The sequence below is a fragment of the Amblyomma maculatum genome, chromosome 3 (genome assembly GCF_055883805.1).
Source record: "Amblyomma maculatum isolate TAMU_Amacu chromosome 3, ASM5588380v1, whole genome shotgun sequence".
Taxonomy (NCBI): Eukaryota; Metazoa; Arthropoda; class Arachnida; order Ixodida; family Ixodidae; genus Amblyomma; species Amblyomma maculatum.
Genome location: NC_139346.1, coordinates 126,386,716 through 126,445,369, shown reverse-complemented (window position 1 = coordinate 126,445,369; position 58,654 = coordinate 126,386,716). Strand labels below are relative to the sequence as shown.

The window sequence follows — 58,654 nt, the reverse complement described above, 5'->3', positions numbered from 1 at the left end:
TCTAGATTGTTCTGTGCAGCCTTTAAATTGAGCGTTGCCGAGTTGTGACGGGCATTCTTTGTCCGACGACCGACGAGCGCGTTTGTTGCTATCGCCGCCGTGTTGCTTAGTTCTTTGGCGGGCGCAAGTCAGCCCAAATAAAGAGTTTCTTTAGTGCAGTCATCGACCCTTCATTTGTGTCGATGACCTCGTCACCACTACGTGACATCTGGTGGAGGTGCTGCCTTTGATCCTTCAAACTAAGACCCAAGCCGTGTTCCTGTCACCCTGGAAGACCAGCCTACAGGTCACCGAGCCAGCCGCCGACTTCAAGGCCTACAACCTGAACACGGTCTGCTGCCTTACCCCATTCGATCTCGGAAGGCATCGACGCTGACAATGGCCCAGCCTACAGCACCGGTTGTTTTCGTCCAGCCCCGTGAGCCCCCCTGCTTCCATGGGCGACCGGAAGAAGATGCTGGACTGGATGAACCTTTTCGACTGTGTGGCAGAATTCAACGGCTGGAATGACGCCGCGAAACTTAGGCAAGTCTACTTTGTTCTTCAAGGACATGCCCGAGTTTGGTTCGAAAATCATGAGGCAACTATGAAGGATTGGGAGACTTTCAAGGAAGCGTTTCTGACTGCCTTTTCAAGCGCCGTCCGAAAGGAAAGAGCCCAGGCCCTCCTTCAGTCAAGGCCTCAACTCCCTAACAAGCCTGTCCTGGCGTATGTTGAGGAGATGAAGCGCCTCTTTCGCCGCGCCGACCCTAATATGACCGAAAGTGAGCAAGTCAAACTTTTATTTCGGGGCGTAAAGAGTCGCTCTTTGCGGGTCTTGTGCGAAATCCGCCAAGAACTGTGGCCGAGTTTGAAACGGAGGCGTCTACTATTGAGAAGACGTTGGCCACCCGGATGCGCCACTACGAGCGACCACTTCAGCCGGACTACTCAATCCACTACCCCAGAGCATCTACAAGCGGAGAGAACCTTCGGGACCTCATTCGTGAGATCGTGCGAGAGGAGCTCCGCCGACTGATGCCATCATCGCAACAACCGCAGGTGGCGACGCTCGCAGACGTCGTCCATGAAGAAGCCCAGCAGGCGCTGGGCGTTACTCAAGCGACGGCTGCGACTGTTCCAGCACAAGAGGCAACAGCGATGAACTAGGCTGGTGCATTACGTCGCCCTGCGCCCTGACGTGATGACTTTCCGAACCCTCGCCGCTACCGTCCTGTTTCTGAAAACCGTCCCTTGGCCCCCGCCCGCCAAGCATACCAACGACCCCCAAACCCCAGGAAGTGCGACGCCTGGAGGACTGCAAACAACCGGCCATTATGCTTCCACTGCGGTGAGGCCGGCCACATTCTGCGCCACTGCCCGTACCGACGAATCGGTCTCCGCGGATTTGCAGTCGACGCTCCACGACCACGCCCAGGTGAAAGACCACAAGAAATTGACAACTATCCGCGTAGCAGTGAGATTGCGCCACCAAGCCGTCGGTTCAGATCTCCATAACCGTACAGGGCCTGCTTTGCGTCGCCAGGCCGTACCTATGATGAGAGTATGCGCGGAAGGTCCCCAAGCCCGCGCAGGGGAAACTAAACAGAGCAACCTTTGGAGGTGAGGCTGCTCAACAGCGAAAAGACGAACATCCTCCACCGCCGACGACCACTAACGACGACGCAGCCATTTTACCGCCGCTCCACACGACGTCATCGACGACAACCCGACCAGACTGCAAGCAGACACCGCCGCCCAGGGAAGTAACAACGGTATGCCCCGGCCATGACCTGAAGAAACGACGGAGCCGAGATCGGACACTAAGGCCCACGTGCAATTCGAGGACGCGAACAAGTGATCTTGAAGTTGATATTGACGGTCGCAGAGTCACTGCCCTAGTAGACACCGGAGCTGACTATTCAGTCATTAGAGGACCGTCAGCCTCTCAGCTCAGAAAAGTTACCACCGCTTGGGATGGCCCGCTGATTCGCACCGCAGGTGGCAACCTGATTACTCCATCGGGACGATGCACTGCAAGAATAAAATTAAATGGGCGTACTTACCCCACCAACTTTGTGGTCTTGCAGCAGTGCTCCCGCGACGTGATTTAAGGCATGGACTTCCTAAATGAAAACAGGGCTATCATCGACCTCCGATCCAAGCTCATCAAGCTCTCTGCAGACAAAGTGATACCTGCTACGACGACTTCGACGCAACACGTCGCTCTAAAGGTCCTCGACGGAGAATTGACAGTGCCGCCCCGATCAAGCGTCGCCGTCAGCGTAGGTAGCACAGACATCTTAAACCGCTGAAGGCATCGTCGAAGGAAATATCCAATTGCTCTTGGAACGAGGTATCGGCATCGCAAGAGGCATCGCGAAACTCCGGAGAGGACAAGCTCAGGCCCTGGTAACAAACTTCTCTGAAGAATACTGGAATCTCAACAAGGGCACGACCATCGCTTTTCTCGAAGAATTAGCGGACCTCAAAGAAATATTCGCCCTCCACGACCAACCACTGGAAGACGCACCGGACCAATTCCGTCAGCCCACATTTGACATCAACCCAGTATTGACCCACAGCAGGAAAAACCAGATTCGCAGTCTTCTTCGAAGCTACAGGGAGTGCTTCTCGTCATCCTCGAAGCTACGACAAACACCACTGGCCAAGCACCGCATTATAAAGGACGAACACGACCGACCTCTGCGCCAAAGCCTTTATCGTGTATCGCCGCGAGAACGGCAGGCCATTCGCGATCAAGTTGAGGAAATGCTGCGTGATGACGTAATCCAGCCATCGAACAGCCCCTGGGCGGCACCAGTCGTTTTGGTCAAGAAGAAAGACAGCACACTTCGCTTCTGCATTGATTACCGCCGCTTGAATAGCATAACGAAGAAGGATGTCTACCCGCTTCCCCGCATCGACGACACTCTCGACCGGCTCTGCAATGCAAGGTACTTCTCATCGATGGGCCTGAAGAGCGGACATTGGCAAATTGAGGTCGACGAAAGAGATCGCGACAAAACCGCATTCATCACACCGGACGGCCTTTATGAGTTCAAGGTGATGCCATTTGGCCTCTGCTCCGCACCAGCCACGTTTCAACGAGTAATAGGCACAGTCCTGGCAGGCTTGAAGTGGCAAATTTGTTTGATATATTTGGACGACGTTGTTGTCTTCTCGTCAAACTCTGAAGACCCCCTAAAACGACTACAGACATTGCTGGAAGCCATCAAGTCATCGGGACTAACGCTAAAAGCAGAGAAGTGTCACTTCGCCTACGAAAAACTCCGGTTCCTAGGTCACATCGTTAGCAAGGACGGTATTCGCCCAGACCCGGAGAAAACAGCTGCAATCGCTCAATTCCCACCGCCTGCCGACACGAAAGCTGTGCGCCGATTCCATGGGCTGTGCGTTTATTATCGACGATTTGTCAAAAACTTTTCCTGGATCGCCGAACCGTTGACGCAGCTTACAAAGACTGACGTACCTTTTAAATGGGAAGCGCCGCAAGGAGAAGCCTTCGACGAACTTAAGCGCCGCCTGCAATGCCCTCCTGTACTTGGCCACTTTGATGAAAACGCCGAGACCGAAATTCACACCAACGCGAGCAGTTTAGGCCTAGGAGCTATTCTCGTCCAGAAGAGTGCCGGACAGGAGAAAGTAATCGCCTACGCTAGCAGATCCCTCACAAAAGCCGAAGCCAATTACTCGACGACCGAGAAGGAGTGCCTTGCGATCATCTGGGCCACTTCTAAGTTTCGTCCATACCTATACGGCCTACCATTCAAGGTGGTAAGCGACCATCACGCGCTCTGCTGGCTGGCTAATTTGAAAGATTCTTCCGGCCGCCTTGCCAGATGGAACCTACGACTTCAATAATTTGACATGACTGTAGTCTATAAGACGGGCCGGAAGCATTCCGACGCAGCCTGCTTATCCCGCGTTCCCGTCGATGCTCCCCCGAAGGACGATGACGACGACGCCTTTTTGGGACCGGTAAGCGCCAGCACTTTCGCAGAACAACAGCGACCAGACCCTGAGCTGAAAACGCTAGCCGATTACTTGGAAGGAAAGACCGCTTCCCCTCCTGGTGTGTTCAGGCGACATTTATCATGCTTCACGTTAAGCAATGGCCTCCTCGTGAAGGACTTCGCACCCAACAAGACCGCGCAGCTTCTCGTAGTGCCTAAAACCCTTCGGCAAGAAATTCTGCAGGCGTTGCACGATGAGCCCACAGCAGGCCACCTCGGATTTGCGCGCACGTTGCGTCGAATCCAGGAGAAGTATTACTGGCCGCGACTGCCTGCCGAAGTTGCCCACTAAGTGAAGACGTGTCGTGAGTGCCAACGACGCAAGACGCCGCCGATCGCCGATCAGACCAGCAGGACTACTAAATCCGATTCCGCCCCCAGTCCTGACCTTTCAACATATTGGGATGGATCTCCTCGTCCCCTTTCCATCTTCGTTTATGGATAACAAGTGGATCATCGTGGCCACTGACTACCTTACCCGTTACGCCGAAGCAAGAGCACTACCAAATGGTACCGCGGCACAAGTCGCCAAATTTTTGTCGAACAAATTCTCTTGCGACACGGTGCCCCATAAGCGCTCATCACGGATAGGGGAACGGCGTTTACGGCAGACTTGACGCAAGCCATCCTGGAATACAGTCACACAAGCCATTGACGAGCAACTGCGTACCATCCCCAGACCAATGGCCTTACGGAGCGCCTGAACAAAACGATCGCGGACATGATCGCTATGTACGTCGATGCTGAACACAAGACCTGGGACGCCATCTTGCCGTACGTGATCTTCGCGTATAACACGACAGTCCAGGAGACGATCAGAGCGACCCCGTTTAAGCTTGTGTACGGCAGGGAGCCCACGACGACGATCGACGCAATGCTGCCGCACGTAACCAGCGAAGACAACCTTGACGTCGCCGCCTACCTGCAGCGTGCAGAGGAAGCCCGACGACTCGCACGGCTGCGTATTAAAGACCAACAGCGCACCGACAGCCGACGATACAATTTACGACGACGCCACGCAGAGTACAATCCAGGAGACCAAGTGTGGGTTTGGACACCAATTCGCGTCGCGGATTAAGTGAAAAGTTGTTGCGTCGATACTTTGGGCTGTACAAAATCCTTCGCCGCGTCGGACCACTGGACTATGAAGTCATTCCCGACGGAACGTCAGCATTACAACGGCGACGCGCACGCCCAAAAATTGTACATGTTGTACGACTGAAGCCATATCACGCGCGTTAAAGAATCTGTGGTGTTTAAACTTTGCAGTGTTTATGTTTAAGTTTCTTTGTTTTGCAACATCGAGGCGATGTTTTTTAAAGGGGGGAGTAATGCCGCGAAACCTTCAAAACAGTATTTGTTGTTTTTTAACAGCCGCCGCCATACAGGCTTATCACTGTGATTCTGGACCGCGTATCTGTTTCGTAATCTTTGTTTGTTAATTAATGCTCGATGTCGCGAGTCACACCTTTCTCAGTTTTGTTGTAGCGCGAGATGAACGGAGATCTGTCTCGAAGGTTTCCGGCCACTCGGGTGTCTTTTCACAATGTTCCAGCCCGTGCTGGTAGCTGTTTGTGACGTTATCTAGATTGTTCTTTGCAGCCTTTAAATTGAGCGTTGCCGAGTGTGACGGGCATTCTTTGTCCGACGACCGACGAGCGCGTTTGTTGCTATCGCCGCCGCCGAGTTGCTTAGTTCTTTTGCGGGCGCAAGTCAGCCCAAATAAAGAGTTTCTTTAGTGCAATCATCGACCCTTCATTTGTGTCGTCGACCTCGTCACCACTACGTGACAATATACACTATTCATGAATTTTATTTTCATCTCCCTGCCTTGAATACCTTAACTGATGTAGGAAAGGCAAATTTTATGGCGCACGTACAGTTCCTTCAACTATTATTGAAAAGAAAACATAACCCGGTAATATGGTTTCTAATTGTTACTTTTAAAAGGAGGTGTCTTTAGCGAAGGTGAAATTGGTGATATGCCAGCTCAAGCACACATCGCCAAGGGCTGTTGGAGCTACTGGCCATAAAACCGACAGTAAAAGGCACATGCTAGATCTGCTAGCTTTGCAGACACCTGAAGATGCCAGTAACTCGGCGTCTTCCTCCAACCTAAGATCTGCCGACCCCTTATCAATGATCCAAACGCAGGTGAAGTCCGAGGCTCCTGAGGAGCCTTGCCTAGATTTTTTTCGATCACTATATACCACCTCGGTAGCTAATAAATATGTATGCCATGAATCATTATAGATTTTTTGTCAGTATGTATATTTTGAGCGTGTTATATATATATATATATATATATATATATATATATATATATATATATATATATATATATATATATATATATAACCATCGGCATGTAAAATACCTGCAGACTCCCGCTAGATATCCAATAGTTGGAACCAAGCTTACTCACTGGCTTTCGACAACTGGTATCTAGCTAGCCTCATCGGCTGTGCAACATAGCCCACCCGAGCTTGTCCACACGAAGCTTTGTATAAATGGCATCATGCCAGACACATTATTACTGAAAGTTTGTTTTCATTTCTTGATCGCCATTGTAAGGTACTACGGGTGTTATGGCCCTCAGGCAACGAAGCCTATCATGCGCAACAGGCAGAGTAGAGTTCGCTTTTCTGCAGGTATTTTACATGCCGATGGTTATATATATATATATATATATATATAACCATCGGCATGTAAAATACCTGCAGAAAAGCGAACTCTACTCTGCCTGTTGCGCATGATAGGCTTCGTTGCCTGAGGGCCATAACACCCGTAGTACCTTACAATGGCGATCAAGAAATGAAAACAAACTTTCAGTAATAATGTGTCTGGCATGATGCCATTTATACAAAGCTTCGTGTGGACAAGCTCGGGTGGGCTATGTTGCACAGCCGATGAGGCTAGCTAGATACCAGTTGTCGAAAGCCAGTGAGTAAGCTTGGTTCCAACTATTGGATATCTAGCGGGAGTGGCTGGGAGGCCGTGGTATAACAGACGGTTGGCGAGATTGGGTGGAAGATATTTAGAAGCAATTGATTATGGCTGTATGCCAAGAAGTAAGCTAGTATGCAAATAGTGGCCATGATAGGACTACCAGTCTAGATTAGCTTAAAACTTGAATCAGGTAGCTCCCACTAAACTCTTATTATTAATGCCAGTTTTACCCAATATTGCAGTGCACTGACGGCGTGCTACTTGAGCTTGCACTGGCCTAATTACTATTTCATTTAGTTAAGAGTGAGTTGTCTCACTAACTTTCTTTAGCATACAGTTGTAGACTATGATAATAAATAAAAACTAACCAACACCCACACACACACACACATATATATATATATATATATATATATATATATATATATATATATATATATATATAATTTAAAGGAGCGAACAGCCTATGAGTGGAAGGCAAACGTTTGATCTTCTTTTATGTTTATACTGTTGGCATTGACAGAAATTAGAATTAAGGTGGTTACCGGGATAAAGAACATTAACCGCATGCATAAAGGAAAAACAACGCTCTGATGGTGGGAGTCGAACCCACGACCTCCGAATATCGCGTCTAGTGCTCTTTTAACTGAGCTACATCGCTGGCTGTCCAACCTTCCGCTTGCTTGGGTATATATGATGACCGTATGAAACCTGTGAGCATGCACCAGCGCCATCATCATCCATAGCGGCGGATGTGAAACATCCTGTTATACCGCAAGCGTCACGTAGCACGTGATCATTGGGGAGGACGGCAGCTGGGCTACAGCCCTCTTACACTGCCTTTGCGACCTTCAGACTTCCAGAACCGAGCCCCTCATAAGCTATTAAGCCGATAATTGAAAGCAAATGAGGGGCTCGTTATTAAATAATTTAAAGGAGCGAGCACTCGATGAGAGCAAGGATAACTTTTGATCTTTTTTATGCTTATACTGTTGGCATTGACAGAATTTAGTCTTATGGTGAGCTTGCAGCGAGCTCGTGCAGTGTAGCGGCATACGCTGTAAAGAGCTCATCCGGCAGCTGTCGACGCAGTCGAAGCTCTGTCGTCCATCAGCTCGTTTACGCTTGTAGAGACATACTTGTCGAGTATTGCAAGTGCCTCGTCGAAAACATCGTATTATGTTCGGTCTTTATGTTTCTTTGACGTGCGAGTACTTAGCGAACAGGAAGCATGTTTCATTCGACCCAGTCACTACTTTCTGTAGTCGCCAAAACACAGCAGGAATCAAATGTTTCACCGAAGAGGCACTTACTCAGATCTTAAGCAGTCACAAAAACGATTTATTGCAGAACAGCAGAATAAACGAAGCTCGAAAACCTGCTCCGCGAAAACTGGCCGGGAGTTCTGTTCCGGAAAAGGGAAGGTCTATTACTTTTGCGCGGGGAGTGACCTCTTGTACCGTCATTTTACATTCTTCCCTGGGAGACACTTCAAGCAACTGGTGGTGCCGTCAAAGTTTCAGGTAATCCTTCTCGACTTCGGTCACGAGAGTATCATAGCTGGACTCCAGCGGATTAGCAGAACTATACTGCCCGAATACTAGGAGCTTTTTACTGGCCGGGCGTGCATGGCGATATCACCCGTTTCGTTAGATCATGTGATATATGCCAAAGGACGACACTCAGATGCAAAGTCGGCGTAGCCCCTTTCAGGAACATTCCTCTGATTACGGCATCGTTCCAACGGGTGGCAGTTGATTTAGTATGTCTTTACTCTCATTGAATTCGCTACACGTCACCCAGATGCCGTGGCACTTCCAGCTATTGATGCTGCCAGCATCGCGGACGCATTGTTGGAAATGTTTTCTCGAGTCGGCCTTCCACAAGAGATGGTTACGGATCAAGGCCGGAGGTTCACTTCCAAACTGATGCAAGATTTGAGCTGCTATATGCCCTTCAAGCTATTGCAACCAACGCCTTACCATGCTATAGCGAACGGCCTCGTAGAAAAGTTCAATGGAACTTGAAAAATGATGCTTAAACGAACATATTAAAAGCAACCTCGATCATGGGGCCGCTATGTAGCGCCGTTGCTTTTCTCTTAATGGGAGGTACCGCAAGCCAGCTTGGGGTTTTCTCCTTTCGGCTTAATTTACAGTCATTACGCGCGTGGACCTTTTAGTGTTCTCAAAGAATTGTGGCCAAATGAGAATCTAGATAGGGATGTTCGAACTATGTACACCGATCTTGTTCACCTGCGGAAAAGCTCAGGAAACATCTAACCTCACCAACCACCACCTACAAAAGAATGCCACAAAACAAAACACCTAATACGACTGCAAGAGTCGGCAGCACAAGCTACACATGGAAGACAAAGTGCTAATCGTCCTGCCAACCGTTTCAAACAAACTATTCACGCCATGGCGAGTTCCCTTTGAAGTTGTGGGCGTGAGGAACGATGTGAGCTGCCTCATTGACTTGGGCGGTACAAAGAAACTATTCTACGTCAGCATTGTGAAAAAAATATGAAGAACGGTATACCAGTTTCCCCACCGTGTCTGTCGCCGCTGTAGAAGGAAGCATGTCCAACACTCATTCCACCTGTCGCAAGAAAAGTGACTATAGTGAATGTATCCCGCTTTAAAGTTGTGCCACACAGACTGCCACTGATGCAAAGGTGTCGAAAAATTTCGGAACTTGCTTCGAAGTGCGCAAGAATACGTGAAGGGAATTGAGGGCGCTGACTACGTAAGCCGGATGTGAACTTGGGCGTGCATTCTTTAGCCTTTGTATTTCTTGTGTCAGTGTTTAGTGTTGTTTCTATGTTGTGTGTTACTGCTGCTTTAGCTACGTCTGTACTGACATTCTGGACAAGACACACCTCCATTCGCAAGAGACTAGAACAGTTCTGCTGCAACTGTCTTGAAGTAAGGGGCAGTTGCAAGTTGTACCATAGCGCGTGGTGGTAGCGCGAGTAAAGTAACTGGAGAAGGAGGCAGTGCATGGTGGTAGCGCGAGCAGGGAAAGCGGAAAGGGAAGAAGGAGAAGAAGAAGAGAGAAAGACGTGCGTCGCTGTGCAGTGTGGCCAATCCCCCACTGTGGGTATGTGCCATTACAACGAGAGAGAAGAAGTCACTGGGCTGTGTTGACATGGATTACGACGTTGGTGCGAATCAGCCAAGTAATGGGCGGCTGATCCTCTTTTTCTGTTTTCCCCTGCGCATTTGCGCCTTGTACCGTACTGATAACGCTCACAGAGAGATCGTAGCGGTAAAGTGATATCTACGCAGTCTACGGGCCAGGGGAGCTTCCACTGGTCGGCTTCCATTGTTCGTCATGAGCTACCTCTGAAAGCGTTCCAACGATCTGACGTTTCAAACATTCATGTAGCGCTGGTGCCTAAGGATGGTGGATTTATCAAAATGACTAACCCTGGGACTGTTCGAGGTGCTTTCCAGGCAGCTTCTTCCCTGTATGACTCGATTACAGAAGTCAGGCACTTTGCACGTGGCGGGACACTGTGCCGACCTCCAGACCTCAATTGCTTTAAGGATCTGCCTAAATGCAATTCATGTGTATCGCTTCAGGTTAGCAGCTTTATACCTTCTCATATTGCATGCTCAAAAGCAATGGTCCGAGAAGTAGACTCTTCTTTAACTCCAGCTGAGACTCTCGATCGTCTTTCGGTGGCTAGTGTGGTAGCGGTGTATCGGTGCAGCAGGGAGGTTAATAATACGCGGGTACCAACAGTCAGTGATTGCCACATTTGTGGGAACTTCAGCCCCGTCAGCGATAAAAACATGGCCATTGATATTTCGTGTGGATCCTCTTGAATCTAAGCTACTGCAGTAAAATAATATCTGGTGATATGGCCTGTGCTCTTGGTTGTAAGTCCTCCGTGCAGTGTTGCAAATGTGGCGACGGTCATCATTCGTCATCATGTCCACACCAAAACGGCAAATGCTGTCTTTGCGGAGGAGGCCATGCTGCAAACTCCTTGGATTGTTCATCTCGAAACCAGGGGATTCAAATTCTAGAAGTAATAGACAAAAAACGCTGTTCGCATATGACGCTGTAACAGAATTTAAAGAGCGATTACATGGGTATGCAGGTGCTTTAGTTTGACCAGATGTGCCTCTCAAAGGCGGTAAAGACTGCTGCGGAAGCCTCAATGACTAAAATGGTCGAGCGAATAGTTGCTACTGTCACAGAGCGTTTTACTAACGTTCTGGCAGTTCAGGTAACACAAGCCCTGCACTACTGTTGCTTCGGCTCACAAGACTACTCCTCCAGATGAGGATGGAGTCATTATTTACGCAGAGATGGTGGAATCAGATGCAAGAATTCTAAAACGGTGTGAGTCTCTCATGCCCAACCCTTCTTCTCCGCGGTCCCAACCAAAATCAAAGAAGCATGAGCATGAATAAAAGCCAAAGGAGAATATTTTTGGGGCAGGCAGTTGCGGCTGCCCAGATTTCCGAATCATAGGGGTACTAAACGTGGTCCAGTGGAACTGTCGTTGAATTCTAACAGCTTCACCAGATTTAGTTTACATTTCTTCTCAGTATAATCTACATATAATTATTTTGCAAGAAACTTAGCTAATAGCCAGTAAGCATTTCTATTTACAAAATTATATTCATTCCGACAAGATCGCACAAAGGAGGAGGTTTAATTATATTTGTCTCTACAAAATTCTGTCACAGGGCTAAGATTTCTTTCCAGCAATTTTCTCTAGATTGTTATTGGCCCTGGACTTTCTAGTGAATGTTTATTTCCCTACCCAGGTAGCACAAAGTGGGCTATGAAGGGTGGGCCCCGGTGGGCCCGATGTAGGCAATGCAGGACAGCCCCGTGGGCTCAATGTGGGTTCTGCAAGAGGGGCCGACCTAGGCCCGAAGGGGGCTGTCGACAAAGCCCCAATGGGCCCCACTAGGGGCCGATGCAGGCAGCACTTTCGGGGCTGCCCACATTTTTCCGGTATTGTTAAACGGGCAGATCCCGCCCACTCCCCGCGATGGTTCTACTTTGGACCGATTTGGGCAGCCGCTTTGGAGGAACATTTTTTTTTATTTCAGTTAGCCCCTCAGACAATGACAAAGGACCAATGCGGGTTCTATAGCGCTAGCCGCACTTGGGCTTGCCCACATTATTCTCATAGGGGTCCGACGCAGGAAACTGACGGAAAGCCCTAGTCCAAGTTTTCCCAATTAATATACATGTCTGCACTTTCTAAATAGCCACAATATTAAATTTTACAATAATTCATAACATTCATCTAGCCGAAATGACTTCATGTACATCTTGTTCAGGCTATGAAAATGCGTGTTCTGAACAGTAATATTGTGCTGGGAGTTGCAGGCTGTACAAAGCAACCACATAAGAGGCAGCAGTTAGCAATCAGTTTGTTTTAGTATTTGTAGCACAATTTGCATGAGCGCGAGAACTAAAGCCATGTAAATTTCTAATCGACTAAACATGGCAACAACTGTTATACAAATCATCTATAATAGTAATTTAGGGCAACATCTAATGCAAATAAAGGTTGGAAACAATGATTACGCAATTTCACGCACGCCTTCTAGCCCCATTACGGCCGATGTGGGACCTATAGCGGTTTTGTGGGGGCAGCCCCAATTGGGTTGGACGTTGGTTTTGAACCAAGAGCCCACCTGCTGTTGCACGGGCCTTCAAAGTCCCCACAAAGGACCGATTTTGGTACCATGCGGGCACGCCCGCCTTCCAGCCCCATTACAGCCTACGTGGGACCTGAAGCGGTTTAGCTAAGGCTGCCTCATTTGGGCTTCACGAGGGCTTGCCCAACTTGAGCCCTTATTCATATTTCACCTGCCCTCAAGTAACCTACAAGGGGCCGATTGGGGCAGCATGTGGGTATGTCCGTTTTCTTGCCCCACTACGGCCGATGTTGGTCCCGCAAAAATTTATTGGGGGCGGCCTCATTTCGGATCCATGAGGGCTTTCCCATAAAAAGCCCACATTTAGGTTGGATTGCCCTCAAATATCCGGCAAGGGACCCTTGTGGTCTGGATGCAAGAATGTGCTCTGCATTAGCCCAAGAAACACCGCTATGGGACCCATGCAGGAGGAACAGGGGCAAGCCCAAATGGGGCTTGCCCACTTTTGCCCCATCGGGGACCGATGCAGCTTTTATGATGGCTGCCGCGGCCCCACTTGCCTACATCAGACCTACTGGGGCCCCACATTCTGTGATACCTGGGTAGCGGTGTGCAAGATACAAAACCTCCAGATCTGCTCTTAGTTAATTGTCGGAACTCAGTACTTCTGGCTGGAAATTTTAATTCGCAACATGTGTCATGTGGCTACAAGACAGATAGTTGCGGCAAGCGTCTTTGAGATTAGGTAACAGATAACTTTTCCTGTATAAATTCGGGTACTGCAACTTTCATGGAAAAACACACTCAATCTTGTTAGATTTAACTTTTACCTCTTCTAGCCTATTTGTTAATAATTGGTCGACACTTTATTGTGGCACCTCTAGTGACCATATACCGATTGCTTTTCATCATCATCATTTATTTCCAACATGTCGTTGGGGGTCCCCAGAAGAAAAAGCTGTTGAGAAACAGCTTGAGGGTGCCTGGAGACATTACAAGGGATATTGCACAGACATGCATACAAAGAATGTCTGTGCAATAGCATCTAAGACAAAAATTACAATCTTTTAGTGTACATGTCAAGATTACAAGCAAAACATACGCAGATCACAAATATTGCTAACAAGGAAAAGTATTAAAAAAATATCAGCAGCAAAAAAATTTCACTATGAACAAATCAGCATCAAAAGAGCTGCCGTAATCAGTCAGGTAATAAAGAATTCATGTATTTGTCTCCGGGTGGCAGTCGTCAAATGGACACCTTGGTTTAAGAATTTATTTAGTAAAAATGGCAATGTGTTTTAGGGACTGCAACATGTAGTCAGTGCGCCTATGAGGAATAAGCTACTTGTCACAGCTGCGGGTACACTGGTCATCACTATACACTGTTAAGTTGGATAAGGATTCAAGAAATGTTTTAGACATATTGCTGCCAAACAAAATGAGTAATTAAGACAAAAATCATACACTGTTTTAACACTTATTTGGCATCGTGAAAATGGTTCATTAGGTGGGTATATGTAACGTACACCGGAATGTAACGTAACGCGTTCTTTTGTAAAAGCAATACATTGTTAATTGCGCTGTAACCCCAGCGACTTCTCAGTTGAAGTCATTTATTAACTATATAATATATTTCAGTTAACGTTACGCTCTCATCTTGTGTCAGTGACTAACACGAATGAAGAACAAAAAAGAAAACGCTTATGCTCGGTGATTGAGGATTGCCGTAAGACGTCTGAGATCATGGTACGGAGCTCAAAGGGGAATACTTCAGCTATTTAGTGGAATTCTGATTATTCCCGAGAATACATAGGAAGGCGGCATGGAAAAAGCGTCTCCGCAACCAGTGCCCAAAAAACTGGCAAGATTATACGTTCATTGCAGCTTCTTTAAACGTACAGTCGCAAAAGCGAATGACGAGTATGGTGTTAGACATTTCCATTTCCTGTCTAAATCTGGCAACCGAACTGCTGTTTTTGTTTTTTTACGCTCGCGGAAAACGGTTCCGCTATCACAAAATCTACATTATCATATTTTGACTCCCCATGAAGCAACAGACACAATTGAAACAATTACCAAAGGACTGGAGAAGCATTTCTCGTCTACACTTCCTTCATGCTCGATATTTGTAATGCAAATAAATCCGGTTAATAGAGGCTTTACAAAAGTTAGCGCCATCTAGTGAAAGAAACAAAAACTGTGCGCGGCGGCTATGTTTTGCTCAGTCCGCCCGCGCCTCCCATCGAGTACGCTGTCAACGTGCGCCTTTGTAGAACCCCTGCATGCACCACAAGGTGCATTGGAATGCTCACAAGCGATTGTTTCATTTTTTAACATCACAGCAGTCGCTGTTAGCTCCAAGCTCTACTCGGAATGATTCCAGCATGTTGTTGCGTGCCCATCTGCAGCCAGCGCACCGCCATAGACACGCACGGAATCAAGGTATACGTGTATGCGACCGTTCGTTTGCAGTCCTAATCGGCTTTACAAGGGTCACTTGCATCATGTAAAGCATTACTGCACGTCCCTCTGACTGGGAGCTAGCTCACAGAATGTGTTAGCAAGGTTAATTGTTTTGCGCGCTATGGAGCCTTGTGAACTTGAAGGATAAACTTATGCTGCGATGGAGGACACGGGAGAAGGAGCAATGCATGTGTAACGAATGATATCGTGCAAATACGTTCTCTGAAACATTTTGTACGTAGGTTACATTTACCATTGTGTATTTGATTTAAGACACGCGGTCATGATTACCGAAACTGCTTTTCACAGTCTTACGAAATGGTAGTGCTGGGTGCAGAGAGCAATACAGTTGTCTAGTGCGCCCGAGGTGCGTGTTTCACGCTGCAAAAGCAAGCGGCTGTCAAACCCGCGGCGTCTAGAAAAGCAGGAAAAGATGACATCCCACTAGTGTGTTGTAATATGCTCACGTACAGCCTGTTTCGATTCGTCCATGTCCAGAGCGCGCAGCTAAGGTTTTATACCTGCCAGCGTGGCTGATAAAATAACGAAGCGTGCGCTTCACTTTTGTGTTTTTTCGAGTCACCCGATGATTCGTTAATTCACAGCTACCTAAAATTCACTGGAATTTTTAAATATGTCGATTTCTTGTTTCTTCCTTCTGTCATAAAGTAAACATTTGAAGCCGCAATCTCATATGAAAGCGCTGACATTGGAAGCTTCGAGGAACTCGGGGGAGGAAGAACTGGGCTGAAACGAACAGAAATTTGAAAAGTCAACTCACATTACTGCGAAGTGTTAGTGCTTTGTGCAACTGGCTGTGTTAATAAAATCAGATTTATATTATATCATATCGTTATAGAAAAATTGGGGGGTCACTTAAGCTCCGCCATTAAAGGTATAACGCGATAGTGTCTCTCTCTCATACACACACACACACGCGATGTTTTTTTCTTCGAGTGTTATATTTTAGCTCTTTTATTTATTTATTTTATTTACCAAATACTGCAGGCCCTAACTGGGCCCTAGCAGGAGGGGCGAAAAGAATACAATGCAGTGAAATATGAATTCATAAAAAGTAACATACTACACAAGTGTAGTATGTTATATGTTGTTATGTATGTTATGTTATATTTCTATCATTTCTTTCTTTATTTTTATTTTATTTCATGATTTATATTTTTATACACCAATAAGCATGCGTCAGCAACAATCGGCTTTCCATTCTGAGCAATTTGACACTTTTGAACACATTCTTCAATAATTTCAATTAATCAATTACACATTCTAAATTTTCTTCCTTAGCATCTCCAAGCACAGGTTTTTCATTCTGACACCTTTAAACCCTTACTTTCCCATTTTTCCTTTTTTCGTTTCTTTATTTCATCAATTGATCAACTAATTACAAAGATTTTATTAACTCGTCATCGCCTATCGCACACCAATCAATATTCAGTCACTGGAAGCACAAATTACCATGGCACCTTTTTTTACGCAGCCCCCGATTATTTCCGAGACTCATGCAAACTACTGCGTCGACTTCATGGGAAGGAAAGTGCTAAGCGCCAGTCCAACTTACGTGAAATTACGCACGATCCTTTTATCATAAAATAAAATGCATCCTCGCTCATTTCATCAACCAAGTATCTTCTAGTGGGATGAGCGACGGTGATTGCGCAAACCAAGCAAACTCGCGATGATCTCTCATAAGCATTCAAGTAAACAGCAAAGGCGCACAGACAAAAAAAAATCCACATTACAGATTTCTGGATACTGTACCCGGATAGGGATGACGCTGCGGATTGCCGAGGGGGGGGGGGGGGCATGCACGACTCGTAGAGCAATTTGTAACGGCGCTCGGTAGCGCAGCCGTGGGCCCCGCAACGTCTCGGCTGCCAAAATACGCTTCTAGGCTTCTCTAACAGAAACCGCCAGGGACCGAACAGACGTCCAAGCACAGCACACTATGTTAAAACGTGAAAAGCGCGAACAGAACGGCGAGGGCTGGCGGACGGACACGAAGCGAACGGATGGAGCGAACAAAATATGGCGGCCAGCGCGGGATCAAGGTGCCGCTCACGGTTGCCAGACGTACTTTTGTAAACCCTCTATTATGATCCTCAAATTTCCGTTTCTGAGCTTTCTCCTATAGTTATGAGATTACCAGCCGCTGCTCCTGGTCCTGATAACGTAACTTCAAAAATCTTAAAAATTCTTTTTGAGGAGTCATCTGACACGTTATTAGAGCTAGTAAATTATTCCATCAAATATGCTTGGATACGCCCAGAATGGAAACTTGTCAAAGTAATTATTTTACTTCAGAACGAAAGTGGTGCCTTTTCCATAGATTATATAAGACACAATTACATTGACATCAAACATTGTAAAATTAATTGAAAGTGTCATATTTGTACGTATTTCGGACTTCATGAACCAAGAAAATATCCTCAGCCCTTTTAAAATTGGTTTCCGTCAAAAGTGTCCCATCTGGAATGCGCATGCTACCTCGAGAGTCGAGTTCTTTTAGCGCGGCGTAAAAAAATGCACGCTGCCTTGATAACGCTAGATATAGCCAAAGCCTATGAAACTGGGGAACATAGAATTCTATTGAAAAACTTAAAAGCTCCTCAGTATCCGCATTATTTAGTAACCTGGATATCTGTATGCCTTAAAAACCGAGAGTTTTACTGTGCATTATATGGCGTTCATTCAGGCAGATATAAGCAAGCGAAGGGAGTGCCGTAAGGCGAGTCCTCTCACCTGTGCTTTTTAACATACTATTTGGCTCAATTCAAGTTAATCATGACGTTTGCACTTACGTATATGCATATGATATCGCATTGTTTGCAGCTGCATCGGATATTCAATCCTTTTATCTCCGCTTGCAAACGTACCTAAACCCTATTGAGAATTAGTTGTGTGGCTTGCGTATCACATTAAATATGAACAAAAGAGCTGTCCTTGTATTCATTACAAAAGATCCTGCAAGTCTGTCTGCTGTATCAGCAACAAATAATACCTCAGGGTAAATCATTAAACTATATAGGGGTCACTTATGATGACAATCTTTCATGGCAGCCCCATATTAACCATACTGCTACGAAAGGGGATCGGGCCGTAGGCATGCTGCGCCAAATTAGTTGACCCCGCTCTGGAATGCGGAGATATGTGCTTTGATGGTTTATGTTATGTACGTGCGTCCAGGAGTTAGATTCAGCCCAGTTTTCTGGTTCAGCAGCTTTTAAAATTCGGCCGCTTGTTCTCTTGGAGCGAGAAGCACTTCGGTTGTGTCTTGGACTTCCAAAATTTGTTGCCAACAATGTGCTCTGCCTTGAAGCCCGGATTCGTCCTTTAATATGTAGATCACAAATTCTTACTTTACAGATGTACCTAAGAAAATATGATTCAGAGTTTCACTGATCTATGTTTATGTTGTGCTGTCAACCGACCTTCTTTTTCGGTGTCCATTGGCCTACATTTCCCATCCCGCAGGTAGTTATAGCGAAATATTTGCTAAACCCTTTAAATGTTTTCATTCCTAATATTCTACCCATACAAACACTGGGTCGTCTTTTGAATTGTCTTTGACGACATATTCCCGAATAATGCTAAAGATTTATCATCCGTTCTTTTAAGCGGATTATTAGAAGATTATTTAAGAAGCCTTTCTACTAGTTTAGCAGTAGCTACTGACGCAGCTCAGTGTAATGAAAAGGCGGGTGTAAGTATATATTGTCCACATTTAGACTGGTCTTTTTCTGTCCGGCTTCCGGACTTCACCCCAATTTTTGAAGCGGAGTTTCTGGCGGTGGAACTCGCTTTACGGAAATTAGACTCCTCTTTTTCTAAAGTGGCTGTAATTTCTTACTCTCTATCCTTGTGCTCATCTCTCTCTTCGTCGGTGGATTCTGCAATAGTAAAAACCTTTGTCTTCCTGATCCCTAGACATTTGAAAATTGTAAATATGGTATGGGTACCAGGCCACAGCACTGTGACTAAATGAATATGCTGATAGTTTGCAAAAGAGACCCTCAATGGCCACGTATTATCTATCCTTCCGGTGACAGCGTGCATCACCGCAGCAACCCTTACAGAAAAGCTTAATGAGTTTATGATTAAATGTTAGTGGGCATGTCAGCTGGCATCCAGTCGACACCATGTCAAATCCATTCCTGTTTTTCATGCAGTTTGCCCTAATCGTCTCGACTGCGGAAGCCGGCGCTGTGAACACGGAATTCATCCTCGCTGAACGCCTACGCCAGCACGGAGACTGCGCAAAAGAAAAAGAATTTCCGAATCTGAGTGACTGCTGGGGATCGCCACGTGCTACCTCATCGACGTCATCGACGAACCACGATATAAAAGCCCTCCTGCCATCATCCTTCTTCAGTGGGCATGTCAGCTGGCATCCAGTCGACACCATGTCAAATCCATTCCTGTTTTTCATGCAGGTTAGTAGCAATGTTTCTACAATCAAATCCAATAATATGTGCCTTATCCAGCTGACATGCCCACGTAGAGTGCTTGAAGTTTATTTTATTGGTCGTGACTTCATATTGTCTCTACTTATGCTGTGTGGCGACATTGAGTCCAACCCTGGGCCACCACTGAACAGCTACTGACCCAGCTCCTTGAAGGCCAGAAAGATATTATGCGGAGACTGGGCGAAATTGAGGCCAAATTGCACAAAGTGGAAGAATTCACATCAGCTATAAATGAATTCAGAGATTTAAGCCGGGAGCTAGAATCACGAGTTACAGGCTTAGAAGGGAAGCTTGTCGACCTAGAAGACCGGGGCAGACGAAATAATGTAATCGTGTTCGGAATTCCTGAAAAATTGAATGAAACTTACGAAGAACTGTCACAGAGTGTGTTGAAAGACGTGTTCTGTGACAAAATGGACACGAAAGTTGTTTCAGCCGAGAGAATTCATAGAATCGGTCGCAAGCAACCTAACAAGCATCGACCTGCTATTATCAAGCTGATGGATCATCGTGTGAAAGCTAACATACTGAAAAACTGCTCGAAACTAAAAGACACCGATTACTCTATTTCAGAAGACTTTTCGTATACCACGCGGCAGATACGGAAGAATCTCTGGGAAAGCACCGCAGAGATTCGAAAAGCCGGTCAGAAGGTTAAGCTAATCTACAATAAGATAAAAATTGGTGACGATCTGTTTGTTTGGGATGACACTAGCAAAGAAAGAGTCCTAGAGCATGGCAGCCGGAATCGAAAACAAAGTGACCAATGAATCGAGAACAGTCAAATTAAATCGCTAAAATGTATTCAGTTTAACGCCCGGAGCATTGTGAACAAGTCTGAGGATTTGGAAAGTATAGTAGTGGCGCATAACCCGCATATCATTATAATCACCGAAACCTGGCTGCACTCTGATATCACTGATGAAGAAATTACACCACCAGGATACAGAATTATGCGCAAAGACAGGACTTCTCGCGGTGGTGGTGTTGCAATTCTTTTTCAAAAATCTTTCCAAGTAATCAGGCTACCTGACGTGCAAGGAATTGAATGCGTCATTTGTAAACTAATTCTAAATGAACTTAGTCTTGTTATTGGCGCGTTTTACCGCCCACCACGAGGTGACGGTGTTTTCTTTGAGAAACTAAATGAGTTCTTATGTACTATAAAAGCACAATCAAGTAATGTACTATTGGCTCGAGACTTTAACATACCGCTCGTCAATTGGGACAAACAGTTTCCAGAGCCGCTCTGCACATCAGCCGAACTACTTGTAGACATCGTACTTGGTCACGATTTAACTCAATTAGTAAAGCAAGCAACGCGTATACAAAAGGATAAGAAATCCATTCTTGATCTTTTTTTCGTTAGTAACAGTGTCTTTCGTCGCCGTCCTCTACTTCAATATTTCGAAGGCATATCTCACCATGTTATGGTATCTTTAAACATTCCATTGCTTCTTCCGAAAAATAAAAAGAAAGAGGTGCGTGTTGTGCCAAACTTCTCGCGTGCTGATGATGTTGCAGTTTTAGACTGACTTGATATTTCATTCTCAGATTTTGTGGTTCTTTACGAATCCTGCGACTGCTCAGTAGAAAATCTCTGGGTTTTCTTTAAGAACCTTGCTCTGAATTGCATTTCGCGTTTTGTGCCTACTCGGGTAATTACCCTCCGCGCCAGCAGCCCTTGGATGACGAGGGAACTTGTACGCATGGGACGAAAGATTAAGAGAGTTCGCAAAAAACTTCGGCGAAGCCAGTCGGCAGTTGATGCTGCTAAACTGTCTGATATGCGCTTGAACTTAAAACACGGTATCAAAAAAGCAAAAGAGTATCACTACAGCGTATCTATGAAAAACTTTCTTGTTTCGTCCCCTGCAAAGTTCTGACGGCGGTTATCAAAGAAAAAGAAACCTGTGTACAGCGTTGTCGTTGACGGCGAACTGATTAGTGATGCGACACAGATTGCTTCGTCTTTCAACCGTTTCTTTTGTACTGTGTTTACGCACGATGATGGTAGAAAGCCTCATTTTAACTCAGCTTGTCCGCCTATTACTGATGTATCTGTAACTGAAGGTGTTTTCTCTCTGCTTCTCAGTTGTGACGCAAAAAAGACGCCGGGAATTGATGACATACCAAATACGTTTCTTGTGAGATATGCCTAATGGTGTTCCAAGTACTTAACGCTCATATTTAAGAAGTCTCTATTAAACGCCGAGCTCCCGGAGGACTGGAAGCACGGAAAAATTATTCCTATTCCCAAAACTGAAAATTCATCTCTACTTAGCTCATATAGGCCAATATCTTTACTGTGTACTTCTTCAAGAATACTTGAACATGTACTTTTTGGGCATATATCAGCCTTCCTGGAAACCAATCACGTAATTGACGACCGGCAACACGGTTTTCGCAAAGGCTTCTCTACAGTGACCCAACTTCTAGAGATGATGCAGGATTTTGCCGCAGCTATTGATAACCAATGTCAAATTGATGTCATTTTCTTAGATTTCGAAAAAGCATTTGACCGGGTCTCACACAGTAAGTTCTTGCTAAAGCTAAATACTATCTTTAAAAACGATCTACTGTTGACGTGGATACAAGCATATCTATCGTCTCGATATCAGTCCATATCAGTCGGCAATGCATGTTCGAGCCCAGCTTTGGTAAGCTCCGGTATCCCACAAGGCTCAGTACTTGGGCCATTGTTCTTTTTAATTTTTATAAATGACATTGTTAAAGACATTCCTGTCAAAATCAAGTTGTTTGGCGACGATTGTGTATTATATCACGAAATACGAACTCCTGCTGACCAGCTTCTTCTTAATGACGCCTTGGCTAAAATTCATGATTGGTGCTCAACGTCGCAGATGAGTATTAATACTAAAAAAACAGTTTCGATGTCTATTACGCGGAAGAAGCGGCCATTAAGTTTTGCCTATACTATTAATAACCAACCCCTGTCTACCGTGGACAGCTAAAAGTACTTGGGATTAACGATTAGCTCTGACCTACGGTGGAACAAACACATTTCTAATATTAAAAATAGAGCTATGAAAAAACTTGGCTTTTTAAGATCTCTCCGGTACTCTACGCAGGAAATTAGGTTACTAGCTTACAAAACTTTTATCCGACCTGTTTTAGAATACGCCTCTGTTGTGTGGGACCCTTATACTAAAGAAAACATTAAAACACTCGAAAATATTCAAAGAAAGTCAGTGCGATTTATTTATAATTCATACACCTGGCAGACGTCCCCTACCATGCTACTTGAGAAAGCAAATTTGGATTCTTTGCAGCTCAGGAGATACCGCGAGAGGCTTAAATATATGTTCATGATTGTTCACAACAAATTAGGAATTAACAGCAGCAAGTACATTGAGCTCGTCCCGGGTCGTTCGACACGATCCTACCATTCTTTAAAAGTGAAGGAATACTCATGCCGCACTGAAACATACAAGAATTCTTTCTTCCCCCGTACTGTGCGGGAATAGAATGTCCTCAAAGCGAATATTGTAGAGGCTTCTACTGTGCAGTCATTTACGGAGTCGCTTAGGAATTTGTAACAATTTTGCAGCATTCAACATTTTCATTTTTTTCCCCAGTGCTCATCTTGACGCCAGGCGTCGTCTAATATTGTATAATGTTGTTTCTTTCGGTATCGTGTGCTGAGTAGCGTGTACCTCAGGGAGGTTTTCTTTTTGTCAAAGTGTATTTTACACCCACTCCTGCTTAAGGCTTTGCAATAAAGCCAGCAGTCTTCTGTAAATAAATAAATTACATTTCTCATCATGCACATTAACGTTTCTATACATTTTCTTGATGCATTTTTGATGAATTTCACAAGAAAGTTGGCCACCGTGTTTCTGGTTGGTACCTAATGTGTGCATTTCTTGTGTGTTGTTCATGAGTGTTGACCAATGAGCGCCTGATGGCTTTCACTTTTGGATAAAAAGTTGTAGGGCTCGTGGCGCGCCGCGCATTCGAAGGCCGCGCCACTTCCCAATGCTCCCTGCGCGCGTGCCTGTTTCCCTCTCCCGCTCGCGCGGGGATAACCGGTCCCGCGCGAGGGGGCTATAAAAGAAGGCACGCGCCGCCGTCTCGCCCTCTCTTGGTCTCTGGCTCCTTGGTCCCTGGCTCTTCGTTCCGGCGCTCTCAACGACCCGCAGCCACCCGGACGACGACACCGACTTCGACGATCCCCGATCCCTGTGAGATTAAAGATGTTTATCATACGGCCCACTGTGTGTTTGTCGTGCGCATCCCTCGGGCAGATGAATCGCCCACAACTGGCACCCAACTGGGGCTGCACCCATGTGGACGATTTCTCTGACAACGTGGCGGCGCACGGCAACACGACGGGCCGGTCCTTTGTATGTTAGGCGCGACGCCATTTTGAGTTAGGGCTATCGTGTGTGCAGATGGCACGGAGTGTAGTATAGTAGTGTTTGTACGTGTTTTATTTTGTCTTGGGTTATGTGTGTGTTTGTTAGTGTCGGGCGGTTTGTGTTTTACTTTTTTTTGTGCATGTGTTAGTTTTATGAAGTGTTTAGCCTTTGTGACTAGCCTCTTGATGCGGGCTAGGTGGTAGTCGTGCGCGTTTAGACTCCCGGCCGGCCTTAGTTGTTGAGTGCAATGCCTCCGAGAAAAGAGGTGCCAGATAGGGCCGCCGCTTCGGACGCTAGTGCGTCCGGAAGTGAGGTAAAGGACGCGGTAGAGTCTGCGCAGGTTACCGATGTGGTCGCCCTGATGAGGCAGATGAACGAAGTGTTGTCGGTGTTCACCCATCAGCTCGGTTCGGTGGCTAGCGCCAACCAAGCCACAGCTGCGGCGACAGTCTCGCGTCCGCGGATAAATGTAGAGGTTCCCTCCTTTTCCGGCTACACGGACGTGAAGTCAGTCCACGAGTTCTTGCAAGAGCTCGAGGATTATCAGACGGCACTGGGTTCCCCAGACGACGTGGTGCTAGCGCAGGTAATCCCCGTGGCACTTGTTGAGAGCGCGGCGCGGTGGAGACGCTGCCAGCCGGCCTTCCAGTCGATGGCAGACTTCACAGATCGCTTCCGCGCCGAGTTCTTGCCGCCCGATTACGAACGCCGGATGCTTGAGGAGCTAGCGTTGCGCCCACAGCACCCAGAGGAGAGCCTCCTCGAGTATGTACGCGCAATGCAGGAGCTCTACAAGAGGGCAGATCCCACGGCAACCGATCTTGAACAGGTCGCGCGCGTGATGAGGCAATGCCATCCGCGCTTCAAGCCGTATTTGCGGGGACGTGGTTTTGCAAACCTCGAAGCCCTAGCACAGGAAGCGAAGGTAGTACAGGCGGATTTACTCGCTGAATTGCGCTACCAGCCACCCCCCAGGCCAACCGAATCGCTAAAGCCGCGATGCGCCTGGGTCGGAGGCCAAGACTCCGCGCCGCGCGCCAGGGGCGCAGACGTAATGACGGTTGGGCAGGAAAGGCCAGCGGAAGGCTCCGATATTCCTCGCGCTCTTGACCCGTACGCGTTCGAGCAGCGGCGTCGAGCTGGGCTCGCCAGCGACGTCCACATAGGCGCGGAGAGAGGGGAAATACGTCCCCAACCGCTTCGTGGAACGCGGCATCCCCCGACCGCGCGGCAGGTGAACGATCGGCTTTGCTGGAAATGCAACCAGCCGGGCCACGTGGCACGAGAGTGTCAAGCAAGGCGTATGCAGGGAAACGCGGACCGCCGGCGGCCATAATTGGTAACACCAGCCTGTCGCCGTCGGCGGGAGAATTTCGTGGTAGCCACGGCGGAAAATGGGAAATGTACTCCCACGCCGCGTCATCGGGCGACAGCCCCGGGGGCGCAGAGGCTTTTGTCCCCCTCGCCTGTAGAGCGCAAGGAATGTTGTCGCGCTCGAGCCCTTTTATGCTAGTGCGGTTAGTTTGTCAAAGCTACTCGGCACTCGTTGACACGGGCTCAACTCTGTCACTGGTCAGTGATGATGTTTTCGAGGCCTGCCGTAGATGTAACATCCGTGTCAAGCCAGCCGAACCCCTTTGAGCTTAGCAGCAGGGACGACAAAAGCTGAGGGAGCGGTACGTCTGGTCCTGCGTTTTGACGGCAGGAAGCGGAGGCATCGCTTCGTCTATCTGCCCGGCTTAGCCATACCAGTTATTCTGGGAAGAGATTTTCTTTCGAGCGAAGGCATTGTGCTTGACATGGGGGAGAACGGCTATCGCTACAGCCCCTTCACCCCTCTCATTCCCTTTGTTAGCGCGCCCAAACAGGAATGCGTCGCTCAGCGAGCGAGCGTCCACGCTTTTGTGGCGGACGGCTCCCCCGCGACACTGAATGGCAGCCCATTAGAAGCAATTATCGCGTCCTTCTCAGGAACCGGTAGTCAGCGCCGAAGGCTCGTGGAAACTTTACTCCCGTTTTCGGATTGCTTCACAGAGAAACCAGGCAGAACCGACTTGCTTCAGCACGAGATCGAAACGGGTGATGCGCGTCCTTTGAGATGTAACCCGCGGCCGTTAAGCGCGCATAAGAGACAGCTTCTCGACAGCGCCCTTGACGAGATGATAGATACCGGCGCGGTGAGACCCTCACAAAGTCCCTGGGCGTCCCCAGTGGTTCTAGCGCCAAAGAAAGATGGTTCGGTCAGGCTGTGTATTGATTATCGAAAGCTCAACTCACTGACGCCTACGGTTGCGTACCCTTTCCAGTCGATCGAGGCTGTAAGGTACGCGTTAGGGAACGCAAGGTTCTTCACAGTCCTGGATGCATGCAGAGGGTACCTGCAGATTGAGGCGGCGGAAGGTGACATTCAGAAAACCGCATTCACCTGTCACCGCGGGCTCTTCGAATTTACTCGACTCCCGTTTGGTTTCTCTAATGCACCGAGCACGTTCATGCGACTGATGGACATCGTGCTGGGCGATGCAAGGTTCAACTACGCGATGGCGTACCTCGACGACGTCGTGATATTCTCACAGTCGTTCGAAGAGCATCTCATTTACTTGAATTCCGTTCTTGAAAGAATGAGACGTGCGGGTATAACGATCAACCCAAAGAAAGTGCAGTTGGCATCGAAGAGAGTGAACCTCTTGGGATTTGTGGTTGATGATGGCACTTTGAGACCGAACGATGAGAAACTGCAGGCAATTCTGAACTACCCCTGCCCGACGGATGTGAAAAGCTTGCAGAGGTTTTTGGGAATGGTTGCTTTCTACAGACAATTTATCCCTAGTTATTCAGAGCTCGCTAGGCCGTTGAACCAGCTGTTGCGAAAAGGCTCGAAGTGGGTCTGGGGCAAGGAACAGAACGACGCTTTTGTTGCCTTGGCTCGCGCGATAGCGAACACCGCTAGTTTGCGCCTCCCCGACCTGAACAAGCCGTTTGTCTTGCAGACAGATGCTAGTAATGCCGGTGTAGGAGCTGTTTTGTTGCAGGAACACGAGGGCAAGCTGCGCCCTGTTGCGTTCGCTAGCCGCACGCTCACATCGGCGGAGCGGAATTACTCCGTGACCGAAAAGGAATGCCTGGCGATAATGTTCGCATTGTCAAAGTTTGACATGTACCTAGACGGAGCGGTTTTCACAGTGCAGACAGATCACCAGGCACTTTCGTGGTTAAAGAGGCTGAAAAACCCCGCAGGCAGACTCGCGAGATGGGCGCTGACATTGCAACGTTACGCGTACGCCATTGAGTACCGCCGGGGCAGCATGAATAAGATGGCCGATGCTTTATCGCGCGCACCGTTGAAGGCTGGCAGAAGCGCAGAAGAGGCGCAGACTAGCATTGCTGAAAGCGGCGTCGCCGCTAGTGGAGAGGAGGAGAGGGCGGACGCGAGTGTCGCACCCTGCGTAGTTAAAGAGAGAAAGGAGGCGGACAGAGTTGCCGCGCGGTGCTGCGAGAGAGAGAAGGCGCAGCAGCTGGTGGCGGCGACTACTCGCCTGCCAAGAAGCGAGGCAGAAAGAAATCTGTCATGGGGAGTAGCGGTCAGTAGGGAAGAGCTAATTGAGGCCCAGAAAGCAGACGGTCTATGCCAGCGGGTGCTGACAGAGCTTGCGAGTAGTGCAGCTTGCACTGGGAACGCTGAGGGCAAGTACGACGCGTATCTGCTGGGCGATGATGGCTTACTGCTCCGCTACATCCCCCAACTTGACGAGGAAGAGGCGATTGCATCGCCCTTCCGAGTCGTGGTCCCGGGGAAGTTGCGGAAACGATTCCTCCAGTACTTCCATGACTCAGCGCTGGCAGGCCATGGCAGCGGCAGTAAGACTTACGACAAGTTATGCCGTGCGACCTGGCCAGGTATGAGAAAGGATGTGCTGGGTTACGCCCGTACATGTCCTGTTTTCCAGGTAGCCAAGCCTCGGGCGGGGAAACCCGCTGGCATGATGAAGCCGGTAGTTAGCAACTATTCGTGGCAAGTGGTCGCGTGCGATATCATGGTACCCCTCCCTCGCTCCGCGCGCGGACACCAATATATCCTGGTAATAACGAACCACTATTCCAAGTGGGTTGAGGTTTTCCCCCTTAGGAAGTTTGTGTCAGAACGGATTTGGGAGAAACTGTGGAGACATTCACTCGTTTCGGTTTCCCTTCCGACCTCATTACAGACAATGTTTCGTATTTCACAAGCAAAGTCTTTGTTGATTCCTGTCGGGCGCTTCAAATCCGCCACAGGAAAACGAGTCCCTACCACGCTCAGAGCAGCATAACCGAGAGAGTGGATCGGAATGTTAAGAGTATGCTGGTTGCGACGACCGAGCAGCACAGAGATTGGGACGCACGGTTGTCCGAACTGGCTTTCGCCACTAGAACAACCGTGAACAGGTCGCGGGGTATGACACCTGCTTACTTGAATTTTGGGAAAGAAATCGCTTTTCCGCTAGAGAACGCCCTACTTGACGCGGCGGGGCCCACGCCCCCTCCGCTTACACAGTACGCGGCAAAGCTCCGCGAGCGCCTTGAGGCAGCGCAGCGCGCGGCTCGTGAAAACCTCGATGTCGCGCGCATGGAGCAAACGGATCAGTACAACAAAGGTCGTCGTCACGTCGTTTTCAACACGGGCGACATGGTACTGAAAAGAACGGACCCGCTTAGTAACGCAGCGCGTGGTTTCGCCGCGTCGCTAGCGCACAAGTGGGTTGGACCGTTCGAAGTTACGGCACGGACTACGCCACTCACCTACATGCTGCGGTTGTTGGCGAGCGGTGAAACCGCTGGTCCGGTGCACGTCGCAGACTTGAAAGCTTACCACCTTCGCAAGGACGATAACTGCGAAGCGGGGGAAGCTCAAAACGATGCAGGTAGCAACCCGGTTCGCAACCGACGCTATAACCTAAGACCAAGGTAGTGCACTACTTCGTCTAACGTCTTTGCTTCTTTCAGAATGCATTCTGATAAGATTTTGCAGCAGCCAGATGAACCACCGTCGCTGGGGCGGGAAACCGCACCCAGCGCTTAGTTCAAGGAGGGGCCACTTAAACAGGGGGTACCCCCCTAGTTTGTGGCCCATTCTTGTGACCAGCGCGGCCATGCTGGCCGTCTTCAACGAGTTGGATTGAAGCCCGCTGCCCAGGCCTGGAGTACGGGCCTCAGGAAGCCAGGTGTGCCGTGGCGGAAACGCCTGCTGCAATGTGCATCCAGCACGGCGCCACGTCGAAAGGGGTCAACGATGTAGAGCAGCAGCTCAGGGCCGCTGCCAGTCGTATCCGTGGCCGAGCACAGCTGCGCTGTGACCCCGAGGATGTGGCCGCTGCCGGAGAGGGACCAGCCGGAACAGTCCCGCCATTCCTGCTGCTTCTCCCGTCCCACGGACCAGCTGAGATGGCATCCCGCCAGAGCCAGGCGACAAGCCTTCATATTTTACGCCGACCCGGGCTCGGACATGGACATGGCCCGGCTGTTGGCGGAGCCCGGGTCGGACGCTGAGGGGGGGGGGGGGGGGGGGAAGATGTAGGGCTCGTGGCGCGCCGCGCATTCGAAGGCCGCGCCACTTCGAAACGCTCCCTGCGCGCGTGCCTGTTTCCCTCTCCCCGCTCGCGCGGGGATAACCGGTCCCGCGCGAGGGGGCTATAAAAGAAGGCACGCGCCGCCGTCTCGCCCTCTCTTGGTCTCTGGCTCCTTGGTCCCTGGCTCTTCGTTCCGGCGCTCTCAACGACCCGCAGCCACCCGGACGACGACACCGACTTCGACGATCCCCGATCCCTGTGAGATTAAAGATCTTTATCATACGGCCCACTGTGTGTTTGTCGTGCGCATCCCTCGGGCAGAGGAATCGCCCACAAAGTAAAAGCTAAAACGTAGCGAAGCACCTCAAATACATAAAACAAGCGAAAAAAAAGTTGGTAACGTATTTGCGTCTTATGTCTTGACTGCATTCATAAGATTGGGACTTATTGTTTCGAAGCATGTTTCGAAGTGTACAGTCCATTGCGGCTGCTCTAACAATTACTTCTTGACCATTAGAACTTGCATCTAATGTTCTGGATACCTATGCTCACTATTTTGTCCACTGGAGTCATTTTACCATGTCGAGTTTGGCATCGCTGGCAAATTTATCAGCGCTGGCTCATCGGTGGTTGCTACCTTGGGCGTAATTTTCGCTGAACACGGAGCTGTAGCACGAACCTTTAAGGAAAAAAAGTGCGACCAAGCTTCAATACCGGCAAGCGCAGCAGCGCCAACACTATTTTACTGGTAACTAAATCTTATTTGTATCTAAACATTTCGGGAAGCAATGCGATGACTGAAGGCTCGGCTAATCTATACGCAGAGTAAGAAGGAGCTCGAAAGCTCAAGAAACACGCAAAATATCATGCATTATAAAGAAGGCATTCCTTCTCGTGCCCTGGTCGCGCACATGCTCCCAGGAAGGTCCAGTTCCGAGGCAACGCACGGCTCGGGTTACGTCCGCGCGTCGTCGTCGGCGCAGGCAGGGTACCCCTGCTGGTCTTTCCGAAGCGGCCTGCTCGCAGGTGCAAGGAGGCATTGGAAATAGAGCGGCCGTGCGTCCGTTTGCTTGGAGGTGGTGTGGCAGTGCGTCGGTTCGCGTACACAACAATATCCTTGCCCGTAACACCCTAAAGCATATTGTCCAAACATAGCACCCCTTCGCTTCGCAAGAAGTGATTTGCAATGAAACAAACACCCAAGACTCAGGGTGTAAACCTGTTTTGAATGAAACAAATGTCCAAAAAGTTGTTTTTGTTTTTACAGTGCATGTTAAACAGAAATGAAAACATAGTAAAGTATATACATTCGCTTAGTGATGTATACTTTCTCTCATTTGAGAAAGTCAATGTATTTCCACATTTGCTCCTATCCAAAAATACTGTTGCGTTTTCCAAGCACAAAACTTCTTGCGTAATCTCAAATGAAAGTCTGTTGCGGATCTCATGGTAAAACACATAAAAGTTGTTTCTTAGGCAACATCCTACATTTGCTAAACAGAAATGCAAACATAGGGCTCTGAAAGTGTGCAGTTAACAAGGAAAGAATATATATTCACTTAGTGATGTATACTTTTCCTCATTTGAGAAAGTCAATGTATTTCCACATTAGCTCCTATCCAAAAATACTGTTGTGTTTTCCAAGCACAAAACTTCTTGTGTGATCTCAAAGGAAAGTCTGTTGTGGATCTGATGTTAAAACACATCTAATCTTGAATCTCCTTTGAGTGGTTGATGACTCATCAAAAACACATTACGTGCGTAACAGAAATTCAATATCTATTTTTGTAAGGGAAAGTTTCGGAGAAACCTTTTGTTAAATTTTCAAACTGGACATCTTTTAAGATCTGATGACTACTTCTAAATTACTCTTGGAATAAAAAATTATGTCATTCACGGCAGCTTGACATTTCCCTAACAAGGCTGCGATGTAGTATCCCACCTTTAAATTTCTATTTTCACAGGTCTGGTTTGGCACTTTGGAGTCTGCGCATTTGGGGAGAACAGGAATCATTCGATCACTTTTTATTCTTTTTCCGCTGCTTCACTACGTTGAGAAGACAGTGGATGGAAAGGCCATTGCAACAGCTTTTCCTCAGTTTAAGTAGCCTGATATTGTGATCATTTGGCGCCACCATCCTTAGATACACTGACAGGTCTGTTTTTACCGTCATGCTAATTTTTGTACAGGAACCAAATTGTTTGCCTTGCTTAATATTTCAACATCACTTGTTCTATAATTCCAGTGTACATCTCCCGTGTGTGTTGCCACATTTCATTTTATATTTCATTTATTTCTCTTTCTGTTTCCTTTTCTTTACCCTGGAATCACTTTTGTATAATGTTATGATATTACAGTATACTTGAAAAATTTTCTTTGCTAACCAATTCTTAGCCAATCTCCTCTGTGGGCATGTGTCATACGTTATTTGGTCAACAGCAACAACAAACGATTGTTGGAGCGTGCTCGCTGGTCTTCATTGTTCTAGCTTGAGGTTATAGTTATCTGTGATCGTGTCCGGAACCCAAGCGTCTGGAGCGGACCTCAACGCGTCGACACCACGCCCACAGCCACGTCTTCGCAGAATCCTTGACATGGGATCCGATGTCGCCGCAGACTGACAGGCGGGTGGAACCGTTGTCTGCCTCTGAGCATGACTAGACCAATACTGGGCCCATAATTTCGATTACAACACCATTATACCATGCGACAGTAATGTGATACCAATCCATATCAAATGCCTATAATGAGCACTATGCTGCTGATAATGCCTCTTCAGAAGACAAGCGGATGCCCATGGCCTTTTCTTACATGCCTACCTATGGTTATTGCAGATGTCGACACCACATTTTTCGTCGAACAGATCTGTCATTATATTCGCACTAGGATGCTTTAGTCATGGTTATTCCATATGACTTGGATTCCAATTTTAATTCAATAAGACATATCAGCATGTCTTAGTAACGTGAAAAATAGACAACGAAAAATATATATTAGTCAATCTTCATAACATAATCTTCAGAGCACTGTTTTGCCAGAAAAAAAGAAGAATTAAATATTACGTTAGAAGGCTACTTTAGACACCACTGGTAGGAAAGAGTACCAGATAAAAACGTCCGATCTAGCCTTCCTTCGTATCTAATTTTGTATCTATTGTATTTTCGTATCTATAGTATTGTCGTTTAAACTAATAAAGATGCGAAAATAACCAATTTCAGGCGTATATTCTCTAAATAATTAGGCTCTATCATGCTCATGATTTCCGCTCTGCAGTAGGACCCACCGAACGTTCTATGCCGAAGAATATCTTGTTTTGTGTTTCCCATACACAGTTGTATATGCTACAAACATGCGCCCTGCATGGCTTGAGATACAAGACTGTGAAATCGCGGCTCGTCAGAGTCCCCACTGATATTTTATCTTATTTTTCGTGTAATGTCAAAAATTGTAAAATAGAGTGTGTCGCTAGGCCCATCGAAGGGCGTTATCGAATGAACATTTAAAATGTGTTTATATTTATGATATCAGAACGAAATGTGCTGTCAATTTTGCTGTTGAACAAATATTAACTTATCGTTAAGCACACAAAAAGCTTGAGATGATCCACTCTTTCGAAAACCATGCGACGGAAATAATTCTGTGCAACTCATGGTGCAACAAATAATACATTTTATTGCCAATATGTGGTTGGAATCGTGTGTTTTTCCTGTTTAAGAAAAGTGGTTTGATCTGTAGTCACTATTTCCAAGAGGCACATTCATCTCGGCGCATACACCGACAGACTCGCCAAATCTGTCGTTCCTGGGAAAACATGTGCAATTTCCTCCGGCCAGTCCTGTACAAGGCGTAGGGCGCTTAGGATTGCACTGTTGGAAATTACGTGAAAAGGGTATAGCTTTAGATGGGTGCATATTTATGTTCGAGGCATACATTACGGAGACAACTGTCACAAAAGATTACTGATGGAACTTAATATCGGTCTTGAAGTGTATGATACAGCAGTGTTATTGACTGCAGTCGGAAACTCCCGTCGTAATTCCTCGCGCGCGCAGACACACCTTACTACTCTCTTAACCAAGAATATATTTTTGTTTCTAAGGCCCATTTTACTAAAATATAGTCGTACGCTATGACACTATTTCATTCGTTTCTGATTTGCTCATGCAACCGAAGGCCTCACATGTTGAAAAGTCGTAAGCTATGATACTATTCCATTCATTTGTTATTTGCTTATGAAACCGGCGGCCTCACATATTGAAGGCCAACAGAGAGAGGCGTAACACCCCTCAAAAAACAATATTTATGAATGAGCCGAGATAGCTGGGAAGCGACGTGTTTGAAATGGCAATGAAGTATTCTGTGCATTCGATTCTTATCGTACAGTAACTGCATGAGCTACAAACGCATACGAAGTTCATGTCAGGGATCTTGTGAAGTAAAACAACCTGCCAACCTAACCCTCTGCAAATATTGAATTCTAGCAAATATTGAATTCTAGCAAATTTATGTCTAAAATATAGATGCTATTCTTCCATTTTGATTGTCTTCCCGATAAGAAGAGTCGTCTAAGAATATAGGGTGATATATATTGGAAAGTTCAATACATTTTTAAAGCTGGAGATTTAGTCGGCTGTCTGGTTACTGCATGCCTAGTGAACAGTAGAAGTTTCTTCGCAAGTTACATCGATGTTTCTTATTCTAGCGCTGGCATGAAAATCTTCGCAGCTGACACGACTGAGCTGCTCTAATAGCAACTATATTCAAACAGTCACATTTCGCTGTGTTGGTCATTTAAAGGAGAATTTCGGTCATGGGGCTATTGAACATGCTCATGTGTTTACACTATATTGTGACAATCACCAGGAAAGTTAGAGAGGGCTGTTTGGAGATGTTTACAAGCAAAAACATCCGGTAGTGCACATTCAGAACGACTATGACCTGCTGGGACCGTGAATCTGTTTAAACGTCTTTCTTTCTTTCCTGATAAATATCCTTTTATTCCCGGCATCAATAACGCCGTTAAAAAAGCGCCGTTTTCTCCTCCTCACTATAGGCTATTCGCTTGCGCCTAACTTCTGCTGTTTTCAGGCTCGTGGTTTCTCTGGCGACAGGTGCGTCCGCTGGCTCAATGAGTTGCGCGCTTTTCACTAGGCGATCAACGATCTACAAGCGATACGAACTTTCAGCAGCTTAAATAGATCATTGGCGGTAAACACTTTATTTAAGAAAATTAGCTTTATTGGAAGCATGAGAGATGTCTTCACCTGCAAACATGCTGCAGTCCTGATCTGTAATGCGGGGATTCCTCGCCCGAAAGCAATATAGCGATGGCGGACCAGATTTCAGTTAAGATATTCGAATACATACTGACGTGATTCGGGTGGCTTTCAATTAAATAAAAAAAGTTTTAACATTATGGCGGCAATGCTGTCGTCAACGGCTCGAGGCTTGGATCAGCGCAGATTGCCGTGAATGTAGAGAACGTGCCCTCCACTATCGCGTCTATATGCTAAATGAAAATGCCCAGTCGTACGTGCTATACTTGACGAGCCTCTTCACGCGTGCCGATGCCATTATGCGTAAAGACAAAAAAGTGAGGCACCTTATTCTGGGCCTTAGAGAGCTGCTGGTCGCTGGATGTGTGCCGACCGTTCTTTCCACGCTTCCAGTGACAGAATCGTTTGCATCTATTGAATGGCATCCTGACTCTTTGCGAGCTGATAGCAGCGTCGTGTGCGAAGATTTAAGTAAGATCTGCAACCCATTGCAGCCGTCACCAGCTTCCGTTTCTGCTATTGCGCCTGAAAAGCTGCGACGGGGCGTTCAAGAGCCCTCTGTCGCCTGCCGACACGAGCTCACCATCGGCTTTGGAAACTTAAACCCGTCCACGTATGGGGAAGCTGTGCAGCGTCGTGCTCCCCTTCACCATCATCTATTCTCGAGCCACCAACTGTTCTGCTCCCCGCGGTGCAACCAGCGCAGTATTACGGCGATGGTTCTCTACCCCGACAAAAAGCTGACATTTTGGGGGCGCGTGACTGCCGTCCGATTGTTTTAGGCAGTGGACTGGACAATCTCATCCGTGATTGTTCGTATCGACGCGTCCATCTTCATAGCTTCCCTGGTTTCGCCAACGAACTCGAGTTATTGGCGTATCTAGCGGTTCAATGTTCTTTCTCCCGTTTGCAGAATCAGTACTGTTCCCTATCACGAAAGTAGTATTTGTGGTTCAGTCACGACTCCTCGCGAAAGGATCAGGGCCGCTAGCCTAGCTCTCGCCGGGACTACTGAAAGCATCCACCTTTGTTGGCGAGGCAGCTGCTAGTCGCTGTCTTGAAGATCTATCCTCGCCGCTTCTTTCCGACCGACAGCTGCTAGTACTGTGACCGAGAAAAGTGAAAAGCGTTTCTTTCGGCATCCCTGCTATTTAGATGGCCGTAAAACAGTCAGTGCATTATTGGAACCGGTGCCGACTATTCGAGTTTGAGCGGCCGCATGGCGACTGCTTTAAGAAAATGCTTACTGCTTGGCCTTGTCTAGCTTCGGACCGTCGGCAGTCATCTAGACCTCTAAGGAGGTCTTCACGGCTCGTTGCGATATTAACGAATGCATATTCGTAGCTGCGTAGTTGTCTTCAGTAATTTCTCTCTGTGTCTTGTCATTGGCAACGACGTTTCGCACGAGCACGGTGTTGTTATCGACCTGCGGGATAGGGATCGTCACGTTTGGATCGGACACACTGCTGAACAGGACAGTAGCAGCCTTCGCAATGCCGCACTTCGTGTTTCCGTCCTGAGCGTCCCGCTGGAACCAGAAAGCAGTGTTCTGGTTGAAGTTACCTTTCACTGCTTCCGTGCTGGCGACGCTGTAGCAGGGGCGAACCGTTCACTGCATCTATGTCAAGGCATCTGAGTTGCTCACAGTTTACTGTCGATTCACTATGGTCGGGCTCCACTTATTGTCAGAAATGTTTTAATGATCAGCGGAATCTGTTCCCAGGGCCCGGTATCGCTTTCGCAAACTGCATTGCTGACGACCCAGTGTTGATCATACGTGGCAGTCGAAAGTGACTTACCATGACTTGGCAACGTCGACATTAGCTCCACTTGGGGCAAAGAGAAACGGTGGTCCTTAGAGATACTGTTCATGGATTTCAAGAACTGATTTGCTTCCCCCTCGAAAGTTCGTCAAACACCCAACACGCAACATCGTAGCATTAATTATGATGACTCTCGCCCTTTTAAACAACCCACTTACCGTGTTTCCGCCAAATAATGGGAAGTGATCCAAACGCAAGACGAGGAGATGCTTCACGAAGTCATTGTACATACTTCTCAAAGTTCGTGGTCTAGCTCCGACACTGTATGAATTGCTTGGCTTAAGTCCTTCTACCCGGGTAAACATAAGGCTGCAGCTCTGACCGACGTCGTTAAGCCTTTTTTGTTTTGAAGCGAGAACTTCACTGGTATACCTGCACCACCTTTTGCGTGCGCCGGACTCTAACTTTCAGTTGGCTTTCAAACGCGTGCATGGTGGAGCGCAGCCTGCTCGCCGCTCGGTTCGTTCTCGAAAGTGTGGTGCAGGAGCTGGCGGTGCTCCTGTCTACTGCGCTGCTTATCTTCAGCATTGCACAACTGCTTCTTAGCATACCTGGCAAATTCAATTCGCACCGGTAGTTATCGCCGGCCTCCGCACGAACGTCATCAATTAGCTATGTGCCTAATTGCGCATGCGTGGTACTCCGGCTGCTTCCTTCGTCGGGATACATGCAGTGGAGCAGTTACTCCCTTGCGAAGGCCTATACATACATACATATATATATATATATATATATATATATATATATATATATATATATATATATATATATATATATATATATATATATATATATAATGTACGGTACATGTTTAGTGATATGCCATAGATGAGGCAAACGCTTAGCCGAAGCGCTCGTTAAGGCCACAAACAAGCCAAACCTACTCATCCTGCCGGCATCGCTCGCCGTGAAGACGCAGCACGTAGGAAAAATATAGCTGAGAGAGCTGAGCGAGCGATGCAATCTACCGAAGAGCGAGAAGAGAGAATTGCAAAGCGATGACAGAAGGCGGTGGATGAGAAGGTGCGACAGAAACAACCACGAAGAAATTGTTCGGTGTAATCCATGACTACTACTAATTTCGCTTTATATATCCATGATCAGCTGTCAGAATCCACTCTGCAGCTCTTGGTAGCGCTTTCTTGCGTTCCGAATTGTTCTTCATTTTTTTCTAAAGGCTGAAGTAATGCCACCGAGAATTGCCGAGTGACGCATGACTGATGATTTAAGGACGAAGAAATGTCAATAACGCTTGCGCATCTATACTGTTCCTTCCGTTTCCTCTTGACTGACCCACTGTCATAAATTTTCCCTGCAATCCTATCTACCTAGCCGACGAGTACGTGACAGTATAATAAATATTACAGCGCGCTTTCCAAGAAAACAAAGGTCCCTTGTCTACGCTATAGCTGTGCACAACAGTATTTTTCATGTGCCTCCAATGTTAACAAAGTGTTTTGGGGACCAGTTGTTGCAGGAGTGAACAGAGAATAAAAATGAATTATCACGTCTTCTCCGCGGATAGAAAATGCCATCCCCATCCCGGTGCTGGCCCTAACTTTAGTGACAAACCGTTGATTTACTACCGTTTAGTGTAGCGTGTTATATTACGAATTTGCATGCCACCGTCGTTAGTCGCTACGCGCAAGAAAACGCCCTGCAACGTTGATAAGAAGAATTGCCAGCTATGCCTGGTTTAACAAGACAGCTGCTTCATAGGTGTTCAGAATCGCGAATTGCATTGGCCAATAATACTAAAAAAAAATTAACAGTGGCTTATTTTGGTTAAGTCCTGTTAGAAGCGAAAGCAAGTCGAGGTGAGTACTACCACTGGATGTATCGCGGCGTTCGGCTTCTTGGCGTCGTCTTTTCGCGAGGCGTTCCCCTCGTTTTTCCGTTGTTTCCTATGCGCGTTTCGCCTTGGCTCGTTCTTTCTTACATCGCTCAACTTATTTTGGTGCAATACCAAGAATAAAACATATCTATACTACACAACCTTGGTTGACAGCACATAAATTTGAAGACATTACTATATTTCTTCATTGCAGCTTACGATATCCTTGTTGCTAAACAATTGCCTCAATACGGAAGTAACAACGGAAAAAAACCTTGTGCCAGCGGAAACCCTGCGGTTTTTGATTTTGTAAAATATTGTCCTGGGCCTTCTGATCATCTCTTCAGGGGTGAAATATTCAAAAGGCCCAAGAACAAGCATCTCTCACATTGGAAATTTATTTCCTTGTATCCAAAATCCGCTTTGTGTACTAATTCCTGTTGTGTTGGGCAGCGAGAGGATTTAAAGGTGTTGGCTTCTTTCTCAAACCAAGATGCTTGATGTGAGAGCAGCAGGCTTGGACGTGTTTAGAATCAGTTTGAAAAACAGATAAAGCTCAGTACAACCTCTCAGGCAAATTGTTTTAGAGTTCAATACAAAGACGCAGTTGTGCCTCAGAATGACACACTGCACTAATGAGAAAAACGCACACAATACGTTTCCTGTCTAGTCTCGGGATGTCACATAACCCGCCGACCAGTTCTGCGCCCGGCGACTTTCATGAACGCAAATTAAAGGAGCGCTAGCACGGCATGGCACTCCCGACCTATTTTTGCAGGCCCTCACCTGCTTACTGCCGCCGCCTAGAGAAATGGTCAAAATGTTTGTGACTGTGAGACAGAATGGCGGCATGCAGGGTTACGTTGTTGGTTACCTTCCAAGTATGATTTGGCACAGATGCTTATGATTTGTCGATTCTGTGAGGTTTTAAACAGTAGATGCCGGTGCAGTGGGATTCTCTCACAATTAAAGCCGCAGAGGGCTTCTCATAAATTAAGTAATAAACGGTCAAAAACGCTGACATCAAAGGCGCTGACAAAATTTGTTTCAACATGGGGCTACTGGACCGGTTTCGCCAACATGGAATGTTTCAGAGCGTAGTTTTAGGCGTTTCTTCCTTGATTGCGCTAAGGAATAATGGTGCCGCTAGAGCGTGCTTGGTAGTCGTTGCCTTTGTAACCATCAAGACCTTGAAGTATTAAATTTCAGTTGAAGGGTAGTTATAATTGAAAATATAAAACATTCTCCAACTGCGGAGTATATTGTGAATGCTCTAGAAAACAAATTCTTTAGCAGCGTATATCACTGGTCTTCCAAATGTTACTCCCGAGTATTGTAAGCATCGGCTAATGCATTTTATTTCCGCGTGAACTCTGACTCCCCATTACTGTACACAACTTAGAGAATGAAATCCTCAAGAGAGAGTGCTAATTCGGGTAAAATAATACACAGTTTGTTTCATTTGTCGCAGAGCACATGAACATACCATAGAAAACCATTTCTCGTATGCTTACCGTTCGGAGGCACATTTTATGGTGAGCCCAATTTCCCATGAACTGCAACTGAAATGTGTTGGTATTTGTTCCGTATGTAACGTATGTTACCGAGTTGTTGCCGCCCACCGGTACAACTTGGAGGTCGATTAGTGTTACATTTCTGGAATAAATTATACAGAAAAAATTATCAGGCAGCCACATGATATAGTATTATCATCAAGAAGCGATTATCATTGGACGTCTTTGTGTAAGGTCTTAAAATTGAAGTGTCTGTGAATACAAATTGGGCACGCTAACTACCACAGGAACATGGCACGCAAGGTGATAGGGTGGTGCAGGTCAGAAACAATTCTCGCATGTTTCAGATAATGTCAGTGCTTTGAACTATCTCACTCGACTATGGAACTTGGAGCAGATATCAAAGACTAATTGCGCTAGTCAGTTGCCAGGTCACAATAAGGCCGCAGAGAGTGGCTCGCCGATTTCTTATGGGTTGGTTCTCTTGTAGCCAGCTCAGACCAACGTGAACGAGCAGCTAAACAGCATTCTTAAACAATGAAATTATGCGCCGAATTTTTATCTTTCGTCATCAGCTGCGAGCCGCAAAATGGTTAGATGCGCGTAAGTTGCATTTTTGTTATTACGCAAGCTTCCCATAAGGCATATTATAAAATCACATGTAAATTTTTTTCCGCGAGCAACTGGAAAACACTCCTCCTCTTATCGTTGTCGATTAGCCATTTATAGAAGTCCTCTTCCCTTGTTGCGGTTAGTCCCACTTCCTGCAGTATATGCCTCCTTGATGCCCTTATCCTTGTACAAGCCCACAGCAAGTGGCGAACATCCACTTCTGCAGCACGGGTGAAACCCTTCGGGCATGTGGTGGGTCCGATGTCTTCATGAGATTCGGATCGACATGTTACCGACGGGGTAAGGGCCGCTCCAGCTCTTATCCTTCTAAGGGAAACCTTCTCTAATCTCGTTAAGTTGTGCGAAAGGGGAAACCTACACTGGGGATATAGGACACGTATACATTTCCCTAAAGATGATGCTAAGATGAGCACAGCTGAGCGGGCATCAAAAGCGAGCCTGGCGGGGTGCATTAGTCTTTGGAACTTCGTGTGTGGGGTCGATGGTGCGTTCACCTAGGCAGTATTAGGTTCGATTGCATAGGCGATTGGGTATGTGAACTTGAGATTATGTGTGCTCTAGAGTTTGTCTATGGTTGTGGCTATTCCACATTGTTATCTAATGGATGCAGGGAACCACATTAGGGAAAAGCTCCTGTAAGAAACGTAAAAGAAAAAAACGGTCACGTACTCACTCTTCTTCTGGCCTATCCAGTTTATTCTTTCTCGATATCTCTGCAATATGAATTGTCTTGAATATTCTGTTCGTATGCCAGCTATTATTTGAAAATTCCTCGCCGCTTCTAGGCTCAGTCAACGTGATTGACATTTTCCTGATTTAGGAGTTCAGGCTGGTTTCTTGCCGCAATCCGTGGTCTTTGTGTGTCTATGTTCCCAATGTGCCCAGACAATTGCCGATTCGCCACTTCTCACAGATAGTCCTTCTATAGCGCGGCTCTGACGACCTTAACTAAATCTAACGGGGCTGCTAGTGGACTGTATACGTGACTCTCACGTCAAGTGCCACGCATACGGACAAGCTGCCCTGCAAGTCATTTTTTGACGGGTTATGAACACCGGTGAGCCCATGCTGGTGCACGCGGCTGATGAACCTGCTTTATAGAGAGCCTCAGAATCCTCGCAACATGGTAGAGTTGAACGGCATGCTAAAAAAAGTTGCTCCTCTAAATATTGGAGAGCCACTCCATACCAGCGAAGCACTTTCACCTTTCCGTACTTTTTTACAGCCATATAGCACTCAAGCAACCGCACTTCTTTGTTGCGGTGTAAACCGAACGGAGATAAAATTTAATCACTTGCATTTCCTTAACACCATTCGGATGTTATGACAAAGTTTAGTCTGAGACCAATAATACAGCACTGTTATCACGAACAAGAAAGGTTAGCCAGGGTTATATATCGCCTACATCCATTAAGAAATGTGAAAGCAAAAACAATGTAGGGTTTTGCTTGACAGTTCGTCGAAAATGGGCCAGCAGAATGCCCAGAAAAATGTAAAACGCATTTATTGTAGTCTTAAGCTTTAAAATAGTGAAGATGCTCTTATGGAAAATGTCGTGCTTTGAAATAAAACAATGTTTCTAATATAATAAAGTCAGTCTGTCAATACCGATTCTTTTGTTAAACATCGCCACTCTCTGACACAGCCAGTTACGCTAGCTGAAGATACCGCGCGGCGGCGCCGTCCATTTCGGCGAGTAGAGCAGGCGTTCGTCGAAGAAAGTGAAGAGCGAAGTATTAGTGTTTTATTTCTCCCGCATTTTAACAAATGGAGCATCTAGTTACATGACGGCTGGTGTTTTTCGTAAACTCATTGCTTTCTTTAAGCTATGCCGCGAGGCTGTTGTTTGTCGGGGTGCCGGTACTACTGATGCAAGATGAAAAGAGGTCGCTTTCTCGTTTCTTATCCTACACAAAATTACAACAAAAGTATAAAAGTATAAATGTCGTGACCAGACAGTTGAGGATGCTATAACATTTCAGTTGACATAAATCGTGACAGTAGAACTTCATCTCAAATAAAGTTTGCCGAACAGTTAGGGGATCTATTTTTCCGCCTTGTTCAAGCGCCGTTCTTTTGTCCGTCGTCGTAGGACTGTATGTCTTCCAAAAGTAAAACAAGATCCAATTCCCTGCCAATAGTATGGAACTGTGAAGTCACAGGTTTTTGCGGCGTCACAATGCCACGTATTTATTTTGCAGCACAGTTCCCAGAGGTGCTGAAAAAATAAAGCCTCTCCGGCGTCTATGGTAGTTTGACTACCATGGGATCCTTCTACAATGTCCGAGCTTGAGAATGTTTATCGCGACTGCCTACACGCGCTCCGTTCAGTGAGCGGTGAGTTGGTTATCCCGGGTCAGCGCTGAAACAAAATGTGCACTATGGCTGTCTGGATGATATACATGCTGTGCGCGGAGAGTCACCCGTCTGTCGAGCTGGTAAAGGCACTTGCGCGTAGATGTCCGCCTGGAACGGTGGTACGTAGCGCCCGTTTTGCAATGGGTCGTCGAGGCCAGACAGCTGCTACTTCGCTAAAACACGGACACGGCCGTTGCCTTTATAACTGTGGAAGAAGCAGGCTCTTACCTGCACAACTTTATGCTTCCAAGCACAGCTGCATCCCCTGTTTCTGAAAAGCCTTCCTCCAAGCGTGTTTAAACAACTTTATATATACGGGATTTTTAACGAAAAAAACAGCAGTAGCAACTGCCTGCGGACGAAGACAAAGAAAGAGACATACTGGCTTTCGCAAGAGCGAAGCAACTGGGGCGAGCATCAGATAGATTACTAAGCGCGCTGTAACAAGCGTGACATCTGCAAAGCAGGACTTGAAAAATATTCGCATGCATCTTATCCGTGCGTATTTGCGCCAAGAGTGAACAAGGACGGATTTACAGCGGCCTGCGTGCTTCTGTAATCAGGCCCGGATTGAAAGAGAAACTTCTCCATGAATTTAATACGGACAAGCGAGACACAGCTCTTCTGACCCTCCAGCCTAAACACGCAAAATGCACACTAGTGGTCTGACTGCAAACCACGGAGGCTATAGCAGTATAAACACGGAATAACCTGATTGCTGACAGTGATTGTGCGGTGCGGCATATTTGCCAGTAGGATATTGGGACCGCAGTTCTTTAAAAACTGCTGCCCTCAAAAGTTTACACGGACAACATTTTAGAATTGTAGAGGAAGGTCTTCTTGGCCTTCACTTCCCCGTGGTAAACGGTCTGGCCTAAACATGACGGGACGCCAGCAGAGGCATCATCACATGACCTACACTACGTAGGTAGAAATTTCGCAAAAGAGGTTGGGACGAAGTCGTCATCTGGCCGCAAAGGTATCAAAATCTAAACCCTTTAGATGATTTCATTTCAGGTATGTGACGAATATATGCAGTACCTTTCCTCTCTGTAAAGCATATGCACTTGAGAGTAATTAAAATGAAATCATTGAGATATACGGTATTGAACGAAAATGTTCAAGGACCTTAAATAGATCGCTTCTGCATGCACTGAAACACATCCGCAGATGGTAACAAAGGTGCTTGATGCTAAGCTGCACCGCCTCATGGTGTGTGTTAGTATGAACGGACAGTACGTATAATGTGTTAAAAAGCGCATATATTCTCTCTAGATGTGAAGGCGAAGTTTATGACGGTTATAGGCCGAACGTAAACTGTATTATGCCACAATTTAAATTGCTATATTATATGTGCCTCTTTAAATTTCATGATCATCATTCGTTATTTTAAGTGTAGCTAAATACTCCTATTGAACCCCTTACATATAACTGGAACATTACACAACTATTGAACATTTCCACCGGATTGGTCTGTGCAAAATCATAATGAAGGTTAGACAACCTCATAGCAGACTTGTGGTGTTGGCCTTGCCGAGTTTCTCTGATGGTATGGTGCAGAACCCGCCGCATACACTGAACATAGAAGAGTCGGCGCTCAGCCTCAATGTGGTGTCTGCTCCCATATTTCTTGCTTTATGATGAGCCGTATTGCATGCCACTTTATGCGGATGATCTGCCCACTGTCATACACTTATGGCAGTGGGCAGTGGAAAAATCTGCCCACTGTCATATTTCTTATTTGACTAAAACCCTCGAATCTGTCCAAAATCGCTCAGTTAGATTCGATTCATCTTTTCCAATTACTCTTATCGTTCCAGTGTGACAACTGTAAAATCTGAAGCTAACCTGCCTAATCTCGAGACACGACGCAAAACCAACAGACTTAGCCTCTTTGACAAATTCTTGACTTAGCCTCTTTGACAAATTCTTTCACTTGTCACTTGCTGATCTAGAACCAGCTCATTGCACCTCCGCTCGAACCAGTCACGCAAAAGCCATTTATCCGCCTCGCGTACGTACCTGCAGTCGGCTGGAATGACCTGCCTGCACATGCCGCACTCCATACCAGCCCCGCGAATTTTAGAAAAGCCGTCGAAGATCTTTTTATTTATTCTTTCTATTTTTTTATTTTCTGTGTTGCCATGTATTCCCCTCATGTAATACCCAAAACTGGGGCATTTGAGGTGTACAATAAATAAATAAATAAATAAAGTGTATCAATCATAATTCACAGACTAGATTAATGAACTCATATATTTCTCCCCTCTTTTTCGTAACAAATTCGGTGATTACCTTCTGGTCAGATAATCATCAATACAGCATTGCGATGCAGCAATCGCAGTCAAACGTCACCGTGCATGCCCTGGTGTCGCCAATACAAGTGCATCTTCAGGTGCTGCACGCGTGCACAGCTGTGAACATAGTGAAGGGGGCATTTACTTTTGTCCAGCATGGAACACAGTGAAATCAATTTTTATGAAAATATTGACCGGCTTAACTAAGAAGGATATTTTTCGAGCACTCTCCTGAGATGATCAGGTACCCAAGGCGTAAAATGAGAAATAATGCAATTAGATTCAGCTACCCTGATACATGCAAATCGTATGCGTCAAGCAGAAAACACCGCAACATTCATACGTAAAGTGCAATAAAACAAGTCCCATTAGTGGAGGTGATGAACTGCTAACTATGTTACGGATGAGCAAAGAAGAAGAAGCGGGTAGTGGCGCAGCCCAGCCAGCAGTGGTCGCTCTTGGCCCGCTATACATTTCACTAAACGTCTCTCACAGTCATCTAACATCATCTCTCTATTCTCCTGTTTTCACCGGCTTGCCGCACGGTAAAATTGGGTTGGAGGTTTGGGGTACTTCATCATCATCCCCTCATCCGCTTCGCTACCCTGGGACTTCTGCGCCGTCGGCTGAAGGTTAGGAGAATCGCATGGCTGTTCCCCGGCCTGCCGGACCCAGCAGGACCTTGCCGTTCCTCCGCCCCTTCCACCGGCCACGACCACGAGACACGACAAAAAAGAGACTGAACTGAGACACCACACATAACCACAACACAATGAGAGACCCGAACGACTATATGTAACCCCACTGACCAGATGTGCCGACCAAAGACCCCACGACCCAATACAGCGCTACACTTTAAGACGTCCTCGTCTGTCTATGCCATGCGGCGCGTGCCTTGGCCTCCGCCATTCAGTTGTGGCAAAGTGTTACCTGAGAGTGTCCTGGGCTAACATTCATCGGGAATCATCGTGTCGGCAAGCCGTTCTATTCTTCCTTCTTTCTCTTCTTCAAGCATCTGGACCCACCCATCATCATGCCATGGAGCCATCAACACCGGTAAACTTCCTCGTTCAAGATCGGACGATCGCTCGGTGGCCAGGGGTCATGATACGGACGATCAAGGAAGAAAAAGCGGGCAGTGACGCGGGCACGGGTGCTCGCACTAGGCCCATAAACATTTCATTAAGCGTCATCTCACGGTCATTCAGTATAATCTCCATATAATGTGGTCGAGAGTACCCCTCTCCCCACATGCTGTACAATGATCATTTTCCTGTTCCCCTGGTAGTATGTGGAATGTGGAAGACCAATACTGGAGTCGAGGAAAATATCAATAGTAAAGAGAGATGGGAAGGCCTGCTGCGGAGCGAAGATCCCGCTCGGCAGCAACAAGCCGTCCGCCTAGGGGCCGGGGCCGCGCAAAGACAAAGTCTCTTTGTTAGCCTTTAGTCGCGGTGGCTCAAAGCCCCATCCCCTAGACCTGCGTGCCGGTTGTGGGGAGTAAGGGGCCTCTATTTATGGTGGTTATAAAAGTTGTCATCCATCCAACCAACATCATCTTCCTGTTCTCTGTTATCCTGTTTTTATCGGCTTGCCGCACCGTAACAAGATATTCTCAAACAAGAATGGTGTTTCATGTTACCTGTGAATGGCACAATCCAAGAGATTTACGCGCAATGCCGATTTGCTGATGAACCCGATTACACTAGAACACTTGAATTACGACTGGAAAACGATGACTAAAATAGTGTTGCGCTTTTTTCTTTAAAGTTCGGATTTCAAAGTTGCATTACTAATTAGAGCAGCGCTCCATCAGTATTCTCATCCAGCATTGTAAACGTAGTTGTGATAAACCAGAACATTTGTAATTTTTAAAGTGGAATGTTTTATTGTTATCATGTTAGTTTACGGAATTCATAACAGAGTTACATACCATGTCCCACATTCAGATGCTGTTTGGCATGGCTGTCCAAGAAAGAGTCAAAAGCTACAACCTAAAAACCTAGAACCTACAACCACCCTTTCAATAGACAATTAAGTAATGTGTTGGTCGCAATAAAAGATAGCACGCAAAATATTCCAGTGAGCTGTGAGATGTCAATGCCCGCTAAAGAACTCCAAGATGTCGAAAGTTATAGAGGACTTCACTTCGGCGCGTCCCATAGCTTGATGCGCTTTGGAACTTTAAATCCCATAAACCAAAACAAAATATCTGATTAGAACAGCCTTCGCTACACTCCAAAATTACAACGCGTGCTGCTGACCTTTTTCTATGCCATGTAGTAGTGTGGCTCGTGCAGATTGGCCTGCTTACACCGCGAGAAAAACGAACACGTGATTTGAGCGTCCAAAACTGAACGTGCCGCGCATGCGACCCTTGTCAGTGCTCGAGCCGCCACGCGCTTTTGCATGCGTGGTTTGTCGTGACAGCAAAATAGTAGCAGAAGAAATAAGCGAAATTCAATCTGGTTACAAGTGGTGACACATCCAGCGCACAAAGGTAAAAAATACAGATTGACGCCGAATGGTAAGAATATATTCAGAGTGATGAAGACTAAAAGGCCGCTAGATTAATCAGCCAGCTATTACCAGTGAAAGGAATGTTAATGACCTTCTGTAGCATTGAGGCTTCAAAATGGCGAGGAGAACGTCCCCGGCAAGCTTTTTTTTTGTGTGAGATGGGGTGCTAACCCACTAGGGGTAAAAAACTGTAAAGGGCATACTACAAACTTTTCGAAACTGCGAAGCTTCAGAACGTGGATGTCAACGCCGACGCTGCAACTCATGTTTATTGCATTGGCGTACAACGCTCTTGAGTCAAAATAACAGTGGTCTAGCATATGTTTAATTAGTTTTGCATTAAAATTATGTATAGCAGAAAAAAAAAGAAATTTATTCCGGGCAGCGCACAGCTCACGAGTAGCCATTTTATTTTACGTACAAGAACAATCTTTTTAAAGCATTTGTTTATATCGCACTGCACTGCGCTGTCAATGCCTGAGAGTTGACTGAGTTCACAGTGCGTACAAATAGAAAAAATTCTATTTAGGCGAAATTTTACTGGAAGGGAACGAGCACAATATCATTTGCTTGATAAAAATATAGGCAGAAGTATACCTGTTTTGGAGCTTCCGCTTTTTATGGCCTCCTTTATTGGCTCTCTTCCCTTCAGCACTGCAAGCGAAAAATAGAGAACCATATCTTCAGTGACAATACTTTGAAAGACATTTTCGCAAATATAGAACCGTAGCTGTTGGTTGAAGCTCGGTCATGAATAAAGTGAAGCTTCTCAAGGAGTTATGCACTGGCATTATATATTCGTGTCCGCGCTTGTATCGCATTGCCTCTTGCCCATTATATGCGTAGGATGCAGCAGTGTGGCCAAGTGACACGCTTTGCTTCTATCTTTTTCCTCTCAGTAACACGAATGCTAACGCAGTCAAAGTAGCACTTACAGAAAGTGGTCTTTGAAAGCACGGTGGAGACAATTAAGCGTACTACAAGAACTCAGCCAGTTATTTTTAAGAACTTAATCGATGTAAGATAGGCTGCTGGCTTTGTCGCTCTTTGGATGCTTCGTCAACATTAGGGAATGCATATTGCAGGGAACTGTTCCTGCATTCTATTGACTGCCTTTGTTTTAGAGAGAGCTGGATAGTGTACGCTACCACCTCAGTGACTGCCAGCTTGCATTATGCGTGACTCCTTTGTGCTTTGCCTTAATCCTTAATTTCATCTAAAGCACTGCTTCTTTATATAATAAAGGTTGTTCGGCCTTAGTGCTCAAGGGCACCAGCATGTTGCGCCCCTATGTCCTATTCTTTGTCGTCGTTCACATCCTTGCTCTAATATTGTGCATGTAGGAGAAAGAAGGGTATTATTAGGGCTTCGATGTTTTTTAGCTATTCAATTTCATTTATTGTCTTCTCTTAAAAACTAATTTTTACTCAGTAATTTCACCTATTTTAATCAATAGCCTCCGCACCTCGTTCTGTTCAAAGTCCAGCGACAGTTTTTGGTCGTCAGTTCATTTCGAAAAGCAGAACTGAAAAACTTGTGAATGCACTTCAGCTCCTCAGAGGATATTGTCACGTTACGTGCGGCAGCATTGATTCGAGCATTGTCACAGGCTCTGTGCCGTGCACAAGCCAGAACTAGGACACTTTGGTTGTTTCCTGGACTGCCTTCCCTGTTACAGCGATGATCTCGTACTTCAGGATTGCGTCCAAAGTCTTGTTTTGGGGTCGACGTACATGGCGATCATGTCTGCGATCGTTTTATTGAGGCGCTCCGTACGTACGTTGTTCAGTGGATGATCGCTGTTGTTCAACGGTTGCTTGTATGGCTGTAAGCCAAGATGTCTTGCGTGAGCTCTGCCGTAAATGCTGTTTCCTTGTCCGTGACGAGCACTTCTGCGGCGCAGTGTCGCAATAGAATTTAGTCAGCAAAAACCTTGGCGACGTCTGCCGCGGTTTCATTAGGCAAGCATTTGGCTTCGGCGTAGCGGGTAAAGCATCACTGGCAATGATGATCTGCTTCTAGCCCATACATGAAGTCAGAAAGGGGTCGACAAGATCAATCCCAATTTTTGGAAAAGGTTTGTTAGAGCGTGGTATGAAATTCTGTTGCCCAGCTTGTCTTATCGGAGGCGTCTTTGATCGCTGGCACTCACGGCACGTTTTCACGTATAGACAACGTCGGCAGGCAACCGCGGTTAGTAATAAATCTCTTGGATCCATTGAAACGTGCACGCCATCCCGAGATGCCGTGCTGGCGACTAATCGTTGGAAGACTGCAAAATGTATTTTCTGATTTCCTTAGGTACGTCAAGAAGGTATATAGTCCTGCTGGGCGCGAAGTTCTGCACGAGGACGTCGTTGAACAGCGGGAATGATGACAACTGAAGTCTGAACACAGTAATAGGGGAAGTAGCCTTCTACGTTTTCCGCTGGGCCTTTCAACTCAGGGTACGAGCTCCTGCTGTTCAGCGAAACTGCAGGCGACGACCGGTCCCAAGAAGCCGTCTTTGTCATCGTCTTCCGATGCATACTGCTTGAAACGGTAGCCGGTTTCAAGCAGTATGCATCGGAATGCTTGCGGTCGGGCTCATATACAACTGTGATGTCGAATTCTAGAAGGCGCAGGCTTCATCTGGCTTGGCGGCCGGAGGGATGTTTTCAGTTGGCGAGCCAGTAAAGAGCAGGGTGATCGCTCACAATCCGAATGGTCATATGCACAAGCAGTGGCGAAATGTTAATGTGGCCCAAATGATGGCAAGACATTCACTTTCTTCGACGTCAAATAGTTGGCGCCACCATTTGGCACGGAACGTCTAGCACACGCGTTAACTTCTTCCTGTCCGCTAATTTTCTGAACGAGAACGGCGCCTAAGCCAAAGCTGCTTGCGTCGGTACGTATTTCTGTATCGGCATTTTTGTTGAAGTGCCCGTGGACAGGAGGGGACTAAACGGCGCTAAATGTTTTTTTTTACTTCCGCTTGCGGTGGTTCTCATTTAAATGTTACATCAATCTTTGTGAGTTGCAACGGTGGTTCGACGATTCGTGAAATGTCGCTGACAAATCGGCTGTAGTAAGCGCCCAGTCCAAGGAATCGGTGCAAAGCTTTCATGTAACAGTTGGTAGATACTATGCAATTGCAGCTGTTTTCTCCGGGTCTAGACAAATACCATCCTTGCAAACAATGTGATCTAGAAACCGCAGTTCATGTAGGCAAAGTGGCATTTTTCTGGTTTCAACAACAGCATTGACGACTTGATTGCTTTGAGCACTGTCCGTCACCTTTTAAAGTTTTCTTCACAGCTTGAGGGGAAGGCAACCCCATGTATACCAGACAAATCTGACGTTTCGAGCTCGCCAGCACAGCGTTCATTACTTACTGAAACGTCGCTGGCATGGAGCGAAGACCAAAGGGCATCACTTTGAACTCGAATAGGCCGTCCGGTGTGATGATTGCGGTCGACATCTCTCTTATCGACATTAGTTTGCCAATAGGCACTCTGCAGGCACATCGATTAGAAGCACGCACCTTGCATTATAGAGCTGGTCCAATTTGTCGTCACAGCGCGGAAGAGGGTGCACATCCTTCTTCGTTATGCTGTTTAGGCGGCGGCAATCAACGCTGATACGAAGTGTCTCGTCTTCACAATAATGACTGCTGCCGTTCAAGGGTACTTTGGTGGATGGATGACATCGTCAGGAAGCATGTTCTGAACCTGCTCGCGGATGGCTTGAAGTTTTTGTGACACAGCGCGGTATCTGCTTTTGTAAAGAGGTCGGGCGTGTTTGTACATTATAATACGGTGCTTTGCAAGTGGCATTTGTCGAAGCTTCAATTCTGACGAGAATCACTTGCTGTAACTTAAAAGAAAACTGCGACTGTGATCTTTTCTACTATGAAGTATTGCCGGGTTTATGTGGGCAGCTCCTGAATGGGCAGCTCCTACGAACTTTCTCATATGAGGCAGTGTTATTATGTCGAATGTTAAGTCGCCAGGAATCGTTAGCACTCAATGCGTGGGGGAATCAAGAGTACCGAAATCATAGAAGAACATTAAAATTACCCTAATTTAATTGCAGTTCAGTCAGCGTAGTATTTGTTGCGCCAAGGTGATGGCTAGTAGGATCAGAGAAACTTCAGACATCAATCAGCCAAACCAATAAGCTATTTTTCAGAAAGGTCACTTTACTATCTATTGTATCGATACTATCAACTAAATGATACAAAAAGACTTGTAACCATCTAAATAACATTCATTGATTATAATGCCGCAAACCATTGAAACATGTGTTGCTTTTCAACAGCCTTCGGGATACTGCCTTGGCACTATGACTGCGATGTACAGACTGATATTGTGCTCTTTGTTGAGTCATGCTCATTATCGTGAAAGGTGCTTTTATGGCCTTCTTTGTAGTGCGCTCTGCGCCGAGTTTAGCATGGAATGGCATTTGGCCAGAGAAACCGTTCATTATTCCGGACTTTTCCAGTATTTCTTACCAGGTTTGTATAGATCTTTCTGCGGAGATTATAAATTAAACCTTGCCATTTGCAATGGGTATTCGTAGACAGACTTACGACCACCGAGCACACTTGCTGCTATCACCGTCAATTAGCTTATTTCTTTCGCGGGAACAAGTAAGCCTATTTAAGAGTTAATTTTAGAGTAATTCAAGTATTTCCATTTCCTGTCTTCGGCATCGTCACCACCACGTGACATCTGATGGAGGCGCTGGCCTTCATATTACGGACTCCCTGAAAAAGCAGACAACCGCCATCTTCGCGATGCCCGGACCCCTCCCCCGGCCCACCAAGCAAGCCGCCGACTTTAAGGGCTTTAACCTGAATACGGCCTATTACTCGACGCCATCCAAACCCCAAAGGAGACTCTTGCAGAGAATATGGGTCAGACCCCCTTACGGTTCCGATTGTGACCCAGCAGCAAAAACAGCCCCAATTTCAACAAGACCCAGAGACATGATCCAGAGGAGTGGCTCAATCAGTAGGGACGATATTCCGCATTTAACTACTGAAGCGATATGTTGAAGTGAAAACGTTTAACATACTCGTTGGGCAGTTCGAACATGGTATAAGAATCATGAATCCTCCTCATGACATTAGATGAGTTTGATGAGTTTAAAAGGGAGCTCTTGAATGAGTTCTCGAAAACTGTTAGGAAAGAAAAAGCGGAAACAAACGCGACTAAACGCCAGTACAGCTCCAAAATGAGTCTGTCCTCAATTAAGTCAAAGAAAGGAAGGGCCTATTTTGCCCCACTGGTCCTGACACGACGGAAGTAAGAAAGTGAATTTCTTGATGCGAGGCATCAGGAAGTGTTTCTTGGCCTTGTTATGCGCCCACCTAGAATTGTGACTGAACTCCATACAGAAAGAATTGTCCTCTATCGTATTGAACCTCAACGCCTCGACTCGGCAGTAGAACCGAAAGGCACGAGATTGCGCAGCTTCCCTTATTACAGCACCCTTGCAATGACTTGCGGAATGTTATCTGCGAAATTGTCCTAGAAAAAATGCGCAGGCCTTGATTTATAGAGCTGCTCCAATGCGTCGTCACTCAACTGCCGCAAGTAGCGATACTGTCGGACGTCATCTGCGAAGATGTTCAGCACGCACGGCGTGTTCCTCAAGTGCCGCCTGCGATGGCTAAGACGGAAGAAGCAAAAGAAATTAAAAACAATGAATTAATGCTGCGTAACGTCGACCTGGTTTCCGAAGAGGCTCTCCAAGCCCCCCTCGACTCGATCAGGCTGCTCCTGGACGCCGCATCTTGACCCCGTCCGCCAATCATACGAACCGCCCTCCTGCTCTAGGCAATGTAGCACCTGAAGAACATCAAACAACCGCCCAATTTGCTTTTACTGTTGTGAATTTGGACTCATCGTTCGCTAACGGATACAATACTAGCTGAAATTTCATACCAAATCTGTCTGGTATGCTTGGATGACATTGTTGTCTTTTCAAGATCTGCGATCATCTGAAAGCGCTTCAGACAGTGTAGAAACCAAGCAAACCTTCACGGCTAAACACTAAAACCAGAAATGCCCTCTCATGTACAAAGAGCTGATGTTCCTGGGCCATATTTTTATGAAGAAATGAGGGCGCCTGAACCCGTAGAAAGCAACGGGGATCGCACAGTTTCCGCTGGCTGCAGGCAGAAAAGCTTTGCGCACATTCCTATAGCAGGCACTTACTACCGGCGATTTGTGAAGAGCTTTTTGTATTTTGCCGAACTGTTGGCGCAACTTACAAAGGCTTACGTATCTTTTATGTGAGAAGCACCGCAAGCAGAAACTTGCAACGAAATTAAGCGCCACCTACATTTCCCTACTCTCGCAGGCCAATTTGAAGAAAACACTGAGAATGAAATTCCCACCAACGCAATCAGTGTGGGCCCAGGCGCCGTTCTCATCGATCGCGATCGCCTCGCGATTGTCTGGCAAATTCAATGTACCATCCGTACCATACGGCCGACATTTACAAATATTGGCAATCACTACTCATTTGCTGGCTAGCTCTTTTAAAGGACCCTTATGGCACCTTGCACGATGGAGCGTAAATCTTCAAGGATTTGACATTTATTTAGTCTACAAGTCCGGCCGCAGGCTTCCAATGTGGGCTCCTTATTTCGAGCCCCAGTCGATCTTTCAACGAAAGAAGAAAACGAAAAATTCTTAGGACCGGCAACGAGCATCACGCTAACGCAGCACCAGTGCTCATACGCTGACTTGAAAGACCTAGTCGGTTATCTGCAAAAAAAGACTACTTTCCCTGCTGCACCTGTTCAGGCGTAACTTATCGTCGTTCGCGTTAAGCAATGCCATTCGCATGAAGGACGCTAGGCACTGCAGGCGTTCCATCATGAGCCGACAGAAGGACATCTCGGGTCTTCGCTCACATTGCAGCGAATAGAGAAGTGCTATTGGCCTCGATTGCCTGTCGATGTTGCCCAATACCTGAAAATACGCCATCTATGCAAGCAAATCACGAAGCCACCGATCACACCTGCCAAGCTACTGAACTCCATACCATTATCGAATGGACAATTACAGCGAATTGGGACGTATCTCCTGGACCCGTTTCTAATTTCATATGCGGGTAACAGGTGGACAATCCCGGCGACGGACTAGCTCACTAGCAAAGCCAAACAGAATAACCCTACCTATTGGAGCAGCGGGAGATGTCGCCAAGTTCGTCGTCGCATTATCCTGCCACACACCCCCCCTTAAGCTCTCATCATGGTCAGCGGAACATCATATTGTCACGTCTCAATGGAACGCCAAGGAGGGCCTAAATGTAGACGGTTTGAATGGTCGACAAGGTCGAGTCTTGCGCTCAAGCTTCTTTCTCCTCCAGCCCTCGCGCTTATCGTCCCAGATGTCATCTTTGGCATCGTCTTCTATGCGTCATTTGCCCCGCCCTTTAGGAAGAATTGTCCCGATGAGTATAAAGGTAGTGGGAGGTCAGGGTCAGCCCGTGTTGCACGGCTTCATACGCACATGGACGACGTCTACTTTTTGCAGGCGTCGCTTTTATGTCGACACCTCCTCTGGCACCTCCTCCTAAGTAATGTCGGTTAAGCGTCGCTGCAAAACATAGGGCCCGAAGTACCACCGCAATAGTTTTTCGGAGAGTTCACGGCGGCGAATAGGCAACCAGCCCCCACTTTGTCGCCAGGTTCGTACATGACATGTCGGTGTCTATGACTGTAGTGTCGTGCACCATGCTCTTGCTGGTTTTTGATCCGCACACGCACTAGTTGTCGAGCTTCCTCTGCACGCTGAGTGAATTCTTCGGCGTCCTGATCGATATCATCGGTGTCGGCATTCGCGAGCAACATTGCATCCAGCATAGTTGTACTGGTCCCCCATGAAGGAGGCTGAATGGTGTCATGCGAGTGGTGTCTTGGCGTGCCGTATTGTAGGCGAACGTGACGTAGGGAAGAATTTCGTCCCAATTCTTGTCGTTCAAGTCGACGTACATGCAAAGCATGTCTGCGATGGTCTTATTGAGGCATTCCGTTAACCCATTGGTTTGGGGTGATAGGCTGTAGTTTTACGATGACTGGTACCACTCAAGCGGAGAACGGTTGCCAAAAGTGAGGCCGTAAATGGAGTTTCTCGGTCAGTTATAATGATTGCCGGAGCACCATGCCTCAGGACATTGTTCTCAACGAAAAACCGAACTGCTTCTGCGACGGTACTCTTCGGCAGAGACTTGGGCTCCGCGTAGCGGGTTAGATAATCGATGGCGACAATTACCCATTTATTCCCGGCTGTGGACGTTGGAAATGGTCCGAAGAGGTCCATGCCGATTGCTTAAAAGGTGTCGTTGGCACTCGAAGAGGTGGAGTAGGCAAGTTGGTTTTACAGGGGTGATTTACGGTGCTAGCAGTCTATGCACGTACAGTCGTGAGCAAAAGTGGAGAGACCGCCACTTCGGCGGCGGGAGCAGCTGCGGGGTCGCCCCGCGGCGCTTCTATCTCGCCGCACTCGCTCGCTTCGAGAGTGCCCCGAGTGACGACAAACTTTCCCCTCGCTCTCGCGCGGGTGTTTATCCCGCCTGATAAATTTATAGTGCGGATTTCTTCTACTCTGCTGGTAAAAGGTCGCGTCAAAGAGGAGTGTGGAAAAAAAGTGTAGTTCCTTAAGGGAAAGTAGCGGCAGCTGATCCCACTCTCGGCTTGCTTCGGCGGTAACGCCGTCGGTGGCTTGCCTGCCTAACCAGTTGGCGGCTGGCACGCTATAAGAAAAGAAAATGCACAGGAAACTTTGCTCGAGCCTTGAGAAGTCACTTTGCAGGCCAGATTTTTTTTCTTCAATCAGTAAATAGCTGCCGGAACGCCAATTTAGGATAGCGGGAAAAACACAGAAAAGAGCTGTTCTTTAATGCATCCGCATATTGAGAAAGCTTGTGAAATGCAAGCAGAGCCTTGATGTTGAACCTTAAGTGTTCCAAATTAGCTTAGTTTCAAGCCTTCACTTTGTGAAATGGGCTTAGACTATTCGATATGCGTGTGAATGGTGACGACCTTGTGATACCAGCCTCCCTGAAACAGAGCTCACTGTGCACGGAGTGATGTTGCAGATTGTGAGTCTGATGTGCGCGATTTACAATATTCATGAGCGACAGGTCTTTTTTTGTAAGCTTGAAGGAACTCTAGACGAACACGCACAGAGCATTACCTGTTATGTACTTAGCACATATGATAAGCTATTTTTGAGTACAGTGCAAATGAATTGGACACGACCGCACAGCTGGCTGACAAAACAGGCGAATTCCTCAAAAGAAGAGAAACGAATCCCCTTTGGCGTTAGTAGTGCTGTTTCTTGAAATGCTAATTTAGTTTCTTTAGGCTGCGTGCGTGTGAAATGATTCTCGCTGAAGGCAGGTTTCTTTGCAAAGTGGCGCGGAATTTAGTAGGGTGCTATGAGACGTGAGATTTTTTAACCTTTATTCACGATACCTGCAATTTCTTTTCTTTTCACACTCCTCTTTGACGCGATCGTTTGCCAGAACAGTAGCCGAAATCCGCACTAGAAATTTATCAAGCGTGATATACAACCGAGCGAGAGCGAGGGGGAAGTTTGTCGTCACTCGGGGCGCTCTCGCAACGAGCGAGCGCGGCGAGATAGTAGCGCCGTGGGGTGGCCCCGCAACTGCTCCCGTCGCCGAAGCGGCGGTCTTTCCACTTTTGCTCACGACTGTACGTACATAGTGTTTCACTGTTGCCGGCAGTTTTGGCCAGTAGTATACATGTGCGATGGTTAGATGGCATCCTCGAGGCGCAGCAGATGAAGTTATGTGATGTTAGGAACATAGTGAGAGACATTTAAAGCTGAGCGTAAACAAGGGGGCGGCAGAAAGTTAGGTGGGCGGATGAGGTTAAGAAGTTCGCAGGGGTCAAGTGGATGCAGCTCGCACAGAACCGGGTTAAGTGGAGAAATATGGGAGAGGCCTTCGCCCTGCAGTGGGTATAATCAGGCTGATGAAGATGATGATGAAGCAATGAACAAAAGGCGTTCTAATGATATAGACAGCAAGAAAGGAGGATATTTTCTGCCGAATAAATGTTTAAACTACATACCGATTATGCCCTGCTGCCTGCTTATGAAACACTGTCTGTGCTTTGAAGGAGCAAGATATAAATATGAATATTCTGAACATTTTTGTCGTCATAAACTTTTTCGCAAGACATAAGAACAATTGTAGAGTCAGCCGCACTCCTGTAGTTACGCGAGCATCTCGTATACATTGCGTACACCTTGTGCCAACGTCTCTTTTAGTTGATGGGCCTCACAATAAAAATACGTATAAAATGCTTCGAAACATAGTCACATAACCAAACCGTGAAAATAGCCCATGTGCAGTGCCTAGTGCGGACGCCATGTTGCTCATTTTGCCGCGCTAGACAATAAGCGATGTTTTTGCGTGCAATGACGAAACGTGACTAAGGTGCACTAATTGGGTTTTCTATTCGGGTTCTGTTTCGAATGCAAATGGCATTTAGTTTTATCCTGTCATTAATTATGAATGACAACCCAAAGCACACATGATATCCCGCTGTAATCTAGTCGTTCAAACATGCTTTCTTAAATAAGAAAAAAGCATGTCCGATCCGGCATCCAAGAGAGTAGGTGATTCGTAATCATGTCTCAATAGAGCTGTCCACGCAAGCAGCTCTTGTCAACTTCGCCATGTGAAGTGGTCGGTTGACGTCACAAACCACCGAACAGTCTTTTCCATATCATGTCTTCTTGCAATTACCATTTTTCGGAGCCAAACTTTTGAGAAGAACCAGACCAGCAAACATTGGCGAATTGTGGGAATGGTGGCGTTAGTGCCAACTCAGAAAAATTAGACCAACAAAATGATGAAATACCTGCGGATTGCGCGCAATAGCAATGGAATCT

The 58,654-nt window shown here is 46.7% G+C and overlaps 1 long non-coding RNA gene across 1 annotated transcript; it reads right to left on the bottom strand.

The window, feature by feature from the left end:
• Window positions 1-33,126: 33,126 nt before the first annotated feature.
• Window positions 33,127-48,384, bottom strand: LOC146195965 (uncharacterized). The gene is made up of 3 exons (XR_014705614.1): window positions 48,327-48,384; window positions 39,922-40,063; window positions 33,127-33,340 (listed from the first exon to the last, which is right to left on the bottom strand). It is a non-coding gene; the product is annotated as an uncharacterized LOC146195965 (long non-coding RNA).
• Between the last annotated feature and the right edge of the window lie 10,270 nt (window positions 48,385-58,654).